Raw genomic sequence first — 72089 nt, 5'->3', positions numbered from 1 at the left:
ATGGTGGACTATCGAGTGCTCAACTGTAACATCCCAGCCTGTGCACCTATGGTAGCAGCAGTTGCCGACCTGATAGGAAGTATCCCAGCATCCGTGACCAATTTCACGGTGCTGGATATTTCCAACGGGCTTTGGTCCATCCCTTTAAGGAGGGAGGATCAGTACAAGTTTGCCTTTACGTTTAAAGGGCAACAGTACATGTGGAACTGCTTGCCTCAGGGCTTCCACAACAGCCCCAGCATTTTCCATCAGTGCATGGCAAACAGTTTAAAGGATTTCAGTCAGCCCAGACAGTTGGTACAATATGAGGCTTGTGGTGTATGTAACCGTTCCACCTTTAAGAGAACTATTTTAAGAGATGCACTACTTTATCTTGGCTGCTGTATACTGTAATACCGGTGGTGACCACACCGGTATATAAGTGCTGTGTAATGATTTATTGGACAGTTCAGCCTGACCTTCAACTAGTAAAGACCTGTTGAATTTATTCTTGTGGTCTGTGTGCAGTGATTCTTATTAACAATAACTAGAACACACAGACTTAACAGTGGCGACGATGACGATCTTACCCTGCGGCAGAGATATATCCAAGGCAGTTTAACGGGCGTCGAGAAGAGGCATCCACCCTCATCATCCTGCTGAGAAAAGACTCAGGTCTGAAGAGCAAGGAAGAATCCTGACACGAAGCCTTCCATCAGCAACAGACAGTGATCATCCCTTCTACCACGGTGGTGGGTAAGCCGATCAGCGACGAGCAGCAAGTCGGCCACGTTGGCTGTGAAGTAGGGGAGGGAAAAACGGAGGATATAAGGGCGGAGAACTCGACCACGGCCGGGGAAAAGAGCCGGACAGAAGTCGGGGCCAGAGGCGCTGAGACTGGGGCAGCGTAAGGCACGGGAGCCGCGGTGAATGCAAACGCAGCCAATGTAAAAGACCGGGCTGCAAGCGGGCTGGGAGACGCAACAGCGTCGAGAGAGAGCTCGACCGCGACCGGGGAAAAAGGCCGGGCAGCTACCGAGGCCGCGAGGCGCGGGAGAAAATAAAAATAATTTAAAAAAATTTTTAAACCGCGGAGAACTCAGCCGCAGCCGGGGGAAAGGACCGGACTGCAAGAGGGGCTGGGAGGCACGATTTGAGAACCGCTGGGGAGGGCGAATGCAGCAATACGGCAATTGCCATTACAGCCAGCGGGGGAGAAAGGCAAATGCGGGAAGCCGCCATTTCCGTAGGCGGGGGAAGAAGACAAGCGCGGGAAACCGCCATTTTGAAAAAAAATAAAAATAAAAGAAAAATTTCTTTTTGTTTCTCAAGAAGATTGCGAGGATGCCTAAGCGTGGTAACATCAATGATTTCGATGCCGATGTTGAAGATTGGGCCACGTATGTAGAACGCATAGAGATTTATTGTAAGGCAAATAAAATATCAGATGAAGATAAAGCACTAACCTTACTAAACTCAATGCGTGCGAAGACATACGGGCTATTGAAGCATCTTCTATCACCAGCTAAACCGGCGGATCAGGCTTTCGCTAATATTGTTGCTGTCCTGAGAAATCATTTGAACCCCACACCGCTGATGTTAGCGGAACGATTTAAATTTTATGCGAGAACGCAACTGAAAGAGGAAAGCAACGTGGAGTATTTAATTGAACTGCGTAAGCTAGCGAAATACTGTCAGTTTGGGGAAAGACTGACAGAGGCACTGAGAGACAAATTCGTGTGTGGATTGTCGAAAGAAGGAACACAAAAGCGGCTGCTTGAAGAGAATGATCTTACACTTGATAAGGCTGTCACTATTGCAGCATCGCACGAAGCCGCAGCGAGAGGCACTGTGGAAATGCAGCTGAAGGCAGCGGTACTCAGCGTAGATCAAATGGCTTTGGGTACAGCGAAATGTTATCGTTGTGGAAAGACAACACACGATCAGAACCAATGCTGGTTTAAAAATCAGGAATGTAGAAAATGTGGCAAGCTTGGTCACATAGCTAAAGTATGCCGGTCAGGAAAGAAGACCAGCAACAAAAAGTCACCGCAGGAAAAGTGCAGAAAGGTACATAAGGTGGCTGAGAAGAGTTCGGATGAACAGAATTCGGATTCAGACTCCAACAGCAAGGAACTGGGTAGTCTGAGAATTCACAATGTGAGTAAGGAAGCTGACCTACAAACTATCTGGGTCACACTTCAGATAGCAGGAGTCCAAGTGAAGATGGAATTGGACACCGGATCGGCGTTGACGGTCATGAATAAGCAAGATTACAAAAGGTTATTCACACATATTCCCCTACGGGATACGGAGATAGTATTGCAGACATACACGGGGCAAAGAGTATACCCCATCGGAAAGATAAAAGTCAAGGTGGTACACAAGGGCAAAGAACACCAAGGAATGGACTTATATGTACTACCTGAGGGAGGTCCACCACTTCTGGGACGGGAGTGGATCAGGAAAATAAATATGGACTGGCACTCCCTAAAAGCAATAACGGTAGATTCCGGAAAAAAAGATGTCAAACCTGAACGATTGTCCAGAATATTGGATGAGGCTAAAGAGGTGTTCCAACAGGGACTGGGAACACTGAGAGGAATTATGGCAAAAATCAAGATTGCAGAACATGCAAACCCAAAATCTTTCAAAGCCAGACCGGTACCTTATGCGATACGACCTGCTGTGGAAGCTGAGCTGGAAGGGCTAGAACGTTCAGGAGTACTGTCTAAGGTGGACTGGAGTGAGTGGGCCACGCCCATTGTTCCCGTCATGAAGCGTTCATCGAGTAACAAGCCAGGGGAACCGGGGAAGGTCCGCATCTGTGGAGACTTCAAGATCACGGTTAATCCGGTGCTTCACACGGTGCAATATCCGCTTCCGCGGATTGAGGATATCTTTGCTTCATTGTCTGGCGGGAAACACTTCACCAAGATAGGCCTGGCGCAAGCGTACTTACAGATGGAAGTTGAGGAAGAGTCGCGCCAGTATCTCACAATCAACACGCACAGAGGCTTGGATCGATATAATTGACTGGTTTTTGGAGTGGCTTCGGCTCCAGCAATTTGGCAGAGGGCCATGGAGCAGGCATTACAGGGAATTCCAAGCACTCAATGTCACTTGGACGATATCCTGATTACAGGAGATGACGATGAGGAACACCTTGCAAATTTGAAACTGGTGCTCACCAGATTGAAGGAATATGGACTTCGAGTTAATCGCCAGAAATGTGAGTTCTTTCAGAAACGGATCTCGTACTGTGGTCGTGTCATTGACCAGGAGGGGCTGCACAAGTCACCTGACAAGACCGAAGCTGTTGTGAAGGCTCCCGCTCCGGAAAATGTATCCCAGTTGAGGTCGTTCCTAGGGTTGATTAACTATTACCATAAGTTTCTGCCAAATCTATCCACAGTGCTGCACCCGCTGAACGCTCTTTTGCAGAAAGAAGTACCATGGAAGTGGAGCGAGGACTGTAAGAAGGCCTTTCGCAAAAGCAAGGCATTGATCACCTCAGAGGAAGTGTTGGCTCACTTCAACCCAACACTACCTATTCGTTTAGCTTGTGATGCTTCTCCTTATGGTATTGGAGCAGTACTCTCACACAAGTTGCCAAATGGCTTGGAAAGGCCAGTCGCATTTGCATCCAGATCATTGACCTCCGCTGAGCGCAACTATGCTCAGATAGATAGGGAGGCTCTCAGCCTTGTGTGGGGAGTAAAGAAGTTTAATCATTACCTGCAGGGCCAGAAGTTTACACTGCTGACAGACCACCAGCCGTTGGTGTCCATTTTTAACCCTAAGAAGGGTGTTTCGGTGATGACAGCACAGAGGCTCCAGAGATGGTCCCTTTTCCTAGGGGCACATCAATATCAGATAGAATTCAAAGGTACAAAGCAGCATGGTAATGCTGATGGGCTGTCGCGCCTGCCACTACCTACTGAGGAGGAGGCACCGACGGTTGACCCGGTGGAGTTATTTCACTCGACCATCATCGAATGTTTACCTGTCACCAATGCAAATATTGAAAGGGAGACTAGGAATGACCCGACACTGTCCCGGGTCTACGAATTGACAGTAAAGGGATGGCCAGCCCATGGTGATCCACTGTTACCGGCATTCTCAGCAAGACGAGAACAGCTGTCCATCTGTCAGGGAACATTGATGTATGGAACAAGGGTGATTATCCCTCCTAAGTTAAGAGAGAGAGTTCTAAAAGAACTACATGAAGGTCATCTGGGGGGAGTCAAGATGAAAAGCCTTGCTAGGGCTTATGTGTGGTGGCTGGGTATCGACCAACAGATAGAGGATCTGACGAAAAGCTGCTCAGGGTGCCAAAAAGTCCAAAATGCACCTCCAATTGCACCGCTGCATCCATGGGAATGGCCTTCAACCCCATGGCAACGTGTACATATTGACTTTGCTGGTCCATTCATGGACTCCATGTTTTTAATTGCGGTGGACGCACATTCTAAATGGCCAGAAGTGATTAAAATGACTACCACTACCTCGGAGAAGACGATCGCGGTGCTAAGAACGATATTTGCAAGAAATGGATTGCCAGAGCAAACATGTTCAGATAACGGACCACAGTTCGTGTCAGAGGAATTCCAGAAATTCCTGAAGAAGAATGGGGTGAAACATTATACCTCTGCCCCATATCATCCAGCTACGAATGGGCTGGCCGAGAGGTTTGTACAGATGTTCAAAAAGGCAATAAAGGCCATGAGCGAAGATCAGGTTCCACTGCAACACAAGGTGGACAATTTCCTACTGGCATATCGAAACGCCACCCATGCAACAACAAACCAAAGTCCTGCCATGATGTTCTATAACAGGAGGTTGCGGTCCAGGTTGGACTTGTTAAAACCAAATGTGCGGAGGGAAGTCGAAAACAAACAGTTCCAGCATATCAATAACAAGCCCACTCGGAGTTTTGAAATAGGACAACCGGTGTTAGCCAGGGACTATAAAAACGAGAAATGGCAATCTGGAACAATTCGGGCCAGACAAGGACCCCTGATGTACACGGTAGATGTTGGTGAAAACGTAATGCGACGTCATGCTGACCAACTGGTGGGATCGAGAACAAGGGTCGAGCCCATGGTTACGACAGAGACAACCGTGGAGGAAGTTAGTGAACCTGAAGCATCTACCTCAGAAGTGCATATACCTGATGATGATGTTCTATCCATAGGGGATCAACTAGATGAGTCACCCCAGCAATGAGAACCAGAGACCCCTGAAAGGCGTTATCCGTCTCGGATCAGGAGGCCTCCTCAGAGACTGAATCTGTGAACTGTTTTTACATGAAGTTGTGTATATATGTTATTATGTTATGTTAAATGGGGAATATATACTGTTAAGCTAAAAAGGGAGGATTGTGGTGTATGTAACCGTTCCACCTTTAAGAGAACTATTTTAAGAGATGCACTACTTTATCTTGGCTGCTGTATACTGTAATACCGGTGGTGACCACACCGGTATATAAGTGCTGTGTAATGATTTATTGGGCAGTTCAGCCTGACCTTCGACTAGTAAAGACATGTTGAATTTATTCTTGTGGTCTGTGTGCAGTGATTCTTATTAACAATAACTAGAACACACAGACTTAACAAGGCTGACCTGCTCCTGTTCACTGATTCGAGAGAGGAGCATGGCCCACTATTGGCCGAACTGCTGGAGCTGCTAGGGCAAAAGGGTTTTAAAGTAAACCCCAAGAAAGCGCAGATTGGCCAGCAGGAGGTGAAATTCCTAGGCCTAACCATACGCGCTGGAAAAGGGCCATAGATAAGGCTCGGAGGGAGGTGGTACAGGAGTTACCTGTCCCCAACACAGTCATGGGTGTGAGGTCATTCCTAGGGCCAACCGGGTACTGCAGAGACTTTATTGAAGACTATGCAGCCACAGCAGCCCCTCTGCTCCGACTCCTACACAAGGGGGTGGAGTGGGTTTGGGATGAGGGTTGCCAGGCAGCATTTGTCAGGCTCAAGAAGGACTTGCAAACCGCACCAGCTCCAGGGGCCATAGATGGGGGGAAAGAGTTTTTCCTGGAGGTAGCAGCCAGCGGGGATAGCTGAGTGCTGTGCTGCTCCAAGAGCGGCACAGCAGGCTAAGGCCGGTGGTCTACTCCTCCACAATACTCACAGATGTGGAGAGGAGCTACTCCAACTGCGAGTGGCACCTCTTGGCCACACATTGGGCTGTGAAGAGATCACTGATCTTCACAGGCACCTCTCCCATCACCCTCCTCACCCATCACACACCCACCCAGAGGCTTCTGGATGGGAGGATCAAGGATGGGACGGTGAGCAGTGCCCGCATTGCTCGCTGGACACTGCTCCTCTCACAGATGGATCTTAAAGTGAAGGGTCTCTGTGAGCCAAAGCTCGCAGCCAACCTGGTATATCCTGGAACAGCCCATCGGTGTTCCATAGAAGGGGTTTGGGAAGTGAACATAGGTTTACGGGCCGGGATACATCCCATGGGCCGCGAGATCTGTGTAGACGGTTCCAGCACGGTATCTGCTGGCGAGCGTCTCACGGGGTGTGAAGTATATGACCCAGCAGCAAACATTGCCCTGGCGACTAAGCTCCCCAGCACCATGAGCGCCCAGCAGGCTGAACTGTCCACGGTAGTGTACGTCGTTACACACCCCGAAATCTTCCCCACCCCATACATGATTTGCTCGGACAGCATGTTTACGTGCAATTCGTGTACGGAGTACCTGGCCATCTGGTCCCGCCGCAGATACACCTCCGCTGACGGGTGACCCCTCACAGTAAAACCCCTGCTGGAGAAAATCCTGGCAGCAGTGGGGGAGGAAGGGGAGGTTTTCATTCACAAGGTGAAGGCTCATTCCTCCACAGAACCCCGCGGCCAAGGCAACCAGCAGGCTGACATGCTCGCCAAGGAGGGTGCCCACACAGGCACTTTCTGGGACCCATTTGGGTCCAGACCCATGGCAGCAGTCAGAGGTAGGGAGGGGACCCAAGGGAGTGCAGGGGTAGCTTTGGCCCCGGACCTAAAGCAGGTCCAAGCCCAAGATCCCGTCTGTAAGGCCGTCCCGGTAAGGAAAGAGAATGGTGAGTCCCTAAAAGGCCCGTTTGGGGCAGCGGACGAGGTTTTAAAACAGGCTGCTGGTTATATTAATCAGTGTAAACTGTTTAAACCCGAAAAGAGAAAACAGCCAGTTGGGGTAGGGTCTGAGGATAGAAATCCTCAGCCTGCAGCGGGAGCAAGTTCACAGACTGCACAGGCAGGCACTGTGGCTTGCTTAAGGGGAGGGGCCATCCCGCCCACCGATTGGGACACTCCCCCACTCTTCTGGGCTCCAGACGAGGAGGGACCCGAGGGTGAAGACCGCGCCCCTGACCCAGGTTTAGAGGAGGAGTGACCCGAGGGCGAAGACCCCGCCCCGGACCCAGGTTTGGGAACTGGGGGCAGAGACTCTCAGCCTCCTGCAACAGGCTGCGAAGAGTTACCTGCCATAATAACAACAGAAAATGCTGGAAAAACTCAGCAAGTCAGGCAACATCCGTGGAGAGAAATTTGAGTTGACGTTTCGGGCTTGACCCTTCTTCAAAACTGGAGAGAAAAGGAACTAGATCGAAGGCAGGGCTGCGATCGGACAAAAGAATAAAAGAACCAAGAGAAGTAAAAGAGATTAGAAGCTAGACGAGATGGTAATAGGCTGTGATTAGGTGTAAAGTGTGCTGCCCCTAGCCCAGGTTTGGGAGAGGTAAAGCCTGAGGGCAAGGACCCCCAGCAAGCTGCAGTGGTGAGCCCACAGACCGCACCGGAGGGGGCAGCGGTTCGGGTTAAAGGCCTACCAGCCAAGAAAACCCCACCCGCCAAAGTCCCTAGAAGGTCCCCATGGACGCCCCAGCCAAGGAAACCCTGGTCACCGGCCCCCCATTTTAAAGGGGTAGCCTCCCGAGTCAGGGGGAAGTCCAAAGACAGAGCCCCCAGCCGGCAGCCATAGGCTGCGAGGGACTGACAGTGCAGGACAGTGCGGCACACCGAAGGGAGCAGTGTACCGCAGCCCGAACAGGGATTAGGCTGGCCGCCCGGAGACGGGCGGTGGATGTATATAGTTTAGGTAATTTAAGTTTAGGTGGTTTTAAGTTAGGGTGTTTAGTGTAAGTTTAAACAAGGTGATGGGTAGTTTTATATAAGTAATAATCTGCTAAGAGTGTGTGTATTTGAGTCGAGGTTGCGAGACCCGACTATGCTTCACCCAAGCCAGAGAATCTCTTGGGGACCTGGCTGTATGTTCTTGTATCTGTTGCAGAAAGACTTTCAGGATGAAGGGGAGCGTGTTCCTACTCGCCCTGATAGGACTGAGCATTGAAAAGTGAAGTGACGTGGAGGAACCCCACATCTATGGATGCTCAGGAGATAGAGCACCGATAGCAACCGATGGAAGTGGCGAATGGGACGTGGAAGAGACCGCCATCTACGTCCACGAGGGAAAGTGGCCAGGGAGGCTGGGGTCCAATTCGTCTCAGTACTCCAGCCAGACCGGGTTCACGTACGGGGAGGCCTCCCTCCTGTGCCCCAGGGTACAGGTCGTTACCGCAAGGGTTAGCATCACCGTAGGGAAGCATGTATGTTTAACGTGCAAAGGACACATTCCTTTGGATAGGTGGTGGTGGCTCAGAAAGCTGAGCAAAGATATGAGAAACCCCGCAGTCGAGTGGGAACGGTTGGGGAACAATACCCACCGGACGATTACAGAGACTCACGGGGGATTAAGTGTGTGTTGGGACTGTAATGATCAATAACATGTCATTCTATAGTGGACACTAGGTGGAGCCGTAGAGCTGTGTAGAGCTGTATATAGCTGTATGTATATAAGACTACACTACCCAGCTGTATAGATATTAAGACTACATTACCCATGAGGCTAGGCTACCCACAAGGCAACAGTCAAGATGGCAGTCTGCACACAGGAGCACATATGCTGCATCTCTACAGATACTGTACCTAGAGAACGTGTACTGAATAAATGACTAGCTAGAAGCTAGCTGTGTTCATAATAAGAATGTCTAGTTATTAATGAACATAAGAGGGACAAGTGGTGGGAACCAGATCAAGGGATTTATATCTGTATGTGGGGGTCAGAGAGAGTCTGCCCCACAGGCATATCCATCATTTTCCACCGGCAGTGGCAAGACGCCGGGGAGGGGATGAAGTGGGATACCAGCCTGAAGGCGTGCGTGGTCCCATACTCCCCGATCCCAGTCAATGCCACTGAGCTGTAACCCGCCCCCGAAAGCACCTGCCCACGATGCAGGCAGCGAGGACACACAGGGAAGGGTGCCCCGCCACCACCAAGGGACCAGGGAATGGGTTGGTACTAGTGCCTACCGATCAGGTCCTGTACCAGGGGGTACACTACGCGGTAGCCTTCGTGATTTTAAATCTCACCGAGGTACACTTATCGGAGTGATGCCCCAAAGAAACAGAGCAGCTATACCAGGCTCCATTAAAGGAGATGTTCAGAAAATTTTATGAGTTCGATTTCGTCAATGTCGACAAAACCGAACTGTACACCACACACCGTGAGTTTTTGGGTAATACAGGGAGACAAAGAAGGGGAGCATGGAATGATGTTTTTACTGCGTTTAACACTGGGTCCTCTGTCATCAACAGTCTGGATGACATAGAGCTGCAGACCCAGATAAACGGTTTAAAAACACAGTTAAGGAAGATAGTAATGGATGAGAACAAAGTATTGGGCTCAGAGTTACATGAGGACCAGGCCATGATGGTCCATTTAAAAGAGATTATAGCGGAGTTGGAGAAGCACGCAAAGACCGTAAATGCCCTCATAAGGGAGGACAGAAATGCTTCTGACCAGGCTGCGCAGAACGTGGTGTGCGTGCTGTATGGAGCATGTTTGCTGGGCGAGGGCCGCAGTAATCTGGAGGGTTTAAAACAGGGTTTAGTTCCCTCCTGGATCAGCAACAAACACCTCGCAGCCCTCCATCCATTTGAGAATGCATTAAGCCCGTGCCAACTCCGGCTAGCTTCTGAAGCCTACCCAGTCCCGGTGGAATGTGGACGGTCCAACCACACCATTATGGGTATAGTAGTTAGGATGCCAGTCATGGGTAAGACAGCCCGACCCGCGCCGGTATACAGGGTTGAGAACATTGGAGTCATTCAAGGGGGTGCACACATTTGTTTCACAGTGGTCCCACCTTACGTCATAAAGTGGGAGCACACTATGACAGGTACTGACCTCTCAGGGTGCCGGAGCCGGGGAGCACACATAATCCTGTGTCCCCAGCACTTGAATGCCTATTCAAAACCACAGTGCGGGTTCAGAGCTGCTGGCGCGAAACCTATAAATTGTACCATGGAGGCAATGGCACAAGGCCATGTTCCCCCACAGGTAGCATATATAGGAGGTGGGACATATTGTGTCACCACAGGAGCGCCCCACTACCAGCATGGACAGCATAGCTGGTGTCTGGTAAGTGAGAGCAGCTTCTGCTTTAAACCCGAGGCAGAAGTTCAAGTGGCCCAGGAACGAATTGTCCCCATTCCTGAACCCTCCACTGTTCACCTCACTGTAAAGGAGAATTTTACCAATTTGCAGAAGTATGTAGTGCATTTCGGCTATGAAATTCCCCCTCTCCCAGAACACCTTACCAAGGTACTCAAAGCCGTTATAGTTTCGCAGAAACATTTTTACACTCTGGAGCAGAAAACAGTAGAGATAGGGGCTAAGATATTGTACATTATAGTTCTACCCTGGTGGGACATTTTCAATAGTATAGAGGTCCCTTCGTGGATCAGACTGGCTTCCCACATTCTCATGGTTTGCCAGTTGGGGATAGTGTTGTACCTAGTATGCACTCAATGCAAGGGAAAGGGTCAGATACTAGAATTCCGAAACCAGAGGACCTGGAAGGAACATTATGTGAGGGTGGAGGGAGATACGCCTGTTTGAATTTGCTGTTTGTATCGTTGATTAAAGATTGTTGTATTTTTTTGTTCTTTTATTGTTTTTAATAAAGCTGTTCAGTGTGTTGTTTGTAATAAAGGTGATGTGTACCAAGTGGTGCAGGGGTGTTGGACCCCCTCCATGCTTGGATGTGTGTAAACGACTGTAGATATTCTATGTATACTTATGTACACCACATTTTCGCGGAATGGGAAGTGTGCATGTGTTGTGGGTATATTATATAGGTAATTACAGGGGAAGGTTGACTATGGAGGGTCAGAAATTTTGCTCACCTCATCAGGATGATACTTACAGCAAGTTTAGTATCAACAGGGGGGAGTGTAAGTCCAGGGTTCTCAAAATTCCTGCACTCCCCAAATTATGGATCAAGGGACCCTGTTTTGGACAAGTTATTAAAAACAGGGCACCCAAAATGGCTTCTGTAAACCTCGTGACCAAAATTGACAGGATTTTTAAAAGCAAGGCTCTGCAGGCAAGCAGACCCGGAGACAGAACTTAAAATGCAGGAATCTGTGAAACAGGACTCTCTGGAGCCAGCCAGACAAAGTAAACACAGAATGTGCATTCATTCAACTTGAATCCAATCAAGCCAGAATGGGCCTATAATAGTGGCCATTAAGTTTCCGCATATTTAATCGGTAACAGCTCACAGTAGCCATCAAGTCAGGATGGGGACAATTTAGGTCTTATCCATGACAAACAACCAGGACATCGGGCCATTAGACCCAGAGACAACCACTCCAAAAGTCGTTAAAATAAATGGTTGTAATCATTTAAAACAAGCCCGCCAAAAGTTAAACAATGGACTGACCTGATTTGGTGCACAGATAAGGAGTTGAAGAATGGGTATAATTGTAGGCCCAACAGTAGCTCTTGACTCTGACCTCTTGCCTGTAGCCTTGGCCTGCTGCCGCTCGTACTCACGCCCTGGCCTTGTGGCGGGTTCTCTTCTCACTCCCCGCACTGCTCAACAACAAAGGACGCCCATTACACCAGGGCCAAACGCGGGAGGAAAACGAGACCCGAGTTCAAAGCCACACAGGACACACAGGCCACAAAGGGGCAGATGAGACGAGACGAGATGAAGAAGAAGCTAAACCGATAAAAGCAGAGAAGGGCAGCGAAAGACGCATTGGTAAAAACCAAACGCCTAGTTATAAGTTGGCATTTGGTGAAGAAATTGGCAGTGCATGTATGGACAGTGAGAATAATTTGGCGTTTTGAACATTGCGAATAAGCTGGCGTTAAACGTGGGTGGCAGCGCCCGCGATGAATAAACTGGCGTTCGAAGCTTGGGTTGTGAAATCATCTAAGCGGTAAAAACCGCCAACTGACCCCTGATCGTAACATTACCGCCGACGACCGCCCGAGTGAGAAGAAGAAGCAAACCCATCGCAACGAGACGATGATGGCAGCTGAGGAAAAGGGAGGGTGCTTCGCATCAACAACTTCAGCGCCACGCCCTGAGACCACATGGCAATGGGGTACCCCAAAGGACAGGGAGAACAGACCTCAAAACTCACAACCATTAAAGCAACAGGTTTTGGATTGGTGAGCATGAATTTCTGGCCCCTCATTGCTTAATCTAGTTAGGTATAGGGGGTGGGAATAAGGATAAGGGGATTATTAATGTAATTGTTTTCCCTCGATGTGCCGTGTGTTCCCCATTCCCATATAGGTGTAATTGTTTATGACTGTATTTTCATACCAGTAATTCTCAGAAGATTGTGTTTTATTCTGTTTTAATAAAATTCTGGTTTTCTTACACCAAACCACTTGTCTACTCGATTTTCTGTATCGCCGCCTGTACCTAAGTCCGGTGTCTAGACCCCAGGGGTGTGGGAGCGATTTGAACCACTCAAAGGGACAGTCAGAGGTGAAGCTGACTGGGCACCCACCACGCCACCCCCTACACTCCCCTAGTCCCTTTCTGACAGCATAACGCTCCCCTCAACCTGTCGCTGCTAGCGTCAGGTGGTAAGGCAGGGGGCACCACTCAATATCCATTTTGGGCCATTACCGGGGCGTTGCACACTCGACTGACGTCACGATCTGCCGGCGCAGGAGACCGTGGCGGTAGTGTTTAGCGCCGCCGCAAACTGTCTAGTTAATTTCCCGAGCGGCGCAAACATCGCTGCGCCTGGGCGCTAGTTAATTTGTGCCCCATTAGCGCCCTCTTAAGGCGCTAATGGGAGGCAGAAACAACTGAATTTTTCCCCCTTGGTTCCCTAGCATTTCTGTGAAGTTATTTGTTTAATTGCTGGGCCAGTTCCTTGTTCCCCATTATAAATTCTCCTGTTTCTGACTGTAAGGGACCTACATTTGTCTGCACTAAACTTTTTCTTTTTACATGTAGAACCTTTTACAGTCCAATTTTATGTTCCTTGCAAGTTTACTCTAATACTCTATTTTTCCCCTCTTAATCAATCTCTTGGTCCTTTTTTGCTGAACTCTAAACTGCTCCCAATCCTCAGGCTTGCTACTTTTTCTGGCAACTTTATATGACTCATCTTTGGATGTAATGCTATCCTTAATTTCTTTTGTTATCCATGGTTGGGCTGCTTTTCCTTTTGTGTTTTTTGCACCAGAAATGAATGTATAACTGTTGCAATTCATTCATTCGTTCCTTAAATGTTAGCCATTGCCTATCCACCGTCATGCCTTTTAATGAAGCTCCCCAATCCATCACAGCCAACTCACTCCTCATACCTTTGTAGTTTCCTTTGTTTAGATTTAGGACCCTAGTTTCAGATTGGACTTCTTCACTTTCCATCTTAATGAAGAATTCTATCATGTTATGGTCACTCTTCCCTAAAGGACCCTGTACAACCAAATTATTAATTAACCCCTTCTCATTGTACAATACCCAATCTAGGGTAGCCTCTTCCCTAGTTGGCTCCTCAATGTACTGGTCTAAAAAACCATCTCGTACACACTCCAGCAATTCATCCTCCACAGTATTATTACTAATTTGGTTTGGCCAGTTTATAGCACAGAAGAAGGCCATTTGACCCATTGTGCTTGTGCCAGCTCTTTGAAAGAAATATCCAATTACTTCCACTGCCCTGCTCTTTCGCCATAGACCTGCACATTCTTCCTTTTCAAGTATATATCCAATTCCCTTTTGAAAGTTACCACTGAATCTGCTACCACCACCCTTTCAGGCAGTGCATTCCAGATCATAACAACTCGCTGCCGAATGAAAGTGTGGTGCCCAGAATTGAACACAATACCCCTCATCTCCCCTCTTTTGCCAATTACCTTAAATCTGTGTCCTTTGGTTCCCGACCCTCCTGCCAGTGGAAACAGTTTTTCCCTATCTACTCTATCAAAATGCCTCACAGAAGGTGTTGGCCCAGCATTAGAAACATGTTTAATGCATCATGAAAAGTATATTGGCTGATATTGTTGATGTCCCTTGACCTATCCCACGGGAAGCAGAGACATAAAAATTGAGGGTCACAGACACCTTTCGATAGCCCTTCACAGTGCCATTGCTATATTCAAGGTTGTCTGCAAGTCTTTTTATTTTGTCACATTCCCTTAGACCATGATAAACTATTAGTCCTCGTCTGAACTGGTCTATGATCAAACAGGTCTTGAAAAGTAGTCTCCATTTATTTGAATGCCTGGTCACTCCTGGGACATGACAGCATCCAGTTTAAATCTTCTTCAAACAGAAAAATTGACCCCAGTGGATGTAGAGTGAAGATGGATGCAGTTTATTTTTTCCAAAAAAAAAAGTTCTATTTTTAACACCACTGGTTGACTGATTTTATGAGTTTATTTAACTTATGCTTTTATATACTCAGCAACTTTGTGGCTTTATTCTGTAGGGACAGACAATCACGTTCAGCTGCTGCATGCACTATGATGGAGAATTGCTGTCCTGTAATACATCATGTGGGCAAAACTGTCATTATTGGCACAACAATCTTGAAAAATGGAGTTTGTAGGAAATATTAAGCAGTTGAACTTGATATAAAACTTCAGTTAAAGACAAAGGAGTTTAAAAGACTGCTACTACAAGATATGAAGATACATATTATGTAATGTGTCATTGAGTTTCAGATGCTCAGTGTCCATTTGGAATGGGTGCTTCAGGAGCTCCCCCACCCCCTCACCTAACCACTGACCTCTGACCCTCTGAGGAAATGGTTGCAGAGATCAAGGGCAGAGAGGCCAAAGAGAAAGCAGGAATTGAGCAAGTCAGAAGCCAGGTGCAGTTCATGGTTTGTAATAATGTATACCTCTGGTATAAAGCCTGGAAAGTAGTGTCAATGTCCAAATTATATCACTTTCACGGCATTAACATATTGGGCCAGATCTTGTAGGAAAAATAGCAATTATTAATGTACAAGTCGGCCAGCAAGTTCAGGGGATTAAGAGATATGCTGTGACTGCGAATCTCCAGAACTTGTTGGTCAATTTACACTGCTACACCATTTGCTTCACACAAACGACATCTTGACCTTAGCCTCCCCGTTATTTTTATGAACTTTTTGGATTTGCTCATTAATTGCCCATTAAACTTGCCTCAGAAAGTTAAGTCTTGTAATTCATCATAAAATCTTATAGCACAGAAGAAGGCCATTCAGCCCATCATACCTGTGTTGGCTCTTTGAAAGAACGATCCAATTAGTCCCACTCATCTGTTCTTTCCCCATAGCCCTATAAATTTATTTCTTTTCAAGTATATATCCAATTCCTTTTTGAAAGTTACTATTGAACTGGCTTCCACCACCCTTTCAGGTCGTGCATTCCAGATCATAATTGCTGTGTTCAAAAAATTCTCCTCATCACCCTTCTGGTTCTATTGCCAACTATCTCAAATCTGTGTCGTCTGGTTACCAACAATTATGCCACTGGAAAAAGCTGCTCCTTATTTATTCTATCAAAACCCTACATGATTTTGAACACCTCTATCAAATCTCCCCTTAACCTTCTCTGCTCTAAGGAGAACAACCTCAGCTTCTCTAGTCTCTCCACATAATTGAAGTCCCTCATCCCTGGTGCCATTCTGGTAAATCTCCTCTGAATCCTATCCAAGGCCTTGACATCCTTTGATCAATGAAATACTTTGCACAACATTGCGTAACCAGATTCCACACAGCTCAGTGATGGACCAAATAAAAATCCTAAGAAAAGAATCTAAGAGCAGGGTGCCAGGGTCAAGGATGTCACTGAGCGGCTGCAGGGCATTCTGGAGGGGGAGGGTGAACAGCCAATGGTCGTGGTCCACATTGGTACCAACGACATAGGTAAAAAGAGGGATGAGGTCCTGCATCAAGAATTTAGGGAGCTAGGTAACAGATTAAAGAGCAGGACCTCAAAGGTTGTAATCTCTGGATTACTCCCAGTGCCACGTGCTAGTAAGTATAGGAATGGGAGGATAGAGCAGAGGAATGCGTGGCTAAAGAGTTGGTGTAGGGGGGAGGGTTTTACTTTCCTGGATCACTGGGCCTGCTTCTGGGAAAGGTGGGACTTGTACAAGTCAGACGGGTTGCACCTGAACCAGAGCGGGACAAATATCCTTGCGGGGAGGTTTGCTAGCACTGTTGGGGGGGGTTTAAACTAACTTGGCAGGGGGATGGGATACAGAGGGGAGCTGAAATAGGGGGGGATGTGCTGCCAATTATAGAGAAAAAAACAAGTCAGCTTGGTAGACAGGGCAAATATATAAGGGCAAGGCTGGATGGCATCTATTTTAATGCAAGGAGTCTTGCAAATAAGGTGGATGAACTGAAGGTGTTGATAAACACATGGGAGTATGATATTGTTGCTATCACGGAGACATGGTTGAGGGAAGGGCAAGACTGGCAGCTCAATATTCCGGGGTACAGAATCTTCAGGCGAGACAGAGGGGGAGGTATAAGAGGAGGGGGTGTCGCAATATTAATTAAGGAGTCAATTACTGCAGTAAGGAGGGATGATATATTAGCAGGGTCCTCTAATGAGGCCATATGGGTGGAGCTTAAAAACAAAAAGGGGGCAAGCACTTTGCTGGGAGTGTACTATAGGCCTCCAAACAGTCAGGGGGAGATAGAGGAACAGATATGTAGGCAAATCTCAGAGAAATGTGCAAATAATAGGGTAATAATAATGGGGGATTTCAACTTCCCCAATATTAACTGGGATAGTCAGAATGTGAAAGGCTCAGAGGGTGTAGAATTCTTAAAGTGCGTCCAGGAGAGCTTTTTGAGCCAGCATGTAGAAAGTCCTACAAGAGAGGGGGCGGTACTGGACCTAATTCTAGGGAATGTGGCCGGCCAAGTGGAAAAAGTGCCAGTAGGTGAGCACTTTGGTGATAGTGACGATAATATGGTAAGATTTAAGGTGGCCATGGAAAAGGACAGGGATGGGCCGGAAATAAAGGTTCTAAATTGGGGGAAGGCCGATTTTAATAGGATAAGGCAGGATCTGGCCAAAATGGACTGGGATCAGCTACTTGTAGGAAAATCCGCATCGGAGCAATGGGAGGCTTTCAGAAGGGAGATTGAGATCATACAATGGCAACATGTTCCCGTAAAGGTCAAGGGTGGTTCCAAAAACCACAGGGAACCTTGGATGTCAGGGGATATACGAGAATGGATTAGGAAAAAAAGGAGGGCTTTTGGTAGATACAAAAGGCTAAAGACGGAGGAAGCCCTAGAGGAGTACAAAAAGTGCAGGGGGATACTTAAAAAAGAAATTAGGAGATCAAGGAGGGGCCATGAAATAACACTGGCAAGCAAAATAAAGGAAAATCCGAAGATGTTTTATAAGTATATTAAGGGTAAGAGGATAACTAGGGAAAAAATAGGGCCCATTAGGGACAAAAGTGGCAATCTGTGTGTGGAGCCGGAAGATGTAGGAGGGGTTCTAAATGAATTTTTTGCATCTGTTTTCACTATGGGGAAGGACGATGTAGACATAGAAATAGGGCGGGGGGACTGTGATATGCTCGAACATATTAACATCGAGAGGGAGGAGGTATTGGCGGTTTTAGCTGGCCTAAAAATGGACAAATCCCCAGGCCCGGATGAAATGTATCCCAGGCTGCTGCGTGAGGCAAAGGAGGAGATTGCGGGGGCTCTAACACATATATTCAGGACCTCTCTGGCCACAGGGGATGTGCCAGAGGACTGGAGAACCGCTAATGTAGTACCATTATTCAAGAAGGGTAGTAGGGAAAAACCGGGGAACTACAGGCCAGTGAGCCTAACATCAGTGGTAGGAAAATTATTGGAAAAAATCCTGAGGGACAAAATTTGTCTCCACTTGGAGAGGCAAGGATTAATCAGGGATAGTCAACATGGCTTTGTCAAGGGAAGATCATGTCTGACTAATTTGATTGAATTTTTTGAGGGGGTGACTAGGTGTGTGGATGAGGGTAACGCAGTGGATGTGGTATACATGGATTTCAGTAAGGCCTTCGATAAAGTCCCGCACAGGAGACTGGTCAAGAAGGTAAGAGCCCATGGAATCCAGGGTGCCTTGGCACATTGGATACAAAACTGGCTTAGTGGCAGAAGGCAGAGGGTGATGGTCGAAGGTTGTTTTTGTGACTGGAAGCCTGTGGCCAGTGGGGTACCACAAGGATCGGTGCTGGGTCCCTTGCTGTTTGTGGTCTACATTAATGACTTGGATATGAATGTAAAGGGTATGATCAGTAAGTTCGCGGATGATACAAAAATTGGTAGGGTGGTAAATAGCGAGGAGGGTAGCCTCAGTCTGCAGGACGATATAGATGGGTTGGTCAGATGGGCGGAACAGTGGCAAATGGAATTTAACCCGGAAAAGTGCGAGGTGATGCACTTTGGGGGGACTAACAAGGCAAAGGAATACACAATGAATGGAAAGACCCTAGGCAAGACGGAGGGTCAGAGGGATCTGGGTGTGCAAGTACACAGATCCCTGAAGGCGGCGGAACAGGTGGATAAGGTGGTAAAAAAGGCATATGGGATACTTGCCTTCATTAGCCGAGGCATTGAATATAAGAGCAAGGAGGTTATGATGGAGCTGTATAAAACACTGGTTAGGCCACAGCTGGAATATTGTGTGCAGTTCTGGTCGCCACACTACAGGAAGGATGTGATCGCGTTAGAGAGGGTGCAGAGGAGGTTCACCAGGATGTTACCAGGGCTGGAGCGCTTCAGCTATGAAGAGAGACTGGGCAGGTTGGGTTTGTTTTCCTTGGAGCTGAGGAGGCTGAGGGGGGACATGATTGAGGTGTACAAAATTATGAGGGGCATAGATAGGATGGATGCTGAGGAGCTTTTTCCCTTAGTAGAGGGGTCAATAACTAGGGGGCATAGATTCAAGGTAAAGGGCGGGAGGTTTAGAGGGGATTTGAGAAAGAACTTTTTCACCCAGAGGGTGGTTGGAGTCTGGAACTCACTGCCTGAAAGGGTTGTGGAGGCAGAAACCCTCACAACATTTAAGAAGCATTTGGATGTGCACTTGAAATGCCATAGCATACAAGGCTACGGGCCAAATGCTGGAATATGGGATTAGATTAGACAGGGCTTGATGGCCGGCGCGGACACGATGGGCCGAAGGGCCTCTATCCGTGCTGTATTACTCTATGACTCTAAGTAGCTAAAGTAAATGTTGGTCCCTTAGAGGATGAGACTGGGGAATTAATAATGGGGAGCGGGGAAACGGCAGAGACTCTGATCAAATATTTTGCATCTGTCTTCACTGTAGAAGACACTAACAACATCCCAATAATGGATAATTAAGGGGCCACAGGGAGTGGGGAACTAAAGACAATCACTATCACTAAGGATATAGTACTCGGTAAAATAATGGGACTAAAAGATGACAAGTCCCCTGGACCAGATGGCCTGCATCCCAGGGTCTTAAAAGAAGTGGCTGCAGAGATAGTGGATGCATTTGTTGCAATATACTAAAATTCCCTGGACTTTGGAGAGGACCCAGTGGATTGGAAAACTGCTAATGTAACACCCCTATTTAAGAAAGGAGGGAGACAGAAAGCAGGAAACTATAGACCAGTTAGCCAAAATCTGTCATTGGGAAAATGCTGGAGTCCTTCATTAAGGAAGCAGTAGCAGGGCATTTAGAAAAACATGCTGTAGTCAAACAGAGTCAGCATGGTTTTAGGAAAGGGAAATCATGTTTAACAAATTTGCTGGAGTTCTTTGAGGATGTAACAAGCAGGGTGGAAAAGGGTGAGCCAGTGGATGTGGTGTATTTGGATTTCCAGAAGGCATTCGATATGGTGCCACATAAAAGGTTACTGCATAAGATAAGAGCTCACGGAGCTGGGGGTAATATATTAGCATGGATAGAGAATTGGCTAAATAACAGAAAGCAGAGAGTCGGGATAAATGGGTCATTTTCTGGTTGGCAAACGGTAAATAGTGGGGTGCCAAAAGAATCAGTGCTAGGGCCCCAACTATTTACAATCTACATTAATGACTTGGATGAAGGGATCGAGTGTAATGTAGCCAAGTTTGTGGATGATACAAAGATGGGTGGGAAAGCAAGTTGTGCACAGGACTCAAAGAATCTGCAAAAGGATATAGACAGGCTAGGTGAGTGGGCAAACATTTGGCAGATGGAGTATAATGTGGGAAAGTGCGAGGTTATCCACTTTGGCAGGAAAAATAAAAAAGCAAACTATTATTTAAATGGAAAGAGATTACAAAATGCTACAGTTCAGAGGGACCTGGGGGGTCTGTAGGATTCGCAAAATTGGACTTTGTATTAATAAGGGTCAAATGGCAGAAGAGGCCATGATTTTAAAGACTGTTTTAAAAGAAGCCCAGAAAAAGGGGCATACAAAATGGCCACCATACCATGTGACCAGCTTATTGGTACACTTTAAAATGGTTCCTGCGCAACCTCAGACAGATTTGTGGATTCAACCCACAGTAAGTTCTGGAAGCCGTTTCTGAGAGAACGAAACCAGACCCACACATATGCATATGGATAGATGCAGATCCAGTCAAGATCGGCCTGGAGACAGAGGCCATCAAAATGTTGCCCCAGACAAAAGGGGGCAATTTCATATTCATGAGAACAGCATCCAGGACTAGATAACGAGATCAGCAGGCCATTAAAAACAATGAAGGTAATTCCAGACCAGAGATGGCCCTGTTACCAGCCGTTTAAGACATTTTAAAATATAATAACTACCCCACTGTGCTCCCAGCCCACCAAAAATAAAACAAAGACTAACCTGATTTTGGGCAGGAAGTGAAGCCTCTGAAGAAAAGGTGTAACTGGAGTCACAGTTGGAGGGGGTTACAGTTGCGAGCTAGAACACAGTTGCAAGCTTGGAGACAGTTGCAGCGTGTGTCGAGTTTGAATCCGGACAGCCAGAAGAAGAAAGAGGCACTCGCAGGAGGAAGAAGAAAGCCAACATCGAGAAGGCCGTCTCGAAGCCGGCGTCCCACCCTGGGGAAACACATCGGGAGATCATCGACCATCCCCGGGCCGTTGCCGGAACGCGAGGCCATCGACCCAACTTGGGAGGAGAAACAAAAAAATAAAGGTCCCAAGAGAAGAAACCTTCCAGCCACCCCGGCTCGGGAGAAGAGAGAAAAGAAAACTGAAGAAGCGACGGGAGCCAGCCCAAGGCTCCTCTAACCAGGGTCGAGCCGACGATCCTCGACCCCGTCGACATCCAGGCCCGCCGGTGTCCAGCCGCCCCTGACCCCCACCTCAGGAGAGAGGTGTGGCGCAGCTCGCAGGGGCTCCACGATCCACGTGGAGACGAAACACCTGAAAGGACCAAACACAGACTCAATTTCAAAACCTTGCACTTCCTAGTGGGATTGGTGAGCATGTTTCTGGCCCTTCACAATCAGATCTAGATAGGTTTAATAATGGGGTGAATTTAAGGGTACAATTAACATGAGTTGTTGTCCCTCGATGTTCCGTGTGTTTCCTTATTTCATGATGATCTTTGTAGAGTATAAGATGCCTGTATTTGCCTTAGTTAGTACTGTGTCGTTATGATTTGTTTGTGTGTTTTTTCCCTCCCATGTACTCCCTTATCTGCTTGCATTTGATTTGATATTTTTCCTTATGCAATAAAGTTTCATTTTGTTTCATCAAACTTGGTCTACAAGAGTTTTCTCTACATTGTAGTTCCTGCCCCTAAGTCCAGAGTATAGAATCTAAGGGGCGAGTGGGTCGAACCACTCAAGGTTTTACTGTGCAAGAGAGAGAGGCCTCTAGAGAGAGAAACCTCAGGGAAACCTCTCGAGGAAAATACCTTACAGGTCCTTGTGCATGAAACACAAAATGTTAGCATGCAGGTACAGCAAGTAATCAAAAAGGCAAATGGAATGTTGGCCTTTATTTCAAGGGGGTTGGAATATAAAAGCAGGAAAGTCCTGCTACAACTGTACAAGATATTGGTGAGACCACACCTTGAGTACTGCGTACAGTTTTGGTCTCCTTATTTAAGGAAGGATATACTTGCATTGGAGGCAGTTCAGAGACGATTCACTAGGTTAATTTCCGAGATGAGGGGTTTGACTTATGAGGAAAGGTTGAGCAGGCTGGGCCTATACTCATTGGAATTTAGAAGAATGAGAGGTGATCTTATCGAAACGTATAAGATACTGAGGGGGCTCAACAGAGTAGATGCAGAGAGGATGTTTCCCCTCATGGGGAAATCTAGAACTCGTGGGCACAGTCTCAGAATAAAGGGTCGCCCTTTTAGAACTGAGATGAGGAAGAACTTCTTCTCTCAGAGGGCCGTAAATTTGTGGAATTCTCTGCTCCAGAGAGCTGTGGAGGCTGGGTCATTAAATACATTTAAAGTGGAGATAGACAAATTTTTGCAAGATAAGGGAGTGAAGGGTTATGGGGAGCGGGCTGGGAAGTGGCTTTGAGCCCTAGATCAGCCATGATCTTATTGAATGTCAGAGCAGGCTTGAGGGGCCAAGTGGCCTATTCCTGCTTCTATTTCTTATGTTCTTATGTTCTGATGAAACTATTACAGATATGAGTCAGAGTAAAACCTCAATTTCTTCCAGTTGTTTTATCATACCCACAGGCAGTATGTTCTTTAAACACCAGCCTGGGAGTCAGGGCAGCATGGAAGTGCAGAATGGTACTGGCTCTGGGCACTGTCTAGTGTCATTCAAATGGTGTCAAAATGAACAGCACAATACAATCGATCAGGTGAAGTTTCACTAAATCACAAAGCTGCTCTGAGTCCGAGTGTCTCCCCTCACATTGGTTACATTCAGAAACATTTTAAATATAAATGCTGCAATTAGAAGACAATGAAAGAACTGACAGCGGTACTTTGTAACGTACCGGCCCTTTGATCTTCCTTCCAACCCAGCTCTGCTCCCCTCGAGCCTAGGCCCCCTAGCCTCAGAGCCCAGCCCCGCTCCCCCTCACCCAGAGCCCAGGCCCCCAGAGCCCCAGACCCCTTCACTCAGAGCCCGGTCACTCCCCACCTCTCCCAGAGTCCGGCTCTCACCCTCACCCTAACCACTGGACCACTGCGCCCCGCTCTCCATCTCTCGGCACTGTAAGTCCACTTTTAACAACATGATAATTGTTAATGCAACGATAAGCATCTTCTTTAAAACGTGCAATCACATTCCCACACATAGGCCAGAATTTTGCCAGCGTTCAGCGAACGGGATGGGTGGTGGGTCGGCTGTTAAATTTTAAATGATTTACAGTGGATCGGGAACCCGCTGTCAAAACGTGCACACCTGCATTTCTCGACGTCAGGTCTGCTCAGCACTGGCAGACCCGACAGGCAGCGGCGGGGGAGGCAATTAAAATCATTAGTGGCTTGTTTACAGCCACTTAACAATGCTTTTTCCCAGCTTTTTGAATTCGACAGATCGCCCACCAGTTTCCCACTGTGCCTAGACCTCATCTGTGAAGCTGAAGCGGGAGGTTACGAACATAGGTGCATACGAACATACAAATTAGGAGCAGGAATAGGCCACTTGACCCTTTGAGCCTGCTCCACCATTCAATAAGATCATGGCTGATCTGATTACTCCACATTCCCGCCTACCCCCGATAACTTTTCACCCCTTTGCTTACCAAGAATCTATCTACCTCTGCCTTAAAAATATTCAAAGACTCTGCTTCCACCGCCCTCTGAGGAAGAGAGTTCCAAAGACTCACGACCCTCTGTGAGAAAAAAATTCTCCTCATCTCTGTCTTAAATGGGCGACCCCTTATTTTTAAACAGTGACCCCTAGTTCTAGATTCTCCCAAAAGGGGAAACATCCTCTCCACCCTGTCCAGACCCCTCAGGATCTTATATGTTTCAATCAATTCACCTCTTACTCTTCTAAACTCCAACGGATACAAGCCTAGCCTGTCCAACCTTTCCTCATAAGACAACCCGCCCATTCCAGATATTAGTCTAGTAAACCTTCTCTGAACTGCTTCCAGTGCATTTACATTCTTCCTTAAATAAGGAGACCAATACTGTACACAGTACTCCAGATGTGGTCACAAATGCCCTGTATAACTGAAGCATAACCTCCCTACTTTTGTATTCAATTCCCCTCGCAATAAATGACAACATTCTATTAGCTTTCCTAATTACTTGCTGTACCTGTATAGTAACCTTTTGTGATTCATGCACTAGGACACCCAGATCCCTCTGCATCTCAGAGCTCTGCAATCTCTCACCATTTAGATAATATGCTTCTTTTTTATTCTTCCTGCCAAAATGGACAACTTCACATTTTCCCACATTATACTCCATTTGCCAGATCTTTGCCCACTCACTTAACCTATCTATATCCCTTTGTAGCCTCCTTATGTCCTCTTCACAATTTACTTTCCTACCTATCTTTGTGTCATCAGCAAATTTAGCAACCATACCTTCGGTCCCTTCATCCAAGTCTTTTATATAAATTGTAAAAAGTTGAGGCCCCAGCACTGATCCCTGTGGCACACCACTCGTTACATCTTGCCAATCAGAAAATGACCCATTTATGTCTACTCTCTGTTTCCTGTTAGCTAGCCAATCTTCTATCCATGCCAATATGTTACCCCCTACACCATGAGCTTTTATTTTCCGCAATAACCTTTGATGTGGCACCTTATCAAATGCCTTCTGGAAATCTAAGTACAGTACATCCACCAGTTCCCCTTTATCCACAGCACATGTTACTTCCTCAAAGAACTCCAATAAATTGGTTAAACATGATTTCCCTTGCACAAAACCATGTTGACTCTGCCTGATTACTTTGAACTTCTCTATATGCCCTGCTATAACGTCTTTAATAATAGCTTCTAACATCTTCCCTATGATAGATATTAAGCTAACTGGCCTGTAGTTTCCTGCTTTCTGTCTCCCTCCCTTTTTGAATAAAGGAGTTACATTCACTATTTTCCAATCTAATGAAACCTTCCCCGAATCTAGGGAATTAAGGTTATTGGCCATTGTTTCAGCTGATGAGTTGACAGCATCAAATGTCAAATCAAAGCTCCCAGCTGGTTAAGAAATGTTACCTTAGCCACTACCTTCGCTAAACTGCATTTCCACTACAGATTCACCATGCTGCAACTCTTTAGTTTGAGCCCAAGATCAGCCATGATCTTATTGAATGGCGGAGCAGGCTCGAGGGGCCAAGTGGCCTATTCCTGCTCCTATTTCTTATGTTCTAATTTTCTTACACAAGTCTCCATCCAGTCTGACCTCATTACCTCTACCACCATTGACAGATCGCTTCTGTCATCTGTACTTCACCTGCCATCTATTCCATCAGCATCAGTGCACTTTATACTCTCTCACCTTGGTACTCAAAATCCCACCACGATCAGCCTGAACACCAGCAGCACCAGGCACACCAGCAACACCAGGCACACCAGCAGCACCAACAACAGTGACTGCACTTCAAAAAAGTACTTCATTGACTATAAAGTGCTTTGGGACTTGCTGAGGTTGTGAAAGGAGCTAATCAATGCAAGTCTTTCATTTACCTTCATTCTAAAATAAAGCTTCTTTCTGACAGGAGCTTCATGTGCAGTCATGCACCTTCTCGGAAATGTGCATAAATAATTTCTGTCCTTATATACAAACAGTTGCACCCTGATTACTCCCATTTATGGAAAAGAACCAACTTGAAAAAGCTATCCCGACATGTCTGAACATTTGGCTTGACCTGCTTTTGGTAAAATTACATCTGCACCTGCTTAAGAAGAACAATGGCTCTCTTATTCTTGGAGGAGATTGGAGTTCTGTTCTATACCAAGTCATAGATAAATTCACCCTGGGTACCATGCAACTGACAGAGACATTATCATGTCATGGTATGCTGAGACAAGTACATTGGTAAACACCAGCATCGTGCAAACCCACCAGGACACATTTTTTTCCCTTTCTGCCTGCGTATAAACAAGTTATTACAAATTGGCATTTCACTCATTTCAAAAGCTGTTCTGCTGTTCACCTCTGACATTTCATTTGTCTGCCTTAAAAATATGTGGGCAGAGTTTCCGCTTTGGGTGCAATCAGGAAATTGTGCCCAAAATGCACTTGAAATTGCGCTGGTTAAGTTAAGCTTCAAGTTACCGCTAAAATTAATTTGCATAATCACAAACTTAAAATCTTCCATGAAGGGATATGGCGATAGGGCCGGTGAATGGAGTTGAGGCAGAAGATCAGCCATGATCTCATTGAATGGCGGAGCAGGCTCGAAGGGCCGAATGGCTTAGTCCTGCTCCTATTTCTTATGTTCTTATGTTCTTATGAACCAGCGTAATTGGGCAACGTAATAGAATGTAATTGTTTCTTTTTTTTCCATGAAAGTGTATTCCATGATGTATTTAAGAGTGATAACCTGATGCAGTTTTATTAATACAGCTAAAAATAAGCATTTTTAATAATTGTGTCCAGGTGTCCAGCTGATTTTAAATGACTGAAAATAACTTTAAAAAAACTATATGGGACCATTTAATAGTTTAATTGGGATAGACTAGTCCGTTTCTTAGTAAATTAAGTATTTTTTGATATAAAAAAACTTTTAAAATGTGCCTACTAGTGCCTATGCACCTAAGACAATGAGCACAATTCGAAGAGCCTTCCTGAACCAGCACATTGGCGGAATCTCGCAATTTCAAGCTGGGGGTGTGGCCAGTTTTGTGGGCGGGGCCTGATTCGGGTGAATTGAATTTTGAACCAGTGTAAAAGATTGCGTTAAACACAAGTGCAAGTGGTTTTGGGCCTAACTCACTTATGTTGAAAATTCCCCATTCATTTGCGCTGGTTCAGCTGATCCTGCCCGGATTGTGCAAATGTAACTCACGGAAACAAGCAGAAACTCTACCACACATTGCCTTTTTTTTCCTCACTACTAACCCCTGTCCCTCCCCCTCCCAACTCAGCCACAACAAGCCCAAGGAAAGTTAAAGCAATTTTTCCTAAACCATGCCTAATGTGTCTGATCAAGGGTATCCTGCTGGAAGCTTTCTGTGTCATTTGTCCTGACCTCTGTCTGGACGTATTAGGTCTCCTTCTTGCCATGATCTGCTGCAGGATATCTGAGATCAGAAACTCAGCAAAGTGGGGGAAGTTAATTCTGTTTTGCCATATGTTGGTGCTCCAACAATCTATACCACTGCACCATCCAGTTCTGCACATATTGAATTAATCATAATCTCGAGCCATGCACTAGTATGGGTGGATAGCTCATTTTTCAAGTTAATTTATTCATCACCTAAATGAAATCAAGTGATTATTTCTTGTAAAATGTTATGGTAATTATGGAGATTGAGTGAATACATTGAATTGAATTGAATTGAATTGAATAACAATGGAGAGGTCTCTGATGCGGCAATGTAAGAAGTGATCTGGAAAGGACAAGCATTACTGTTAACAGAAGACTTGCTCAGAAAAACATTTAAGGCCCATATTTCAAACATAGACAACTTATAGATAAATGTTTGAAATGGTCATTAAGAAAATTCTGGACCCCCCTCCCATGGCTCGGTTGTTGAGTGTTTTGCCCAGTGTAAAAACAAATTGTCTAGAACTTAATGGTCTGAGGTAAGGTATTCTTCCACTTTTGCATTGCTCCACCAGAGGCAACGGGGCAGTTGATTGCAGAAAACCAGGTGGAGAGACTGGTACTGCTGAATCCTCATCCATTTCATAGGCAGCTGAATTTTTCAGTGGAAGTGATGCCAATTCAAGTAAGCCTTCACCCAAATATGGTTGGGTATATTTAAATTAGATGCTGATAGGGTGGGTTCTGTTTCTGGTGTGCTATCCTCCCCATCAGATTCTTCTCTCTGTGCTCCACGCAGGTGATGCTTAACGCACAGGATGTAAAGGCAACAATCTACCCCAAAGCATCTCACTTGAGGTAGTGCAGGAATCAGCAGATGCGACCTTTATCCGTATCAGAACAAGCAAAACAGGGGGCTTTTGAGGCCACTGCACAGGCTTGCTCCCCCCGAATGGCTATCCTCTACTCTCTCCTCTTCTCTCCTACCTCCTCACCTCTTCTCGCCCCCTCATTTCTCCTCCTCTTTCCCTTCCTCTACTCATCCCTTTCCTTTCCACCTCCTCTCCCTCTTCTCTCCTCCTCTTCCCCTGCTCCCCTGTCCTCGCCTGTCTTCTCCTCCCTCCTCCTCTCCTGAAAAGTATCCATGGTCTTGCTTCCCTATGTACAAACCCACAAGACAGGGGCTAGTTTATTAAAAAATTAAAATATTGATTCGACCCAAAGGTTACAATTAAGAATTCAAACTATTGAAAACCATAAAAATGTTAACATTGAGCTTATCCCCAGGAGTTCATGCTGGCCAGTTGGATGTTGTATGTGTGTATCTTGTTTATAAAGACCAACAATTTTATAGGCTCTACCTGTAAATTATAAGCATATTATATAATATATGCCCTTACAGAAACAATATCCACAGTGGTATAAAAGTATGCTCCTGGTGAATTGCACTTTACTAACCTTAAAAATTAATTTACAAGACGTTATACTGTTAAAGGTCTTTTATTAAGGATCCCCTTAAGAAGACTCCATCATCTCTTGACCTAGCCTTTGACGCCCCACAAGTGATAAATGAGCTCCTCAAAATGTGCAATTATTAGCATCTCATTTCACCATAAAGTAACCCTGGTATCAACTGTATTCTTCAAGGCAAAAAGTAGGTATTTCTCAGCTGCTGACAACCCCAGGAGGAGAGTCTTTATGGTCCAGTACAGCCAAGCACATGTGATCTCCCCCAGATCTGCAATTGTGTTCCTAAATCTACCTTATTCTTTTGAAGATTGACTGATAACCAGTGATCCCAAAAGAAGTGTTCTGCACTAGTTATATAACTAACTGTCTCATTAGTATATACTATAAAGTCTTAGCTAAAATGTTGTCCTCTCAGTTAGAAAATGATTAACCTTTTCAACTCACCAGTGTTAGGCCGGTTTTGTTAAGTGCCGGTTAGCCATGCATGAAATCAGAGACAGAGGGATTTACACTATAATTTCTTTCAAAAACTAAATTTCTTATCCTCTGAGCAACTAAAGCAAAAATCCAGGATGAAAAAAACCCATAAGGGAACCATTTATTTAAATCTATCTGCAGATGAAGTCTATAATGTGTAAGGCAGCATGAAATAGAATAATGAAAACTTCTCCCTCAAAAATTAGAATCTATCAACAGTGGCCATAAATTTATATATAAGTCCTGTCACTATATATTTGATCACTGATGACACTTCATGGCTGTTAGAGATACACGGAGCACTGATCTGGGATTACAATTCAGTCCACGCAGCTGGAGATGTATATATAAGTCCCTAAGCAGAGTATCAAGTAACACCCATTTGTAATTTCTATAAGTGAAGACTTTGTTTAATTTCTGCATCTCAGAAAAGCTAAAATAGATGGCGACTATTAACATCACATTTATTTTGCCAATGTGGAGAGCAGAAGAACATTTTCTTATATATGTTTTGGAAGTGTTTCAAAGCATAAAAGCTTGACCGAGAGAATGAGGCCACAATTTTATTAATGGAGGCGGGTTGAGGGCGGGCCCGCTGCTTGGCAGCTTTCAGACCCGCTCCCAGATGCTGCTGCCCAGCAGTTACAATTTTACCTTGATTGGCCTAGTTTCGGTCGACGTGCGGATCCCTCCAGGCAATTGCTTGGAGCATGTCAATTTCTCGCATCTGATGACGCGTTGTTTGAGTAAAAATTTAAAGGGGCCATGGCTCCTTTGCAAAAGCTTTAGGTTTTTCTTCTTAAAGGTGCTGGCTGCTGCAGGAATGGCATCCCCAAAAACTAAGGCTGCACCCAGGATCAATGAAGGCTCCCTCCATACTCTTGTGGAGGGGGTTAGAGGATGTCAGGAGATCCTCTTCCCTGGAAGCGGAAGGAGAAGGCCTCCTCAGCAAACCAAGACAGCTTGGCTGCAGATTGCTGAAGAGGCGAGTTCGAGACTGTGTGCAGATGCACATGGGTTCAGTGTAGAAAAAGGTTTAATGATCTGCTGAGACCAACTAAAGTGTGGCCTCTGTGTTCTGGGAAATGGAAGTTCAAGAGTGAGGGTTCAGGGTGAATTCCATGTAGAATGTTGGTGGTGACACTGAGAGTAAACCACTGTTTATTGGACAGATGATGCCTGGGGTTTAAGACTGTCGGACTTATATTCATCTCCATGTGCCAGCCACCTGTGGTTGAAGTGTAAGCTTACGCGAATCTGGCATGGATGAGTACATCCCTTGCCTGACAGCTAGCAATGTGATCACCTGCTGCTGGATTGGCCACATCCGGCCCTGCAAGGCATCGCTCCCCATCCTCCTCCACATCCTCCTCCTCATTCTCCTCCTCGTCCTCATCCTCTTCCTCGACCTCGACCTCTTCCTCATCCTCTTCCTCCGAGGAGGCTGTGTGCTGAGCCACATGTTTATCCGGCAGCACTAAGCCGCGCTGCTGTGCGATATTGTGCAGGGCACAGTATGTGACGGAATAAGCCTTATTTCAGAAAGATACACTATAATAGGAACAGATTTCTGATATTTATTAATACATGATATACTGGGTTTACAAATCTAAAGCCTCGGAGACACAGGCTTCAAACAGAAATACAGGCTTCTGAGATAAATATCAGTTGTTAAACAAAGTTGTAAACATACAAGCTTTGAAATGGGAATTGGTCAAATATACTAAAACAATGACACTATATGGCAGTTTGGCGCTTCCAGAGGGTCTGGGGTTTGCAACCAACACAATGAAAAGACCCAGTTTAAGGTGTTATAAGCTAACATGTTGACCAGAAACACAAACATTAAAAGGGGCATTTGCCTTTGAAAAGATGACATCAAGTAAAAGAAACACCTGCTGGTCAAACAGTTTTTATGTTAAACTTGGAAGACAGGAAACACGATTAAATATGCAACCAATTGAGATAGCTAGAAATGCATGAAACACCCTGGTTAAAGTGTCTTTAATTTACACATAGTAAATATGATACCAACAAGAACACTTTGAAGATATGACTTCAATAGATACACCAAGCAATTACATTGTGTTTGTAAAGAACTTGGAGCAGTTAGGAGACTCAACGTCTGCTAAAAACCAGTAAAGCCAATATTAAGAATGGAATGGAAAATCTTCGATAAGAATGGCATCAAACAGAAACCATTGCTGTCATATTGTTTTTATGATAGTTTTTGAAACACCTAAAGGTAGAGGCATAATTATGCATGCAATAGTTGAATTGACAGTAAGATAGAAAGCATTCAACAGAGGTATCAATAAAGACAATTAGCTTACATCAGCAGAGAACTTCAAAGAATAAACCACTGCAAAAAGGGTATAAAAGATAAACCTTTTCCAAACAGAAAATCAGAAGTCGCTGAACAAGCCAAGCGTTTCTCAACTTTACAGGCACCATCTGTAAGTTTTTAACTTTGAGTCTCGGGTAATCAAGATATTTGATTTTGGTGGATATTCTGGATTTAGAAATAAGTAAGAAATGTAGAAATGTAACGAAGTAAAGATTTGAGAATAAGGATCTCTGAGAAATAAGAAATGTAAGCTATTTGTATTTTGAATTGTTAATGTTGCGACTGACTGAACAGCTGTTAAATGAATGTCGTCTCTTAAATAAAACTATATGGCCTAAAAATTCACTATAGCCCTGTTTGGGGTGCCAGCCTCGCCAGGGCGCTAAAAGTAGTGCCCCGGAATCAGTCGCGGCCACCCGCTGGAAATTCAGTTTGCGCGCCCCAGAGGGAAGTGCGGCACTACTGGAGGTGCCCCGCATCCCTCTTGGGGATATGCAGCTGAATATCGCTGCGCAACATGCCGCAGCGCCACACGCTGCAGCACGGCGCACTGCGGTACTGCAGGCCTTCCTCCCCTTCTTAAAGGGGAGGGGCCTTGTGCAGCACGATCGAGGATCGCGAGTGCCGGCAAAAGAGCCCAGCACCGAGTAGAAGTGCCGGGCTCTTGGAACGCAGTCGGCACTCCACGGGGGGGGCTCAGGAGGCTGGCGACGGCAGTGCGGAGAGGTGCTGGCAGGCAGCCAGCAAAAAAAATGGCCGCCCCGCACCTCTCCTTTAATTAGCGCCTCTACTGCCGCAGGTAGGCCCCCTTAACCAGTCGCAAATAGTGGCCGGCGTTAAAGCAGGGGGCGCATCTAAATATCATGATCGGGGCATTAGCGGGACGTTGCGCACACCGATGACGTCATCGGCAGCGGCGCAGCGCTAACGGCTAGCGCCGCCATTAGCATCCCGCTAAATTTAGCGGGAGGCATGGCCAGTGGCTTCCAACCCACTTAGTGCCCTCTTAAGGCGCTAACGGGTGGCGCAGCCCACTGAATTTCTAGGCCTATATTTTTAGAATTGTCTCAAAGAGTATTTCTGTACAAACTCATGAACCCAATTTCTGTACACATTTTAAAAGGAGTTGCAGAATTCTGGGGTGTATTCCGGATCCTCATAATATCTGGAAGGTTACAGTCTAATTAAACTTATTAAAAGTGCTTTCTGGAGGACGGTAACATCTTCAGTCGCTCCTTTCCTTTAGGGAGAGATAGCCTGAACCTTTAGACCCATTTAAGCATCTTATAGAATTCAGCTAGCTCTAATTTAAGTTGAAGGCGAACGTCTGGGGAATACGCCTGATCTGGGGTAGCCTGGGAAGGTCTAGGACTTACAATTATCCCTTCAAGCAGACCACGATGATTCTGGACACCCTGGCTGGTGCATACTGCAGGGCTCCACCAGATCTGTCTAGGCATCAGAAGCGCATTTTGAGCAAGCCGATGGTTTGCTTGATGATGCTTCTGGTGGATATGTGACTCACATTGTACCACTCCTCAGCATCATTTGATGGCCTCCTCATTGGTGTCATAAGCCACTTTTTTAGTGGATAACCCTTGTTGCCAAGAAGCTATCCGGAAAGTTGGTTTGGTGGATGGAAGAGCTGAGGCACAGTAGACTGGTGCAGGATGAAGGAATCATGACAACTGCCAGGGTACTTTGCGCAAACATGCATGTTGATCTTCCTGTGGTTACACACCAACTGGATGCTCAGGGAGTGGAATCCCTTTTGGTTGACAAATACAGCTGGGTTTTGATAGGGGGCCCTAATGGCTACATGTGTGCAGTCTATGATGCCCTGCACCATTGACGAGCCTGCCATATTGGCAAAGCCAACCGCACGCGCGGTAACACTTGGGCCATCCGTGGAGAAGTGGATATAATTGTGCACCTTTGCAAAGAGGGCATCGGTGACCTGTGTGATGCAGGTGTGTGCGGCCGACTGGGAAATGCAGCTGATGTCTGCAGCTGATCCCTGGAAGGAGCCCAAAGCAAAGAAGTTGAGTGCGGTGGTGACTTTGACAGCAACTGGTAAGGAGTGTCCACATGCTCCTCTGGGCTCCAGGTGTTGGTGCAGCATTACGCAGATGTCAGCGACTACGTCTCTCAAATGTCTCAGCCTCCTTTGGCACTACTGCTCAGTCATGCTGAGGAAGCTGATCCTCTGCCTGTAAACCCTGTGTTGGTGGTATCTCCTGTGGCGAGGTGTAGCCTTGCACTGATGCCCTCTGCCCTGTGCAGCATCAGGTGGGTGAGGAGGAGGATGGTGCTCCTGGTGCTGGTGCTGCTGTTGTGGCTGGTTGTGGTGCTGGCACAGCTGCTCTTCCTCCAAATCTGATGACCAGGATGAGAGGATATAAATGGTTCCCATCCCATTGATATAGATTTCAGTTGCAGCAAGAAGCTTGCAAGCGCACAGTCGAATTGGCCTGAAATTATTCCAATCAGGTCACACTGCAGATGGCTGTCAGCTTGAACAGTCACAAGGTCAGTAGATTTGCAAAGTCTTATCCCAAACCTCCAACAACAAAGTTGTGGCATTTGAATGTCAGCCATGTTATAGGAGCGCTTTTAAAGTGCTGCACCAATGACTCCAAATCATGTCCTCCTGCAACTCGTCTCCTTGAACCTGGCCTGTTTCTGACAAGATGGGAAACAGGAGCCAGAAGCATGAAAATTGGAAACCATTGTAAAAATAGGATTAGCAATACAGTTAACAGGCTGTTAACTGCCTTAACTATCTGTCCCACTGGTTCCAGATGGGTCAGTTTGGGAGCGGCTGACCCGACACTCACAAAAATTGGGTGGGGGCGGGATGGAGGTGGGTTGGGTGTCTGAAGCCATTTTTCCCGATTTTTGCTGCCGACCCACCACCTCAGGGCTATTAAAATCGAGCCCTCATGAGAGTTCTTGCAGGGTCATTGTAGATTTGGGTCACAGTGCGCCCTGTGCTATGCGTCTGATGGGATCCGATTTTTTATGAATACTAGTAAACCACCCATGGCATTACCCGTAGAAAGTTGATGAATATAAATCAATGATTAAATGGCCATTATTCACCTCTACATGATTTTCCTTTCCATTGAAGCCAATGAAAATTGGGCAGAGTATAAAATGGGCAGAAGATCCACCTCCACTCGTTTTCCACCACCGTGTAAAGTTAAAATCATCCCTTCAATTTTTTATATACAAGATTGGGAAACAGACTTCAGAAACTCACTCCACAGAGCCACCTAATGGGTCAGAGTCAGCAATTACATTGTGACAGTTGGCATAGCAATCTACAAGGCACAAGGCAGGAGTATGATGGGATACTCTCCACTTGCCTGGATGGGTGCAGCTCAAATAACACTCAAGAAGCTCGACACCATCCACGACAAAGCAGCCCGCTTGATTGGCACCCCATCCACCACGTTAAACATTCACTCCCTCCACCACCAGTGCACCGTGGCTGCAGTGTGTACCATCTACAAGATGCACTGCAGCAACTCACCAAGGCTTCTTCCGCAGCACCTCCCAAACCCGCAACCTCTTCCACCTAGAAGGACAAGGGCAGCAGGTGCATAGGAACACCACCGCCTCCAAGTTGTCCTCCAAGTCACACACCATCCTGACTTAGAAGTATATCGCTGTTCCTTCATTGTTGCTGGGTCAAAATCCTGGAACTCTCTCCCTAACAGCACTGTGGGAGTACCTTCACCACACGGACTGCAGCGGTTCAAGAAGGCGGCTCACCACCATCTTCTCAAGGGCAATTAGAGATGGGCAATAAATGCTGGCCTTGCCAGCGATGCCCACATCCCATAAAACAAATTTTTAAAAATTGAATGAGAAATGTTGATATTGTAGGAGTTCTCAACTCCTAACGAAAGTACTGAGATTGAAACTAGCAGTTAACCAAACGTGGTTTAATGCACTGGTAAAAGTTACAAACAAAAACGCAGGAGAAACTCTAAACAGGTCTGTACAATACTTGGTTCCATGAGGACTGAAAGGACACGCCTCTCCCCTCTGACGTCATGACGTCATCACGATTCCCGCCGTTGGGTACGTCACGTGACCTGCATGATGACGTCATTGCGCTGGATCAACATTTTACCGAACCCGCGCTATTTATACAGAGCAAACATTTAAAGGTAACAAACACCTGTTAAAGGCAATTATATACATTACTGCAAGAGTCTCTTGGTGGCTTTGCCACATACGCCCCCCAGAATTGTCTTTAATAAGAAAAGTCAATCGCTGAGGAGGTCGGACGAGCCTGTTGGAACGACTCCTAAATTCCCGGAGAGGAAAACGCTGAGCAGACGGTGAGCTGGTGGGTGTAGTGGCTCGGTCAGGGGCGGCAACAGCCGGTGGTTGGCCCCGGCGTGGCGGTTGAGCAGGCTCGATTGGCTGTTCTAGGTCCAGCTGCGCGGGCTTGAGGCGATTGACGGAGATGTGGACCGGCCGCCCCCCGAGGTCGACCAAAAAACTCTTAGCCCCCATCTGTAAAACCCGGAAGGGACCCGTATACGGACGCCTGAGCGGGCTGCGGTGGGCGTCGTGACGAACAAACACGAACTTGGCCTTCATCAACTCCACTGGAATGTGGGAGGCAGGAAAACCATGCTGCGATGTCGGAACCGGCCTGAAGCACTGGGCCACTTCCCAGTGGGCTTCCCGCTGACTGGCCGCAGACCGCGGCTGTGTAGGGGATGGCAGGAATTCGTCTGGAACCCGGAGTAGCTGGCCGTAAACCATCTCCATGGCAGAAGACTACAGGTCCTCCTTCGGCGCCGTGCACAACCCCAGCATAACCCAAGGTAGTTAATCGACCCATGTCGCGTCCAGGAGGCTAGCTCTGAGCGACGCCTTCAATGAACAGTGAAAACGCTCACACAACCCATTCGCCTGCAGGTGGTAGGCCGTGGTGCAATGGAGTGTGGTGCCTAAGGCCGAGGCCACCGCATTCCAAAGCTCAGATGAGAATTGCGGACCGCTGTCAGATGAAATATCTGTCGGAACTCCAAAGCGTGCTACCCATGACAAGATAAAGGCTCGAGCGACATCCGCAGAGGTGGTAGACATCAGGGGAACCGTCTTGGGCCATCTCGTGGTGCGATCGACCATCGTCAGAAGGTGCGTGAAACCCTGCGACGGCGGGAGTGGCCCCACAAGGTCGACGTGGACGTGGTCGAACCGGCATTCCGGCACCTCAAAGGTGGCCAAGGGGGCCCTGACGTGTCGTTGGACTTTGGCTCATTGACAAACCACACATGTGTTCGCCCAGTCACGGACGTCCTTGCGCATCCCTCTCCATACAAATTTAGATGCCATCAACTTCTGCGACGCCCTCACACCAGGATGCGAAAGCCCGTGTATGACGTTGAAAACCGTCCGGCGCCAGGCAGATGAAACAATCAGACGGGGGTCCCCCAAGGAGACGTCGCAGAGTAAAGCGGTGCCAGCCGAATGGAATGGCACATCCCTCGGCTGAGGCTGGCAGAGTCAGAACGAACGGCTTGAGTCTCCGGGTCGGCAGCTTGGTCGGCCGCCATGCACGCATAATCAATTCCCAATTGAACGGCCTGGATGGTGGCGCGGGACAGGCAATCCGCTACCACGTTGTCCTTCCCGGCCACGTGCTGGATGTCAGTGGTAAATTCGGAAATATATGTAAGCTGTCGTTGCTGATGAGCCGACCACGGTTCGGCAGTCTTGGCCATCGCGAATGTGAGCGGTTTGTGGTCGACAAACGCAGTAAAGTGGCGGCCCTCGAGCAGAAAACGAAAATGGCGAATGGCCAAAAACAACGCCAACAGCTCCCTGTCAAATGTACTGTACTGGCGTTCGTGCCGTCGCAGCTGTTGGCTAAAAAACGCCAGTGGTTGCCACGTGCCGTCGACCCATTGCTCTTGGACGGCTCCAACGGTGTAGTCCGACGCGTCAGTTGTGAGGGCAATGGTGGCTCCTGGCAGGGGGTGTGCCAACATCATCGCGTTTGCGAGGGTGGTCTTCGTGTCTCCGAAGGCGCGGTCCATCTCTAGCATCCAAACCACGGGCTCCTTACCCGGCTTCCCTCTGAGGGCCTCGTAGAGCGGCTGCATTAGTTGCGCAGCCCTGGGAACAAAACAATGGTAAAAATTTACCATACCCAGGAACTCCTGGAGCGCCTTCACGGACTGCGGCCACGGGAAAGCCGCGATCACCTCCACCTTGGCCCGAAGCAGCATGGCCCCCTCTGAAGTGATGCGGTGGCCTAGGAAGTCGAGCTGCTGCAGGCCGAACTGGCATTTGGCCGGGTTGACAATGAGGCCGTGCTGTTGAAGGCGACGAAAGAGGATGCGCAGGTGCTGGAGATGTTCCTCCTTTGTGGTGCTGGCGATCAGTATGTCATCCAGATAGACGAACAAAAATTTGAGATCCCGCAGCAATGAATCCATCAAGCGCTGGAACGCCTGCGCCGCGTTTTTAAGTCCAAACGGCATGCGGAGGAACTCAAACAGGCCAAAAGGAGTGATGACCGCTGTCTTTTGGACGTCCTGGGGATGCACCGGTACCTGATGGTACCCACGGACGAGGTCGACCTTGGAGAAAACCGAAGTCCCCGCCTGATGTGCGGAGAAATCTTGTATGTACGGTATGGGATACCAGTCGGGAGTCATGACATTGTTGAGGCGACGGTAGTCACCGCAGGGCCGCCATCCACCCCCGGGCTTGGGGACGATGTGGAGAGGTGAAGACCAGGGACTATTCGACCGGCGAATAATCCCCAACCTCTCCATCGCGGCGAACTTTGCCTTAGCAGCCGCGAGCTTACAGGGCTCGAGCCACCGTGCCCTGGCATAGACGGGAGAGCCGGTCGTCATTACATGGTGCTCCACCCTATGTTTGGCGGTCAAAGCCGAAAAGGTGGGCTTGGTCAGCTCGGGAAAGTCCCCGAGGAGGCGGGAGAAGTCGTCGGGAGGTGGCCGAGCGCAGGAGACAGAGTGCGGCGCGACTGTGCCGCGTACACATGGAATACAGTCGAACGTGGCGGCGTGAATGAGCTGACGATTTTTAAAATCAACCAGCAGGCCGTTGCGCATAAAAAGTCGGTGCTTAGGAGTGCCTGTGAGATGCTGGCGGTGACGAAATCCCATATAAAACGTTGACCACCGAAGCAGACCTGGACCCGGCAGGTCACGAAAGGACGAATCGTGCCCCCGTTGGCAGCTTGGAGAGGAGAACCCTGCCTGCTGGACTGAAGGTCGAGGACCGACGCGGGAAGGATGCTGCATTGCGCCCCTGTGTCGCACAAAAAACGACGGCCCGAGATCGAGTCGGATAAATAAAGTAATTTCCCGGAATCGCCGACCGCCATCGTGGTTGCGGGGTGCGCCCTGGATCCGGTGCTCTAGACGCGCAGGGGTCTGTTCGTTGCTTTGGGCGCGAAACTGCAAGGCGGACGGCAGCATCTGGCCTTCACGCCAAACCGAGCGTGGTAATAGCAGAAACCGGTTGGAGGAGGCGTCGAGGCAGTGCCCTTTGGGGCGGGGCATCCCGCGAAGACGCAGTATGCTGTCGGACCGCGTATATTTTATCCGCCTCTTCGGTGAGTGCTATACAATCCCCGGCGTCCGATCTGGCGAGGGTCGCCTGCACCTGTTTGGGCAGTTAAGTGAGGAACAGTTCGCGGATCAGGAAACATTGCGGCTCTGACCCCAGGAGAGTGAGCATCTGGCTCATCAGCTCCGAAGATTTGGAGTCACCCAACCCGGGCAGCGTGAGTAGGCGGCGTGCGCGCTCTGCCTTCATAAGGCCGAATACCTGCATGAGCCGAGCCTCAATGGCGACGTACTTGTCGGTAGCCGAGGGGTTTTCCAGTAGGCTGATGATCCTCGAAGCCGTCGAGCTGTCGAGTGCGGAGACCACGTAAAGATAACGGGTCTGATCCTGCACGACGTTGCGGAGCTCGAACTGCACCTTCGCTTGCATGAACCAGGAGGCCGCCTGTTGTTCCCAAAATTGGGGGAGCTTCAGAGCCACTGCGTTGGCTTCCATCATGGCCTGCGTTCCGTTTCTGCCGTGAAAAACGTCCGCGAGGATTCGGGGTCACTAATGTAGGAGTTCTCAACTCCTAACGAAAGTACTGAGATTGAAACTAGCAGTTAACCAAACGTGGTTTAATGCACTGGTAAAAGTTACAAACAAAAACATAGGAGAAACTCTAAACAGGTCTGTACAATACTTGGTTCCACGAGGACTGAAAGGACACGCCTCGCCCCTCTGACGTCATGACGTCATCACGTTTCCCGCCGTTGGGTACGTCACGTGACCCGCATGATGACGTCATTGCGCTGGATCGACATTTTACCGAACCCGCGCTATTTATACAGAGCAAACATTTAAAGGTAACAAACCCCTGTTAAAGGCAATTATATACATTACTGCAAGAGTCTCTTGGTGGCTTTGCCACAATATAACAATTTACAATGGTAAATATTGTCCAAAAATCATGACAACATGAAGTAACATTTGTAGACAGGAAGTGTATATCCTTTGAAAGATTTTGAAGGATATATAGATGGCTCTAATTACAAGGTGAGATTGATTATCTTTGTTGCTGTTGGCGGCCATAAAAACAGGGGAGAAAATTGGAGAAACCAAATGAGCAAACATGGCATTTGGGATTTATATAGTATTGATAACAAGCAGGATAGAAACCGATTCTCAGGAATTGGAAAGTCTGAATATTATGAGATTAAAAGATTCAGAATCTCATCGTAAAATCCTTTGTTAACTAAATGTAGATTTCTGCTTCGAGCATGGAGCCTGGTGAGATGCATGAGTCAGCACATAAGACCAATTGTAATTTTTATATCCTGTTTAGTGGCAAAGAATTCTTGCAAAGGGGTTACAGCAGAAATATAGAGATTGCTAAGGCCTGTATGCCAACTAATACCATTTTAATTAAAGGTCTTGGCAAAGACTTTTTAGAGCAGAACCAAGATAATTTGTGGAGTCTGCACTAGTGGTGCCACTTATTAATAAAACTGAAAAAAACTCAGATCAAGATAATGGAGGGCGCTCCAGCCCAATCAAGCTCCATGTAATAATTTAATGAATTCTGAAGGATTGTTGTGGAGAATGAGATGTTGAGCATTGTCGCTTACATATTCAAAACATACCTAAAAAAATGTAGTCTCTTAAGTTTATCATCTGTTACAAGGAATGCCAATGAAAATATGTTGATAGAGATAATGCATGAACACTTGGAAAGGCATAACGGGCCAGGAATTCCTGTCCCAACGCGTGAGTACGGCCGGGGTACTCACGCATCTGGCCGGAGGAAATGCCAGTTTTCAGCATGCACAGCGCATGCGGGGAAAACCGGCATTTCCTGCCCTCTGAACGAAGGGTTTCAGAGGCAGAACGCGCACGACTGCACAGGCAGCGCGTACGCAGTAAAATTCCTTTTTTTTCCTCAAAGTTGCGCGAGTGTAAAGGCCTCCGGTCTTTACGCGTGGAAAAACAAGACGTAAGTATTTAGTTTTTCAGGTAAGTGGGCTTTTAGTACAATGTAGAAATTTTTTTTCCACAGGTTTGTTATTTTTAAAGAATTTACAGGATGCTAAATTTAGTTTTAGACCCTATTTTTAAAAAAATTATTTTTTTCAAAAAATTGATTAATTGTTTGAAACATTTTTAAAAACTTATTTATAGTTATTATAATCAGTGGGATGTTTTTTAAAATTTTATTTAAAGTTAAAGTAGTGTTTTGGCAGCCCATACTTTTCATGAGTTTGACAGCTCTTACTGTCAAACTCATGAATGAGTTTCCCCTCCCCTGATTGGCTGCACAGTGCTCACCTGATCCCAGCCGGCACATCGCACTAACTACGCCGCTGGATCAGGTTAGCACAGCGCGCCGACATCTGAACCGGGCCAGTGAAAGGAAATGCAAGCAGGCCCGGGCTTCAGATGTCGGCGCGCAGGGTGAGTGCAGATCGGGGGCTTGCACGCGCGGCAAGCCCCCGATCTAATTTCAGGGCCAACATGTTAAAGCACTAATACAAAAGCAAAATACTGCAGATGCTGGAAACTGAAATAATAACAGAAAATGCTGGAAATACTCAGCAGGTCAGGCAGCATCTGTGGAGAGAACCAAAGTTTAACGCTTCAGGTCGATGACCCTTCGTCAGAACTGGAAAAAGCTGGAGATGGAACAGGGTTTTAAGCAAGTGCAGGGGCAGGGAAAGGCGGGAGGGGAGGAAAGAACAAAAGGGAAGGTCTGTAATAGGATGGAAGGCAGGAGAGATTAAGAGACATTTAAAGAGATTAAGAGATGGTGCAGGGCAAAAAGAGATGGTAATGGGACAAGTTAAGAAACAAAAGATGGCTCTCGATGAAGTGTAAATGGCAATGGCTGAATGAAAGACAGCTGCCATGTGGGAGAGAGAAAAAAATATATAAATGGAACAAAAAGGATAGGGGCAGAGGTTAAGGTCTGAAATTGTTGAACTCTACGTTGAGTCCAGAAGGCTGTAAAGTGCTCAATTGAAAGATGAGGTTCTGTTCCTCGAGCTTACGTTGAGCTTCATCGGAACAATGCAAGAGGCCGAGGACGGTGAGGTCTGAGTGGGAGTAGAGCGGAGAATTAAAGTGACAGGCGACCGGAAGTTTGGGGTCACCGTTACGGACTGAACGGAGGTGTTCCGCAAAATGGTCACACAAACTGCATTTTTGTTTCCCCAATGTAGAGGAGACCGCATTGTGAGCAGCGAATAAATAAATTGCAAGAAGTACAAGAAAACCGCAGTTTCACCTGGAAGGAATGTTTGGGGCCCTGGACAGTGGGAAGGGTGGAGGTAAAAGGACATGTGTTGCATCTCCTGCGCTTGCACGGGAAGGTGACGGGCGAAGGGGAAGGGGTGTTGGAGGTGATGGAGGAGTGGACCAGAGTGGCACGGAGGGAGCGGTCCCTTCGGAAAGCTGAAAGGGGAGGTGAGGGGAAGATGTGTTTGGTGGTGGGATCACGCTGGAGGTGGTGGAAATGGCAGAGGATGATCCGTTGAATGTGAAGGCTGATGGGGTGAAAGGTGAGGACAATTTTTTAATGAATATTTTGCATCTGTGTTCACTATGGAGAAGGGTGATGTAGGCATAGAAATCAGGCAGGGGATTGTGATATACTTGAACAAATTAATATTGAGAGGGAGGAGGTACTAGCAGTTTTAATGGGCTTAAAAGTGGATAAATCCCCAGGCCTTGATGGGATGTATCCCAGGCTGCTGTGTGAAGCAAGGGAGGAGATTGCAGGGGTTCTGACACAAATTTTCAGAACCTCTCTGGCCACAGGGGAAGTGCTAGAGGACTGGAGAACAGCTAACGTAGTACCATTGTTCAAGAAGGGTGGTAGGGATAAACCAGGGAATTACAGGCCAGTGAGCCTAACGTCAGTGGTAGGAAAATTATTGGAAACAATTCTGAGGGACCTAATTAGTCTCCATATTTTGGTTCTGTCTTCACAAAGGAGGACACAAATAACCTCCCAGAGATGTCGGGGAACATAGGGTCTGATGAAAGGGAGGAACTGAATGAAATCAGTATTTGTAAGGAAATGGTGTTAGGGAAATTGATGGGATTGAAGGCCGGTAAATCCCCAGGGCCTGATAATCTACATCCTAGGATAGTAAGGAAGTGGCCTTAGAAATAGTAGATGCATTGCTGATCATCTTCCAACATTTGATGGAATCTGGAACAGTGCCCATGGATTGGAGGGTAGCTAATGTTACACCACTATTCAAAAAAGGTGGTAGAGAGAAAACGGTGAATTACAGACTGGTAAGCCTGACATCGGTAGTGGGGAAAATGCTAGAGTCCATTATAAAAGATGTAATAGCAGAGCACTTGGAAAACAGTGACAGGATTGGACAAAGTCAACATGGATTTACAAAAGGTAAATCGTGCTTGACTAATCTACTGGAATTTTTTGAGGATGTAACTGGTAAAATAGATAAGGGAGAACCAGTGGATGTGGTGTATTTGGACTTTTAGAAGGCTTTTGATAAGGTCCCGCATAAGAGATTAGTGTGTAAAGTTAAGGCACATGGGATTGGGGGCAAGGTATTGACTTGGATAGAGAACTGGTTGGCAGACAGAAAGCAAAGAGTTGGAATAAACGGGTCTTTTTCCGAGTGGCAGGCAGTGACTAGTGGGGTACTGCAGGGATCAGTCCTTGGGCCCCAGCTATTCACAATACTGTATATATTAATGATCTAGATAAGGGAACTAGATGTAATATCTCCAAATTTGCAGATGACACAAAGCTGGGTGGGCGTGTGTGCTGTGAGGAGGATGCCGAGAAACTCCAGGATGATTTGGACAGGTTGGGTGATTGGGCAAAAGCATGGCAGATGCAATATAACGTGGATAAATGTGAGGTTATCCACTTTGGTGGCAAAAACAGGAAATCAGATTATTACCTGAATGGCAATAGATTGGGAGAAGGGGAAGTGCAACGAGACCTGGGTGTCCTTGTGCACTAGTTGCTGAAGGTAAGCATGCAGGTGCAGCAGGCGGTTAAGAAGGCAAATAGTATGTTGGCCTTTGTAGCGAGAGGGTTTGAGTACAGGAACAAAGATGTCTTGCTGCAGTTGTACAGGGCCTTGGTGAGACCACATCTTGAGTATTGTGTGCAGTTTTGGTCACCTTATCTGAGGAAGGATGTTCTTGCCATGGAAGGAGTTCAGCGAAGATTCACCAGGCTGATACCTGGGATCGCAGGAATGACGTATGAGGAGAGATTGGGACGATTGGGCTTGTACTCACTGGAGTTTAGAAGAATGAGAGGGGATCTCATTGAAACTTATAACATTCTGACAGGACTGGACAGACTAGATGCAGGAAGGATGTTCCTGATGGTTGGGGAGTCCAGAGCCAGGGGTCACAGTCTAAGGATAAGGGGTAGGCCATTTAGGACAGAAATGAGGAAGAATTTCTTCACCCAGAGAGTGGTGAACCTGTGGAATTCTCTACCACAGAACGCAGTAGAGGCCAATTCATTAAATATATTCAAGAAGGAGTTGGATATATTTCATAAGGCTAAAGGGATCAAGGGGTATGGGGAGAAAGCAGGGACCGGGTACTGAAATTGAATGATCAGCCATGATTGCATTGAATGGCGGAGCTGGCTCGAGGGGCCGAATGACCTACTCCTGCTCCTATCTTCTATGTTTCTATGTTTCTCCACTTGAAGAGGCAGGAATTAATCAGGGATAGTCAGCATGGCTTTGTCAGGGGGAGATCATGTCTGACCAATTTGATCGATTTTCTGAGGGAGTAACTAGGTGTGTGGATGAGGGTAATGCAGTTGATGAAGTCTACATGGACTTCAGTAAGGCATTTGACAAAGTCTCACATGGGAGACTGGTCAAGAAGGTAAGAGCCCATGGGATCCAGGGCAATTTGGCACATTGGATCCAAAATTGGCTTAGTGGCAGGAGGCAGAGGGTGATGGTCGAAGGTTGTTTTTGTGACTGGAAGCCTGTGTCCAGTGGTGTACCGCAGGGATCAGTGCTGGGTCCTTTGCTGTTTGTAGTGTACATCAATGATTTAGATATGAATGTAGGAGGTATGATCAGTAAGTTCGCAGATGACACGAAAATTGGTGGAGTGGTAAATAGTGAGGAGGGAAGCCTCAGGCTACAAGATGATATAGACGGGATGGTTAGATGGGCAGAACAGTGGCAAATGGAACTTAACCCTGAAAAGTGTGAGGTGATGCATTTTGGGAGGACGAACAAGTCAAGGGAATGCACAATGAATGGTAGGATCCTAGGAAGGACAGAGGATCAGAGGGACCTTGGTGTGCATGTACATAGATCCCTGAAGGCAGCAGGACAGGTAGATAAGGTGGTTAAAAAGGCATATGCATACTTGCCTTCATTAGCCGAGAATATAAGAACAGGGAAGTTATGATGGAGCTGTACAAAACGCTAGTTAGGCCACAGCTGGAATACTGTGTGCAGTTCTGGTCACCACACTATAGGATGGATGTGATTGCATTGCAGATGGTGCAGAGGAGATTCACCAGGATGTTACCTGGGCTGGAGCACTTCAGCTATGAAGAGAGACTGGACAGGCTGGGGTTATTTTCCTTAGAGCAGAGAAGGCTGAGGGGGGACTTGATTGAGGTGTGCAAAATTATGAGGGGCATAGATAGGGTAGATAGAAAGGTACATTTCCCCTTAATAGAGGGGTCAATAACCAGTGGATATAGTTTCAAGGTAAGGAGCAGGAGGTTTAGAGGGGATTTGAGGAAAAACTTTTTCACCCAGAGGGTGGTTGGAATCTGGAACTCACTGCCTGAAAGGATATTAGAGGCAGGAACCCTCACAACATTCAAGAAGCATTTAGATGAGTACTTGAAATGCCATAGCATACAAAACTACGGACCAAGTGCTGGAAAATAGGATTAGCATAGACAGGGCTTGATGGCCGGCGCAGACACGATGGGCTGAAGGGCCTCTTTCTGTGCTGTATAACTCTATGACTCTATGACTAAGGGGAACCCTGCCGTGGTTCCGAGAGGGAGGAGAAGGGGTGAGAGCAGAAGTGCGGGAAATAGAACGGACACAGTCAAGGGCCGTGTCAACCACGGTAGAGGGGAATCCTTGATTGATGGAAAAGGAAGACATGTCAGAAGCACTAGTTTGGAAGGTGGCATCATCAGAGCAGATGCGGCGGAGACGGAGAAACTGGGAGAATGGAATAGAGTCCTTACAGGAAGCGGGGTGGGAGGAAGTGTAGTCCAGGTAGCTGTCGGAGTCAGTGGGCTTGTAGTGAATGTTTGTCAATTGCCTATCCCCAGAGATGGAGACAGAGAAGTCGAGGAAGGGAAGGGAAGAGTCAGAGATGGACCATGTGAAGGTGAGGAAAGGGTGGAAATTGGAAGCAAATGAATGAAATTTTCTAGTTCAGGTCGAGAGCAGGAAACAGCACTGATACAATCATCAATGTACCGGAAAAAGAGGTGAGGGAGGGGACCTGATTAGGACTGGAAATAGAATCTTCCACATATCTGGGACCTATGCAGGTTCCCATAGCAACACCTTTAATTTGGAGGAAGTGAGTGGAGTCAAAGGAGAAGTTGTTCAATGTGAGAACAAGTTCAGCCAGGCAGAGGAGGGTGGTGGTGGATGGGGACTGGTTGTGCCTCTGTTCAAGGAAGAAGTGGAGCGCACTCAGGCCATCCTGGTGGGGGATGGAGTTGTAGAGTGATTGTACGTCCATAGTGAAAAGGAGATGGTTGGGGCCAGGAAACTGGAAACTGTTAAAGTGGCGGAGGACGTCGGAAGAGTCGCAGATGTTGGTGGGAAGAGACTAGACAAGGGGAGATAAAATAGAGTTGAGATAGGAAGAGATAAATTCCGTGTGGCAAGAACAGGCTGAAACAATGGGTCTACCAGGGCAGTCCTGTTTGTGGATCTTGGGAAGGTGGAAGAAGCGGGCTGTGCGGGGTTGGGGAACTGTGAGGTTGGCGGCCGTGGGGGGAAGATCTCCAGAGGAGATGAGGTCAGTGATGGTCTTGGAAACGGTGGCTTGATGTCCCGTAGTGGGGTGATGGTCCAGGCGGAGGTAGGAGGAGGTGTCAGGGAGTTGGCGTTCAGCCTCCGCTAGGTAGAGGTCGGTTCGTCAAACAACAACAGCACCACCCTTGTCAGCAGGTTTAATGACAATGTTGGGATTGGATCTGAGAGAATGGAGTGCTGCAATTTCAGAGGGAGGTAGGTTGGACTGAGTGAGGGGAGCAGAGAAATTTACTGTGTTTAATTCACTACCACTTCTCTTCTACGAATGCCCACCTTGAAGAAGTTCTGCTCTTCTCTCTGACGGGATTTCCGTTTGTCTCTTTTACCTTTTCAAATTCATTGCTTTCTGTCTCCCTTCTCATGTTTGATCAGGTATCTACCAAAACTCGCTTTCGCAGCCACATATCTTTCCTCAGCAACTGTCGCCGGCTCTGACTTACTGCACGTGGATTCCAACTGAAATCCCACCCCTCGTGTTTTGGATCCACCCAGGGCTACAGATATCTCCAAGATATTCAGCGTTCCTCGAATCACTGCTCTTGCCTTATCCTGAGATCCATGCTGAATGCCATGCGCCGCCAATGAACACTCTTAACCTCTCTCTTCAGCAGCACCAACATACTCTATCTCAAAGCTGTTCTGGTCCGCAGTTACATTTCATTCTTCGCCTCAGACGGCGCTTTAACAAAAAACTTTTTTTCTTCCTTTCAGGTGTCAAGGATCGCGAGCTTCAACAACTCTTGGACACCAACACCCCTCCAGAACATTCTTCCCCTTCACTTTCCTCTGACCCTATCCATTCTTCCAATCTCACCCCCTGCCGTGTTTTTCACTATCCCCTCTGACCTTCCCCTCTCTGACCCCGAACGATCAGTCCTTAGCAAACGTCTGAGCTTCATCCTCTTATGCCCCCATCTCAATGAATTTAGAGCTCAGCACGATGCTGATCTCTTTTACTGCTGCCTTCGTCTCCGTGGCCACTTCTTTGGCCAGGAGCCTTCGCCCCGCACAGCTGACCCTTTCTCCCGCTTTCAGAATTCTCGTTCAACCTGGTCCTCTCCCTCTGGCCTCTTAACCTCTCTAGATCATTTCATTGCAAACTGCCAGCATGACATCGGCCGTCTCCATTTCTCTGCTCCCCTCACTCACTCCAACTTACCTCCCTCTGAACTTGCAGCACTCCATTCTCTTAGATCCAACCCCAACATTGTCATGAAACCTGCTGACAAGGGTGGTGCTGTTGTTGTTTGGTGAACCGACCGCTACCTAGCGGAGGCTGAAAGTCAACTCTCTGACACCTCCTCCTACCACCACCTGGACCATGACCCCACTACAGAACATCAAGCCACCGTTTTCAAGATCGTCACTGACCTCATCTCCTCTGGAGATCTTCCCCCCACAGCCGCCAACCTCACAGTTACCCAACCCCGCACAGCCCGCTTCTTCCACCTTCCCAAGATCCACAAACAGGACTGCCCTGGTAGACCCATCATTTCAGCCTGTTCTTGCCCCATGGAACTTATCTCTTCCTATCTCAACTCTATTTTTTCTCCCCTTGTCCAGTCTCTTCCCACGTTCATCAGCGACTCTTCCGATGCCCTCCGCCACTTTATCAGTTTCCAGTTTCCTGGCCCCAACCGTCTCCTTTTCACTATGGACGTCCAATCCCTCTACACCTCCATCCCCCACCAGGATGGCCTGAGGGTGCTCCGCTTCTTCCTTGAACAGAGGCCCAACCAGTCCTCATCCGCCACCACCCTCCTCCACCTGGCTGAACTTGTTCTCACATTGAACAACTTCTCCTTTGACTCCACTCACTTCCTCCAAATTAAAGGTGTTTCTATGGGAACCCGCATGGAGCCCAGATATGTGGAATATTCTTTGTTCCAGTCCTACTCAGGTCCCCTCCCTGAACACTTTTTCCAATACATTGATTACTGTATCAGTGCTGTTTCCTGAACTAGAACATTTCATTCATTTTGCTTCCAATTTCTACCCTTCCCTCACCTTCACATGGTCCATCTCTGACTCTTCCCTTCCCTTCCTTGACTTCTCTGTCTCCATCTCCGGGGATAGGCTATTGACAAACATTCACTACAAGCCCACTGACACCCACAGCTACCTGGACTACACTTCCTCCCACCCCGCTTCCTGTAAGGACTCTATTCCATTCTCCCAGTTTCTCCGTCTTCGCCGCATCTACTCTGACGATGCCACCATCCATACTAGTGCTTCCGACATGTCTTCCTTTTTCCGCAACCAAGGATTCCCCTCTATTGTGGTTGACATGGCCCTTGACCGTGTCCGTTCTATTTCCCACACTTCTGCTCTCCCCCCTTCCCCTCCCTCTCGGAACCACAACAGGGTTCCCCTTGTCCTCACCTTTCCCTCCACCAGCCTCCACATTCAATGGATCATCCTCCACCATTTCCGCCACCTCCGGCGAGGTCCCACCACCAAACACATCTTCCCCTTAGCTCACCGTTCAGCATTCCGAAGGGACCGCTCCCTCCACGACATTTTGCTCCGCTCCTCTATCACCCCCAACCCCCCTTCCCCTTCACCTGGCACCTTCCCTTGCAAGCGCAGGAGATGCAACACATGCCCTTTTACCTCCACCCTTCCCACTGTCCAGGGCACCAAACACTCCTTCCAGGTGAAGCAGCAATTTTCTTGTACTTCTTGCAATTTACTATACTGTATTCGCTGCTCACGATGCAGTCTCCTCTACACTGGGGAAACCAAACGCAGATTGGCTGACCGCTTTGCAGAACACCTCCGTTCAGTCCGTAAGGGTGATCCCGAGCTTCAAGTCGCCTGTCACTTTAATTCTCCGCTCCACTCCCACTCAGACCTCACCGTCCTCGGCCTCTTGCATTGTTCCACTGAAGCTCAGCGTAAGCTCGAGGAACAGCACCTCATCTTTTGATTGGGCACTTTACAGCCTTCTGGACTCAACACAGAGTTCAACAATTTCAGACCATAACCTCTGCCCCTATCCTTTTTTTCTCCATTTATTTATTTTTTCTCTCTCCCACATGGCAACTGTCTTTCATTCTGCCAGTGCCATTTACGCTTCATCTAGAGCTATCTTTTGTTTCTTACCTTGTCCCATTACCATCTCTTTTTGCCTTGCACCATCTCTTAATCTCTCTTAATGTCTCTTAATCTCTCCTGCCTTCCATCCTATCACAGACCTTCCCTTTTGTTCTTTCCTCCCCTCCCGACTTTCCCTGCCCCTGCACTTGCTTATGAACCTGTTCCATGTCCAGCTTTTTCCAGTTCTGACAAAGGGTCATCGACCTGAAACCTTAACTCTGTTTCTCTCTCCACAGATGCTGCCTGACCTGCTGAGTATTTCCAGCATTTTCTGTTTTTATTACATGTTAAAGCACACTCAGCTTGGACCGAGGTAAAGGAGATGACTTTATATACTACAGTTTTCAGATATATTACCGACATGGAGGACAGGAGAAATGCAATTAATATTACAGTATAGACTTGTATTTTCAGAAAACATGGTTCCACATCAGCAATTAATGTCTATGGTAAGGAGTGATAAAATAGAACAATACCAGAAGAGGGTGCATCAATGTAAGTTAAATGTAAATAAATGTCAGATGGCTTTGCACTCAGATTTCCTCTAATAGCACTGTGTTCAATTCAGACTGCTGCCATCAAAACATGGTGATACTATTTCTTCAGCCATTCAGGTGTTACCTATCTTAAAGCGATAAGCTGGTGATGTCAAGAAAGGGCTTATCAAAGTTTCAGACAGGCGACAGTGAATTCTAGCTGCCTCAGAAAGATCAGCACTAGCTCCAATGAATTTCCTGTTTCCAAAGTGAAATGAAATGCTGGATTTCAGCAGCAGCTTCTGCCTGGGGCTCCTCCTGCACCAGCCCCTTTAATGCAGCTGCATAAAACATGTCTATTTCACCAGCACAGCTCAAAATTTTAACTCCAGTGACTTTGTATTGTACTTAGCTATCAACAAAGCCTAGCCCACAAATTCTCATGTGTTTTTTTTACAACTGCATTATACCTATCAATTGTTCCTTGCTGTATTAGTTGAAAGTTGTCCAAGCATTGGACTTCCTTTTCCCTCTGACCCTAGGCCCCAATTTGCATCACCACATGTGCCCGGTGCATGTCCACAATAGGCCCGAGAGGAAGCTTGGTTGTTGATTTCCCCCCAAAAAAGTGCCTGCAGAGGAAAATTGGGGCTCAAACATTTTAAGAAATTGGATCAGTCAGCTGACCAAAAGCTTGGTCAAAGAGGTAGGTTTTAAGGAGCATCTTAAAGGAGGAAAGAGAAGTGGAGCGGCTTAGGCAGGGAATTCCAGAGCTTCGGGCCTTGGCAGCTGCAGGCACAGCCACCAATGGTGGAGCAATTAAAATCGGGGATGCTAAAAAGGCCAGAATTAGAGGAGCATAGATATCTCGGAGGGATGTAGGGCTGCAGGAGCTTACAGAAAAAGGGAGGGGCGAGGCCATGGAGGGATTTGAAAACAAGCATGAGAATTTTATAACAAGCTATACCTACTGATAAAATAAATGGCCTTGGCTTTGCTTTTAAGTTTTCTCTGATATTCCCAGAAACGATGGCTCCATTAATATAATTTGCTCAAAGGTCGGTGGCATAGTGGTTAGCACTGTTGCCTCACAGCGCCAGGGACCCGGGTTCAAATCCGGCCTCGGGTGACTGTCTGTGTGGAGTTTGCACATTCTCCCCGTGTTTGCGTGGGTTTCCTCCGGGTGCTCCGGTTTCCTCCCACAGTCCAAAGATGTGCGGGTTAGGTTGATTGGCTATGATAAATTGACCCTTAGTGTTAGGGGGATTAAATACGTGGGGTTACGGGGATAGGGTGGGATATGTGTCGGTGCAGGCTCGATGGGCCGAAATGGCCTCTATCTACACTGTGGGGTTTCTGTGATTCTGTGATTCTGATTCATGCTCATTGTGGTCAGGAATACTCAGTATTGACATATTTATGCTTAATACATGAAGGGAACTGAAATGGTCTGATTTGCCATAGACATTATCTGTGGCTAACTGGTTCAATAATAGAATCTCACTCATGGTACTTTGTTCAGCAGACCCTGTGATTGCGCCACGTCTTATGATTTAGGGTGGGCGAGTTCAACTTTACCAACAGCCATCAACTGCAATATTCATTTCTAAAATGCTCCTCCTGTGCAGCAAGATGCCTCAAAGCAGTTTGCAGTAAAGAGGAAACTTTAGCAGATGCTAAGCAGGAGAGAAAAGTAAGTAAAAGGAAAGGGTTAAGGCGGGAGACCAAAGGGAAGAGTTTTGAAGAGTTTTTTGAAAGTAGGGAAGGAGGTGGCAAGGTGGAGCGAGCAAGATTGGTGGTTCCTGCTTTCCACAGGACAGGGTTATAGTGGTGTGATGAAATAACTGTGTTCTGATATTTGTACTTGCACTTGTAATGTCTGGAATGTTCCACTAGGGGGAACCACTAATGCTCCTCCCTGGCCCCGCCCCTCTTCTGGTATGTTCTACCAAGGGCTCGGTCAATGATGGACTCTGTTAACTCTGCCATGATTCTTATTTAATAAAAGGCTTCAGTCTTAAGCTTTAACTTCGGATTCGGGCAGTTATTTGGCACATCAATTTTATTAAATAACAACTTTTGGAAGATGGATCGATTTTTGAAACCAGAGCGTCTGGCTATCGATCCCCATTCGGCAGATGCGTCGAAGAAATTTACGCATTGGCTCTGATGTTTTGAACACTTCATCGCATCATCGACCGATCCGACGGTTAACAAGTTGGGTCTTCTAACCAACTTGGTAAGTCATCAAACTTACTCTATAATTGAAGATATTACTACGTATGAAGAGGCCCTCGCAGCTCTTAAAGCCCAGTACCTTAAGTCGGTTAACAAAGTATACGCCAGGTATCTCCTGTCTACTCGCAGGCAATTACCCGAGGAATCTCTGGATGATTTCCTGCAGGACCTTAAGGCTTTGGCTAAGGGTTGCAACTACAAGGCTGTCTCTGCCATAATGTATCAGGAAGAAGCCATCCGCGATTCTTTCATATCTGGCCTCCGATCTAATTATATTAGACAGAGACTCCTCGAGAACGACTCGTTAGTTTTAAAAACGGTTGTCGCTGCTGCTCGATCGTTAGATGTAGCCCAGAAGAATTCAGAAGTGTATGCATCAGCCCATGCATCTCTCTCAGCCTCGTGTGTTCCGAGTATGGAGGCATCCATAACACCAATGGGGCCCCCACTTAATCCTATTGTTGCGGCTGTGCCCCATGGGTCTAAGTGTTATTTTTGTGGCCAATCTAAACACCCCAGGCAAAGTTGCCCAGCCAGAGAGGCTACCTGTTTTAAATGTAAGAAACGGGGACATTTTAGTAAAGTGTGTAAGGGTAATCCTGTACCCGATGTCTTCTCTGCTGCCGCCTATCGTTTCACTCTAGCCTCGGCTACGGTTGACCAGACCATACCGTGTTCCTTGTCAAAATCTCTGATGGACATTAAGATTAATGGTCGTCCTACTGGGTGTTTGATAGACTGTGGCAGTACTGAAAGTTTTATACACCCCAACCTTGTTAACTCCTGTTCATTGAAGGTGTATCCTACTCGAAGTGAAATTGTGATGGCGTCCAAACCCCTTACTTCGGAGGTAACTGGATATTGTAAAGTCACATTGACCGTTAAGGATACGGAGTATAAGGATTTTAAACTCCTCATATTACCTCAGTTGTGTGTGAACTTAATATTAGGCTTGGACTTCCAGTGTCAGCATGAGAGCGTTACCCTTAAGTATGGTGGATCCCAGCCTCCGCTCACAGTCTGCAGCCTTCTACCTTAAACGTAAGCCTGCCTTCTTTGTTTGCGAACCTTGCTCCTAATTGTAGACCTATAGCGACTAAGAGTCGACGGTATAGTTCAGAAGATAAAACATTTATAAAAGAGGAAGTGGAAAGGCTTCAACGGGAGGGAATCATCGAACACAGTGGTAGCCCGTGGCGTGCCCAGGTGGTGGTGGTTAAAACTAATGAGAAGAAAAGACTTGTGGTCGATTATAGCCAGACTATAAACTTGTATACCCAATTAGACGCCTATCCTTTGCCTCGTATTTCTGAGATGGTGAACCAGATAGCTCAGTACCGCGTGTTCTCCACCATTGATTTAAAGTCTGCCTACCATCAACTCCCCATCAAAATAGAAGACCGACCTTATACGGCCTTCGAAGCTAATGGGCGTCTGTTCCAATTCCTTCGGGTGCCCTTTGGAGTGACGAATGGGGTATCCGTCTTCCAACAGGAGATGGATTGTATGGTGGATGAATACGCGTTGGAAGCAACATTCCCGTACCTGGACAATGTTACCATCTGTGGGCGTGACCAACGAGAGCATGATCAAAATCTCGCAAAGTTCCTAGAGACTGCAAAGAGGTTAGACCTGACCTACAACGAAAACAAGTGTACCTTCAATACTACACGTTTGTGTATTCTTGGTTGCGTTGTGGAGAATGGGGTAATCGGGCCAGACCCTGAAAGATTACGCCCACTTAAGGAATTACCTTTACCTCACACTGTAAAAGCCTTAAGAAGGTGTCTGGGATTCTTCTTGTACTATGCCCAGTGGGTGGCTAGCTACTCAGATAAAGTCCGACCTCTTATTAAGTCGACGTCTTTTCCGCTATCGGCGGAAGCTCAGGAGGCTTTCCTTAATATCAAACGGGACATTGAGAATGTGATGTATGTGCCTTTAAGAGCAATTATGGTGTATGTGCCTTTAAGAGCCCCAGGTGTGCGTAATGCCGGTAATTGCGACTTGGGCTATATAAGCCTGTGTATTGTGTATATCCTTTAGAAACCCCCCCCAGACTTGCTTAGTAAATACCTATGAACCATCTCCTGTCTTCAGTGTCTTTATCTACACACGGACACTACAGTGGCGACGAAGTGGAAACGGACTTACCTGCAATTCGGCAGCACCTCAAGGACATCGATTCCTCCAGCGTCCAGAAGACTCAAGGAAGTAAGAGAAACTATGGTTTCACCAGCTGGCCAAGCTGGTGACAGGTACTGCGCTAATCCTTCCTGGGCGTCAGGCTGGAGCTCCAGCGGCGGGCTCTACAGCTGAGACAGGCAGCGAAATCGGAGGCAAGCAATAACGGACTGGGAGGGTGCACTCGAGAGACGGCCGGCGCGGCAAGCAGGTCAGCGTTTAGACCTCCGTCGGGAACGAGTCTCCAACAGTGAATAAACAGCGTTGTTATTGGTAGCAGCGGCGGGAAAGCGCGGGAAGCGCCATATCGTTGCTACAGAGAGAAAAAAAAAAAGCGCGGGAAGCGCCATATCTTTTCTGAAATGCCTAAATCTGGTAATATTGAGGCTTTTGATGGCGAAATAGAAGATTGGACCACATACGTGGAAAGAGTAGAGGTTTATTGCACTGCAAATGGAATAACAGATGAAAAAAAAGCTTCAGTACTTTTGAACTTAATGGGCGCGAAGACATACGGGCTGTTACGAAATTTAATCACTCCAGCCAAACCAAAGGACAAGACTTTTAAAGAAATTGTTGATACCCGGCAGGAGCATTTAAACCCAACACCGCTGCTGATAGCGGAACGATTCAAGTTCTTCAAGAGAAATCAACACAAGAATGAAAGTAACGCTGATTACCTAACCGAATTAAGAAAGCTATCAAAGTACTGCCAATTCGGAGCAGGACTATCGGATTATCTTCGAGACAAATTTGTTTGCGGTCTCTTAAGTGAAGGAACACAAAAAAGACTGCTTTCTGAAAAAGATTTAACATTGGACAAAGCTTTCAGTATGGCTGTATCATACGAAGCAGCAGCAAAAGGAGCTGCAGAGATACAACAAGAGACACAGGACTTCGGCACCCATAAAATGACACAGGAGTTCGGAAGATGTTATCGCTGCGGCAGATCCACCCATAACCAGAGGGACTGCTGGTTCAAGGGCAAAGCATGCAGGCAATGTGGTAAGATTGGACACATTGCACGGGTATGCCAATCTGGACAAAATAAATCCACTGACAGAAAACAAAGAATCAATAAAGAAAAGTACAGGAAGGTACAAATGATGGCGGACAGTAGCTCCGAAGACCAGAATAGCGATAGCGACTCCGGAAACAAGAGACTAAGCTGTCTCAAATTACATAATGTACTTGCCAAAGAGGATTACCAAACCATTTGGGTTACCCTCACAAAAGCAGGGTCCCCAGTTAAAATGGAGCTAGATACAGGATCAGCTCTAACCGTAATAAATCGACGAGATTACGAGAGGCTATTTTCGCATATACCTCTAAAAGACACATCCATTATCTTAAAAAAATATACGGGCAGAAAGTCTACCCCAAAGGAAAAATAAGGGTGCCTGTGGTATACAGCGGCAAAGAAATACAAAAGTTGTATTTATACATTCTACAAGATGGTGGTCCACCATTGTTGGGACGTGAATGGATAAGGAAGATACGTTTAGACTGGCACTCCATTCAGGCACTGACGGTGACCAGTAAGGAAAAAAACAATGATGACATCATACCTGAACGATTAAAAGACATCTTGGCCAACGCCAAAGAAGTGTTTCAAGAGAAACTAGGAACCTTGAAAGGCATCACCGCCTCAATAAAAGTGGAAGATACAGCAATTCCAAAATTTTTTAAGGCAAGACCGGTGCCATACGCAATACGTCCGGCAGTCGAGGCAGAGCTGAAGAATTTGGAAAAGGCAGGCGTATTATCCAAAATAGATTGGAGCGAATGGGCAACACCCATCGTTCCAGTCATGAAAAAAACATTGAAAAATAACTCTGAGGAACAGAAAAAAATTCGCATCTGTGGGGACTTTAAGATGACTGTAAACCCGGTCCTTCACATGGTACAGTATCCTCTTCCGAGGATAGAAGATATTTTCGCCTCACTATCCGGAGGGAAACGTTTCACAAAAATTGACTTTGCACAGGCATATCTACAGATGGAGGTTGAGGAGACCTCTAAAAAGTATCTCACAATAAACACACACAAAGGCCTGTACCAGTACAATCGACTGGTTTTTGGAATAGCATCAGCTCCGGCTATCTGGCAAAGAGCTATGGAGCAAGTCCTGCAAGGGATTCCGGGGACTCAATGCTACCTAGACGACATCCTTATAACAGGAGAAAATGACAACGAGCACCTTGCCAATTTGGAGCAGGTGCTCACTAGGCTGAAAGAACGGGGCCTACGAGCAAATCGCCCCAAGTGCGAATTTTTTCAAAATCAGATATCATATTGTGGCCACATAATTAATAAGGAAGGGTTGCATAAGTCACCTGAAAAAATTGAAGCAGTTATAAAAGCCCCAGCACCTGAGAATGTTTCACAATTAAGGTCATTCCTGGGATTAATAAATTACTATCATAAATTTTTACCGAACTTATCAACTATTCTACACCCTCTTAATGATCTTCTACAGACAGGAGTGATTTGGAAATGGAACGAAGACTGTAAACGTGCCTTCCATAAATGTAAAGACTTAATCACATCCGAGAAAATTTTGGCTCATTACAACCCATCACTACCAATCAGACTGGCGTGCGATGCATCCCCTTACGGCATAGGAGCAGTATTGTCCCATAGATTCCCTGATGGCTCGGAACGGCCGATAGCTTTTGCGTCACGCTCATTGAACTCAGCTGAGCGTAACTATGCCCAGATAGACAGGGAAGCACTCAGCCTGGTATGGGGAGTGAAGAAATTCAACCATTACCTACACGGACAAAAATTTACCTTGCTGACTGACCATCAACCCCTCATCTCCATATTCAACCCTAAAAAAGGTGTCCCCATTATGACTGCACAAAGACTACAGAGGTGGTCCCTTTTTCTAGGGGCACACCAATACAACATTGAATACAAAGGGTCAAAACAGCATGGGAATGCTGACGGTTTATCACGCCTACCGTTGCCAACGATAGAAGAGGCACCTACAGTAGACCCAGTAGAGATATTCCACTCTACCATAGTGGAATGTCTACCAGTGACAAATTCAGCCATTGAAAGGGAGACAAGAAATGACCCTACTCTCTCACGGGTCTACGATTTAACAGTGAAGGGATGGCCAGCACATGGCGAACCACTGTTGCCAGCATTCTCGCAAAGAAGTGAACAGCTGTCAGTGTGCCGAGGAACCTTGATGTGTGGATCCAGAGTGGTGATTCCACCCAAACTCCAGGATAAAGTGCTAAAGGAGCTTCATGAGGGGCATCTGGGTGGAGTGAAAATGAAGAACCTAGCTAGGGCGTTTGTATGGTGGCCAGGTATCGATGGAGACATCGAAGACATGACCAAGAGCTGCCTAGGATGCCAGAAGGTCCAAAATGCTCCGCCACAGGCCCCTCTACATCCATGGGAGTGGCCCTCATCTCCCTGGCAAAGGGTGCACATCGACTTTGCTGGTCCATTTATGGACTCAATGTTCTTAATCGCAGTTGATGCACACTCCAAGTGGCCGGGGGTAATAAAGATGTCCTCCACCACCACGGAAAAAACCATCACAGTATTAAGGACCATATTTGCCAGGAATGGGCTGCCGGAGCAGATATGTTCTGACAATGGACCGCAATTTATGTCCGAAGAATTCAGAAAGTTCTTAAAGAACAATGGGGTAAAGCACTACACGTCCGCCCCATACCATCCCGCCACCAATGGATTGGCTGAAAGGTTTGTCCAGACCTTCAAGAAGGCCATCAAGGCCATGGGTAATGAAGACATAAAACTTCAGCACAAGATGGATAACTTCTTATTTGCATATGGGAATGCAACGCATATGGTTACTAACCAAACTCCCGCCATGATGTTCTTCAATAGAAACCTAAGATGCCGGCTGGATTTGGTCAAGCCCAACATCCGAAGGGACGTGGAGAACCGGCAGTTTCAGGGCATGAATGAAAGGCCAACTAGGGCCTTCCAGATAGGCCAACCGGTTTTGGCCCGGGACTACCGTACCGAGAAATGGCAGCCTGGAACTATCTGCACACGATTAGGACCACTGATGTATACCGTGGACATCGGAGACAGCATAATAAGGTGCCATGCTGACCAAATCATCAAGTCATCCGAAAAGGGACAACCTACACCACCACTCTATACATCTAACGATGAAGTAGAGATACCCATATCTACCTCCGATCCGGTGATACTGGAGCCCGATGAACCCGACACTGGCCTTCAAGCCGAATCAGCCTTGCCAGAAGAACCTACTACACCACCAGAAACTACTACACCCCCGAGGCGTTATCCGGACCGAGTCAGGAAGCCTCCTGAGAGACTAACTTATAATTAATTAATACAGCAATGTATATTATTTTGCATATAACATGTAATTAATAATTACTTAAAATATGATGTACTAGTTAGCTAGAAGGGGAGGAATTGTGGTGTATGTGCCTTTAAGAGCAATTATGGTGTATGTGCCTTTAAGAGCCCCAGGTGTGCGTAATGCCGGTAATTGCCACTTGGGCTATATAAGCCTGTGTATTGTGTATATCCTTTAGAAACCCCCCCCCAGACTTGCTTAGTAAATACCTATGAACCAACTCCTGTCTTCAGTGTCTTTATCTACACACGGACACTACAGAGAAGGCAGTGGTATGTGCCGTGGATGAGAAGATCCCATTTCAAGTGGAAAGTGATGCATCTGATTTTGCGTTGGCAGCAACTCTTAACCAAGCTGGTAGACCAGTAGCCTTCTTCTCTCGTACATTGCAAGGACCAGAAGTTCGACATTCTTCAGTGGAAAAGGAGGCACAGGCAATTATTGAAGCAGTCAGGTATTGGAGACATTATCTCGCTGGCCAACGTTTTACGCTCATTACTGACCAACGATCTGTGGCCTTTATGTTCAACACTAAGCAGAGAGGCAAGATCAGAAATGATAAGATTTTAAGATGGCGAATAGAACTGTCAACATATGACTATGATATTCAGTACAGGCCTGGAGTATTTAATGAGCCATCGGATGCTTTGTCACGAGGAGTATGTGCCAGTCTAGGTACAGATAAGCTTCAAAGTCTCCACGACGCACTCTGCCACCCTGGGGTTACCAGAATGAACCACTTCATTAAGTCCCACAATCTACCCTACTCTATTGAGGAGGTCCGGACAATGACCAGAACCTGTCATGTTTGTGCTGAATGCAAACCCCGCTTCTATAAGCCGTCCGAGCCAGCTCATCTTATTAAAGCAACTCGACCATTTGAGCGTTTGAGTCTCGATTTTAAAGGTCCCCTTCCATCGAGCGACCGTAATGTCTATTTTCTTAATATTATAGACGAGTACTCTCGGTTCCCTTTTGTTATCCCCTGTCCGGATGTGACTAGTGCTGTTGTAATTAAATGCCTCTGGCAACTGTTTTCCTTGTTCGGCATGCCTAACTATATACATAGTGATAGGGGTTCTTCCTTTATGAGCGAAGAATTACGACAGTTTTTGCTATCGAAGGGGATTGCAACGAGTAGAACTACCAGCTATAACCCTCGTGGTAATGGGCAGGTCGAGAAAGAAAATGCGACAGTGTGGAAGGCTATCGTACTGTCTCTGAAGTCACGAGGCCTGCCGACCTCTCGCTGGCAGGATGTCCTGCCAGACGTGCTGCATTCCATAAGGTCTCTTTTGTGTACAGCGACGAATGCCACCCCTCATGAAAGGATGTTTAGTTTTCCAAGAAAAGCTATTAATGGAGTATCGTTACCCACATGGTTGACGGCCACGGGCCCTGTGTTGTTGCGCAGACATGTGAGAGGCCACAAGACTGATCCACTGGTGGAGGAAGTACAACTCCTCCATGCTAATCCCCAGTATGCGTATATTCAATATTTGGATGGGCGAGAGGATACGGTCTCTATTAAAGATCATGCACCTGCTGGAGCTCGAAAAGAGTTCGACTCTGAGAGTAGAGTTTTCAATCGTGGTATTGGACCTTCAGAGACACAAACCTTCAGTGTGGAAAATACTGATGATTCTGGGAAGTCGAATGAACCGGAGTTAGTACTCCGGGAGGAGCCTCAGCAAGAGTTACGTCATTCCCAGAGGATTATCAGACCACCTGATAGACTGAATCTATAGCAGGGGGTGAATGTGATGAAATAACTGTGTTCTGATATTTGTACTTGCACTTGCAATGTCTGGAATGTTCCACTAGGGGGAACCACTAATGCTCCTCCCTGGCCCCGCCCCTCTTCTGGTATGTTCTACCAAGGGCTCGGTCAATGATGGACTCTGTTAACTCTGCCATGATTCTTATTTAATAAAAGGCTTCAGTCTTAAGCTTTAACTTCGGATTCGGGCAGTTATTTGGCACATCAATTGGTTAATCAAGTGACCCTCAGTGATGGAGCAGAGGGAGTCGGGGCAAGGAGTAACCCAGTGTTATAGGAGCAGAGAGTTCATATAGACCCACAAAGCTAGAGGAGATAACTAAGATAGGGACAAATCATCAGAGCCACTGGCCCTCCCCATATAACAACTTGATTTTAAGGTCCACTCAATTCTGCAAGTGTTTGTTTGACCTAGCTTTACTTTTGAGTGCACGGGAATTATGCAGAAATCCAGTGCTGCAATATATACTCCAAATTTAAATATGTACATGTGAATTTGTGGAGCTGTCCTTTTTAGTTGCTGTTGATTGATAGCTCTCAGGCTGAGGTATAAATGCTAAAGCACCCAAATTATTTCCTCTCTCAGTTCCTGATTTCTCAGATCTTGGGCTCTTGTCTTAATCTTTCTCTCTTTATCCTTCTTTCTCATAAGACTTTCCAATTCATTTTGGATAACGCCCTCATCTTAGAACAACCCCCCGCACTTCTTTAAACATACATACGATGCTCCACTGTTTAGTTTATTGGTGTATTTTTGCACCAAATGGAGTAAATGAAGTGTTTGTGACAACCCAAAGTGTCTGGGAAATGAAAGCAGTCACTGGGGGTAATCAGACGGGTTCTATAACAGGTGGGCAATCTGCTCTGCCAGTTTTTTCACCCAAGCGTTGAAGGTAAAAATTATTTTCACTAAATCCCCAACAAATTTGGATACACTGCACACTTTCAGCACATATGAATTTTCACCCTTATAGCCTGTTCCTCAGGTTGGATGGTCTTCACTCTTGTTCGAGCTACACAGATTCAAAAAATTGAGTAGTGCCCCATTTGGAGCGCTAACTTCGCCGGGGCACTACTTTTAGCGGCCCGGAAAAATTAGCGTCCCCGCACCAGAAATTGAGTACTTGCGCCCCAAGAGGGAAGCGGGGCACTACTGGAAACACCCCGCATCCCTCTTGGGGCGCTGCGAGTCAGTATCGCGGCGCTATGTGCCGCAACGCCGTGCGCTGTGGCATGTCGCGCCGCAGTATTGCAGGCCTTCCTCCCCTTATTAAAGGGGAGGGGCCTTGCGTAGCACGACCCGGGGCCCAGCTGGGCCCCCAGGGAACGGGAGTGCCGGCAAAAGAGCCCGGCACTCAAGAGAAGTGCCGGGCTCTTGGAGCGCAGCTGGCACTCCGCCGGGGGGGGGGGGGCGGTTCAGGAGGCGTCCAGCAGCAAGTCAGGGGATGCTCCCGAAGATCGCGGCCGGAGTGCGAGCGGGGCACTGCGCATGGTGATGATGTCATCGCTGGCGGCGCAACACCGCGGGGCGCTACTGGTTATAACACCACCACTAACCTCCCGCTGAATTTCGTGGGAGGCATGGGCGGCGCCGCGCCCAGGCACTAGTTGCTTTGCGCCCTATTAGCGCCCTCTTAGGGCGCTAATGGAGGTGCAAAGCAACCCAATTTATCCCCCTATAACTGGTAACAGATGTAATGATGTGGTGGGAGAAATGGTGTGCTATTGTGGATAATATTTTGCTTGGCCTAAAGAGGGTATTAAATCGAAACGCCAAATTGACTTGATTTTATTTGCTTAAAATACATCGTTATGTGAAATGTGGATGGAATATGTCTGGTATTGGTTGCTGGAAGTGATTTAAGCTTTGCTCTGTTGAATAAAGGTTGAAGCTGGTTTGAAGCTTGCTGGGTTGTTTGCTAACCTTCTGCTGGATCTAGGAGATAAAAAGATGAAAATTGCAAATGGCAGAATACTGAAATAGAAACATAAAATGTGGACGTACATACTAGATGCGTTATCTTCTCAAAAGTGAAAAGGTAGGTCAATGTTTCTGCTGGTGCCCTTTCATTTGAATCTGGTAATGAGAAGGGGATCAGGCTGTGCAGTGACAATTCGGTGGAGAGTTCGCTGGATCCCTGCTACAGTGTGCTAGCTTTCATTTTATTCGTCAGAAGTATTTACTTTCTCAGCAATGACCTGCTATAGGCATCTGGGACTATCTTCTACTCGATTCTTAATGATTAATTTGGTGCAATGTGCTTCATGTGTCAGGGTTGTCTAACCTATGGCAATAGGGCCATATGCAACCTCTGAGCTCCGGCAATTTGAAAATGAAGCTCGGGCAACACAGTTTTATTTTTGCTTCTATTTCTTATTAACTGGTTTATCTTGTTTGAAGTTTGTGGGCTTGGAGGTTTAGGAAGGGCTCTTTTAGCATTGTTGCCTCATTGATGGATAAATTCTAAATACAAACACCAAGATCTACTATCATCAACAACTTGAGATATATGCAAATTAATGGGAACATGGACATGAACTTTATAAGTCACCCCTGATGCTTTACGGTAAGCATCTATGTGGCCTACCAAGACAAAAGCTTGGACACTTCTATAATATTCCATAAAATAACGGATCTAATGAATTAACTGCATTTTGTCTTGGGATTTGAATTGGTCAGGAGCTTGTTAATGTTATGCACTTAAGAATTAAACACAGTGGCCTAGATATTTGATAAGGCCCGATAACAGGCGGTGGCACTGTGAGGCGAGATTTGCTCGCACACGTTTAGAAAGCGCAGGCAGCACGTTATTCTGGTGCTGCCTGCTGATCTGAATGATTTTAGCGCACAGCCCAGTGACGAATGCGCTGCTTCACATTGTGCGCTCAGCAGGAGGTCCAATGTCCCGTCCCTGTAGCGTCACTGAAGCGAGGCTGCATTCTCTTAAAGCAAGGCTGTCATTTTTGAAAGCAGTCCTGAGCTCTTAAAGGTGAACAACCTTCTGAAGAAAAAATTTAAAATCATTCAAAAAAAAGGCAGTCTCTAACCTTTAAAGCTCAACTGCCTTCTGAAAAAAAATTAAGAATCATTTTAAACTAGGCAATCTTCATCTCTTAAAGCTGAACTGCCTTTGGCACGTATAAAATTGTAAAAGTGCTTCAGCACTAACACAAGTGGCTCAATAGGCCAGGGAAAGGGCACCCAAGGTCACAGATGCAGCACCCGAGCTTTGTGCAAGGGGCCAACACTGGAAGAGATGTCCTCTACCATAGGGGGCCAGGAGGCCCTCGCAGGATGTGGGACCAGATCGCCGAGGCCATCACTGCCAGCATTGTCATCCCCAGGACCTGGCTCCACTGCCCAAAGAAGTTTCAAGACCTCAGACGAGTGGTCAGTGAATGCATCTTCAAAAGACGTCTCCTACCAACTGCACCACTAGCCTCACACACTTCTCAATGAACGACCATAGAGCCTCAGGGGTCACTTATAAAGTTCATGCCCATGGCCCCATCACTCACCTACCAACAATCTCTACCAAACATGAGGCACACCTCCCATCCCTAGCTTCATCTCACCCCCTTGGAGGAAATGGTGCTAGCCATTCTTAGCAGGGGCATGGCTGAGCCTTTGGCCAGTGGTGGGGCTGAAAGAATACAAGATGCCAGAATCCTCATACATTATCCTCCTTCTCACATTCCCCTTCCCCCTCATCTCACAATCTCTTCTGATGTACAAGCTGCACATGGTGTAAACATGCCCCTCTTGCTTTCTAAGCTGACATTCCAGTGCAGTACTGAAGGAGTGCTGCACTGTCAGAGGTGCAGCTTTCAAATGAGATGTTAAACCAAGGCCCCATCTGCCCTCTCAGGTGGACGTAAGAGATCCCATAGCACTATTTTGAAGAAGCGTAGGGGCGTTTTCCCTGTTGTCTTGGCCAATATTTATCCCTCAATCAATATCACTAAAACAGATTATCTGGTCATTATCACATTGCTGTTTGCGGGAGCTTGCTGTGCGCAAATTGGTTGCCATGGTTCCCTACATTAGAACAGTGACTACACTTCAAAAGCACTTCATTGGTTATAAAGTGCTTTGGGATGTCCTGAGGTCATGAAAGGCACTACATAAATGAAAGATTTTCTTTCTTTTGAAAGTCTCCACCGGTCTTTCTGTGAAACAAACTATGTGGGGAGAATGATGATAGAAACTCACCTAGCACTGGCTTAGAAAGTAAACTGCATTCTGAATTAACACTTTGAAACAAAAATTAAGACGATCATCATTCATCCTGACCGAAATGCTCATTGACAATACTTGTAAATGACATTAGCTTCTATCCATTTTCAGGAAATGACACACTACTGCTGGCTGAACAACAGCAATTGACTAAAAGCTACTCTTCGCAGAAAAAAGTTAGCTACAATCTATCTGATATCTCTATGGCTCTGTTGGTAAATGCGTGTGGTATGGAAATGAGTCATGAAGACATAAAAGTTCCCAGGTTCGATCCTTGATCTATGCTGATTGAGCCGCAGTGGTGGGAGGTGTTTGGAGGGTTACAATTCACCTCTGTTAAGGAGGGAAAAATTCTGCATGGTAGGCAAATCAGAGCCATCAGTATAACCCCATGTTGTCGACTCCCTCCACTTTAAGGGAACTATGGGTGTCAAACCAGCATCTGAAAGAAAAGAAAGACTTGCATTTATATAGCGCCTTTCACAACCACTGGCCATCTCAAAGCACTTTACAGCCAATTTTGGAGTGTAGTCATTGTTGTAATGTAGGAAACACGGCACCCAATTAGCATACAGCAAGCTCCCACGATCAGCAATGTGATAATGACCAGATAATGTGTTTTTGTTATGTTGATTGAGGGCTAAGTATTGGCCCAGGATACCGGGGATAACTCACTTGCTCTTCTTCGAAACAGTGCCATGGGATATTTACGTCCACCTGAGAGAGCAGACATTTAACGTTTCATCCGAAAGATGGCACCTCCGACAGTGCAGCACTCCCTCAGCACTGTACTGGAGTGTCAGCCTAGCTTTTTTCTGCTCAAGTCCCTGGAGTGGGACTTGAACCCACAACCTTTTGATGCAAAGGCCAGTGTGCTACCAACTGAGCCACAGCTGACCTGCCACATAATAAGGGAAAGCCATCAATAAACAGGGGAAAAAGCAAGCTGGAGAAATTTATATTTAAAAGAGAAAATAAAAACAGCAGCTAAACAGATTTAAATAATTAATTATCTGCTTAATTAAATGGCCACGTCAATACAACATTTCCAGAAGTGTCTGTTGTCTAATGAGCATGTTTAAATCTTTAGGAATTACCACACACTGTGGAGAACCTCACAATTTAATTTATAGTTGGACCAAAATAACGCAAAGAAACACCACACAATGTCTGGAATCTCAAGGAGAAATCGTAACCCATCCTGCCTGGGGGGAATGGGATGGGTGTGTCGTTAAAATAGTTGTGCAAAGAAATACCACCCCGTTCTCGCTTGATTCCCACTTGCCACCATCTTAACTAGGCTCTTTTTTTTGGTGGCCAACGTGCCTGCCTGACTGAGGTAGGGGCCTCATCAATGCATGTAAGTTGGGGTCCTATAATTTCATTAGGACCATAATGGCATTTTAATGGCCTACTGAGTGGGGTGCCCGCAATGGATGCCCTGCTCAGCAAAACCTGGTGGGGAAGAAGAGGGAGACCTCTAAGGTAAGCCAGAAACATTCTTTAGTGAGGCCAGGAAGAGCAGGAGTACTCCTCCAGGCCCCACATGGCAGGTCTGAGCCTGTGCTGCCCCAGGTTCGCCCCCCACCTTTCCACCTGCGAAATGGCCACATTTCCTCCCCCTGACTAACATTGGTGCTGGCAAGTAGCCTCTGGGCTCCCGTGATTTTGATCTGCCCAAACCTGGCCAGTGGGCGTTATCCACCTGTTTCGATCAGTCAGCTGGCCAGCGGGATGCAAAATAGGAGTTACATAAAACATAAGAACATAAGACGTAGGAGCAGGAATAGATCATTTGGCCCCTCGAGCCTGTGCCGCCAATGAATAAGATCATGGCTGATCTGATCTTGGCCTCAACTCTACTTCCAAGCTCGCTCCCCATAACCCTTGACTCACTTATCGTTCAAAAATCTGTCTATCTTGTAGGGGGTGGCGTGTGGTGGTGTTTGGTGCGTACGCCCAGTCAGTTATGCCTCTGACTGTTTATGAGCGGTTCGAATCGCTCCCACGCCCCTGGGTTCTAGACACCGGACTTAGGTACAGGCGGCGATACAGAAAAGACTCGAGTAGACAGGTGGTTTGGATGTAAGCAAAACTCAAGATTTTATTGAACAGGAAAAATAACACAGTCTTATGAGAAGTTACTGGTGTATAAAATTACAGGCAAATACAAATAACTATACTTATACAGGGAATGGGGAACACACAGCACATCGAGGGAAAACAACTATCTTAACAATCCCCTTATCCTTATCCCACCCCCTATACCTAACTAGATTAAGCTATGAGGGGCCAGAATTTATGCTCACCAGTCAAAAGGGTCTGCTGAACTCAAAACAGCGGTGGGGTTTGGGGTTCGCTCTTTGTGCTCTCTGGAGCCTGCTGTCGTCACGTGGTCTCCGAGTACTGCAAGGGCATTGTCCAGGTACACGTACCCCAAAGTTAAAGTCTCCGCTTGGGTACTTTACCTTGCAGGGATGATGGTTCCTCTTCCTTGGCCGAGAGTTTGAGTTTATATAAAGATAGTCGCAGGTCAGCTGAGACTGAAGGCCCGATCATTCGAAGCTTGTCTTCAGTCATGTTCTCAGTTCGTCTCCTCAGTTCGTCTCCTCAATTCGCCTCCTCATTTCGTCTTGCCTCCTCGCCTCGCCTGGCCTGGATTGTCCATGTCCGCCCGATGTAGTGCCTGGGCGATTCCAGATGGAGTGGGGAGAGGCATGGGCAGTGGCCAGGGGGTAAGCGCGAGACAGGGAAAAAGCAGCAGCCACGAGGGCGAGGAGCAAGGAGAGGCCAGAGAGAAGAAGAGAGATTGCTACCCGGGGCCTTCAATTATATTCCTATGGATGGCCCTTATCTGCGCGCCAAATCAGGTTAGTTCTTTGTCTTAATCTTGGCGGGCTATTTTAAATAATGGTAGCAGTCTATACTAACTGTTTTTAGATGGCCGGTAATCGCATCTACTGGCCCGATAATTGACTTGTTTTGTTAGGAATGCACCTTGATGGGCCTGTCCAGCCTCGATGGCTTCCTTAATTTGTTCCCGATTATTTATGCAAACTGCTTGATGGCCTTAACTATAGGCCTAACTGGGTTTAGATTTGTCTCCAATTTGATCTAATACATAATTCAAAGTCCTGTCTGGTTTTCAAACTACAAAGGCCTAGAAATTCGGTTGGTAGCGCCGGCGCTGAGCGCCTAAAGAGACCTAGAATTGCAGCGATGCCCTATGTTGGGGCGGACGCTATGAAGATAGCGACAACTCAGATATTGACTATACATTTAGCGCCTGCGCTAAGTGTTTGCGCATGCCCGCGAGCGCAAGCAGATCATGATGTAATTTCAGTATGCAACGCCTTCTAGGAGCGCCTGAGCGCATATTGGGTGGCGCCCGGAGCCTTAACTCCTAGCGCTATTAGTGACAGTTCGAGGGAGGGCTAGCAGGCCCTTCTCAGAGTAGGGGGGCGCTATTTAAAGGGGACAGCTCTTGTGCAGAATCCTCAGCCACTTGGCCTGCTCATTGCGATCGCTGCTGGATAGAGTTGGCGAGCTACTGTGGAGCGGAGTTTTGGGAATTGAGCTTTACAGTACTTGGGACCTTCAAACCGAAGCACTTGCAGCACTACACCTAAAAGCCTTTTGACCAACTGGCATCGGAATGGGAGCTTCTTTGTAGGGCGACGGCCTCATCGCCCAACACTGTGAAGGGGCAGAGGGACGGCGGGAGACAGGGCCGGGATTGGCCAGAAGGAGGAGGGGCAATGGAGGTCGGCCAAACCAACGGGATGCTGCGAGGGTCTTTAGGCAGCAGGTGACAAGCCTTGACGTGTCGGAGGAGCAGTGTTTGGGAAGGCTCCGATTCCGGAGGGACATTGTTACTGATCTGTGCCACCTGCTTGGTCAGGATCTGCAGCCGCGTGAACGGTGCAGAACCTCTCTGTCCGTGATCGCTAAACTGACTGATGGCCTCAATTTTTATGCCAACGGATCCTTTCAGTCAGCCATTGGGGACATTGCGACTGTCGCTCAGGTTGCAGTCCACTGCTGCATCCGGCAAGTTACAGATGCCCTTTATAGGCGAAGGCGTCAATTCATGACCTTGCCTCTGACCCTGCACAAGCAGGCGGAGCACGCGCAGGGTATCGCTTCTATTGCGGACTTCCCCATGGTGCAGGGGGCGACTGACAGCACACACGTGGCTTTGAGGGCGCCATGCCATCATCCTTAGGAGTTCCGCAACCGCAAGGGGCTCCACTCCCTCAACATGCAGCTGGTCTGTGACCACCGCCAAATCATCATGGCAGTCACCGCGCATTTCCCATGATGTCTTTATCCTGCGGTTGACCTCAGTTTGTAACCTTTTTGAGGGGCTGACTCGAAGACGAGGCTGGCTTACTGGGGACAAGGGCTATCCTCTCTGGCCATGGCTGATGACAACACTCCGTGTGGCCGACACTCCAGCAGAAGAGCTGATCAGCAGCGGCCATCAGGCGACCAGTCACAGTAAACAGCACACTATTGGTGTTCTCAAAAAGCCTTTCCGATGTCTGGAACATTCGGGGGGATCCCTGCAGTACTCACCGCAGCAAGTGGGACACATCGTCGTCATCTGTTGAATGCTCCACAACTTGGCGAATCGACGCACCCAGCCAACTCCAGCTGTCCCTCAACGACCAGCAGAGCAGGCGGAGGAGGGGGAGGAGGAGGAGGAGGAGGAGGAAGAGCAGGTGGAGGAGGAGGAGGAGGAGGAGGAGGAGGAGGAGGAGGAGGAAGAGCAGGTGGAGGAGGAGAAGGAGGAGGAGGAGGAAGAGCAGGTGGAGGAGGAGGAGGATGAGGAGGAGGAGGAGCAAGAGCAGGTGAAGGAGGAGGAGGAGAAGGAGGAGGAGGAGGAAGAGCAGGTGGAGGAGGAGGAGGATGAGGAGGAGGAGGAGGAAGTGCAGGTGGAGGAGGAGGAGGAGGATGAGGAGGAGGAGGAGGAAGTGCAGGTGGAGGAGGAGGAGGAGGAGGAGGAGGAAGAGCAGGTGGAGGAGGAGGAGGATGAGGAGGAGGAGGAGGAAGAGCAGGTGGAGGAGGAGGAGGATGAGGAGGAGGAGGAGGAAGAGCAGGTGGAGGAGGAGGAGGATGAAGAGGAGGAGGAGGAAGAGCAGGTGGAGGAGGAGGAGGAGCAGGAGGAAGATGGAAGGGCTGCTGAAAGTGCAAGGGCCATACGTCAGAGACTCATCAGGACTCGTTTCGAGACCCCTGTGGCGGAATGATGAGAGTCTTAACTCATGCGCACTTTGGATGTTTGACAGCCTCTGAATGCCAGCATCACTGAAAGTAGTCACGTGCACCATGCCACATTGAAACTTCTGTTTATTGGCACAAAAGTCTTTCATTACAGCAAAACAACGTAATGTTAACAGAAACCATAAGTTACTAAATAACTGTGAACTCTTCGGCAAAGCCGCAAAACTCAACAAACCTTCTGCAAATATAACAACAGGTGAGGGTGTCCTTGAATTTGGACAAAGAAATGTCTCAGCACCTCCCTCTACAACTGGCCCCTTGAGGGAGAATGACTTCTCTTTCGCGCCCGGCCCCTTCCCACCCTGCTGCTCCTACGTAATTGGACCCCAGTGGCGGGCTCAAGGCTGGGGGACGCCTGCTCACTGTGTGGAAGCGTAGAAGCCCCTGAGGTACGGCCTGGCCGACCTCTGGGCTTGGAGGGTGCGGACGCAGGATGCTTGATGTGACCATGGCTGGAAGCAGTGTGCCCTGCAGGTGGTGGCAGCTGCAATGCAGACGTCCCAGCGCTGGCATGTGCAATGGTCTCCTGCCGAGAGAGGACACCTGCACCATGGTCAGACGACACACTGGCTATCTGAGGGGAGCGGCTCGGCTCATCCGCCACAATCGCATGCTCCACTGATTCCTGGCCTTGTATGGGACTGGAAGGGCCCTGGGTGATTCTAACTGATGCAGAGAGGGTGGCTGCAGTGAGGGATCGCGTTGCCTCAATCTGGGTGTGGAGGAGCCCAGCAAGTGACTGCGTGGCAACAGTGAGGACCTGTGTGCCAGGTGCCAGTGCTTCGGAGAAGCCCTGGGCAGTTCTTCCCATTGCTTCGGACAAGGCAGGTGCCGACCGCTCCACTGCCTCGGACAAGCCCTGGACAGACCTTTCCAGGGATTGTCCGAAGCCCTGAACAGTCCTTTCCATAGCCGACTCAAAGCCGTGGACAGTCCTCTCCATTGTTGGGCCGAAGCCCTGGATAGTCCTGTCCATTGTTGCCCCGAAGCCCTGGATAGACCTGTCCATTGTTTCCCCGAAGACCTGGAGATTCCTCTCCATTGTTGCCCCAAAGCCCTGGAGAGTCCTCTCCATTGTTGCCCAGAAGTCCAACATAC

At 47.3% G+C, this 72089-nt stretch overlaps 1 pseudogene; it reads left to right on the top strand.

Moving 5' to 3' along the window:
* The first annotated feature begins 15111 nt into the window (after nt 1–15111).
* LOC147122650 (uncharacterized) lies at nt 15112–63452 on the top strand (annotated as a pseudogene).
* The last annotated feature ends 8637 nt before the right edge of the window (nt 63453–72089 follow it).

The sequence above is a fragment of the Somniosus microcephalus genome, chromosome 2 (genome assembly GCF_052327205.1).
Source record: "Somniosus microcephalus isolate GS21.2 chromosome 2, FLI_Smic_1.0, whole genome shotgun sequence".
Classification (NCBI taxonomy): Eukaryota; Metazoa; Chordata; class Chondrichthyes; order Squaliformes; family Somniosidae; genus Somniosus; species Somniosus microcephalus.
Note: the sequence above shows the minus strand (reverse complement) of the source record. Positions and strands in the feature narration are given on the sequence as shown.